The sequence below is a fragment of the Dermochelys coriacea genome, chromosome 3 (genome assembly GCF_009764565.3).
Source record: "Dermochelys coriacea isolate rDerCor1 chromosome 3, rDerCor1.pri.v4, whole genome shotgun sequence".
In the NCBI taxonomy this organism is placed as follows: domain Eukaryota; kingdom Metazoa; phylum Chordata; order Testudines; family Dermochelyidae; genus Dermochelys; species Dermochelys coriacea.
Genome location: NC_050070.1, coordinates 4,818,100 through 4,880,600, shown reverse-complemented (window position 1 = coordinate 4,880,600; position 62,501 = coordinate 4,818,100). Strand labels below are relative to the sequence as shown.

Here is a 62,501-nt window from a genome sequence, read left to right as displayed (position 1 = left end):
GCGGATTATTTACTGTTAAAGTTGACCAAACAAAGACTTTGATTACAACAGAGGAACTCGGATCCCCTGCACTAGCACCACTTAGGGCAGTGGTGTGGTCTAATGGAAAAGGCAATGGGCTGGCACTCAGGAGATGTGGGGGTCTGTTCCCAGCTCTGCTGCTGAGTCGCTGTGTAACCTGGGGCAAGTCACCTCATCTTTCTGTGCCACGGTTTCCCTACCTAGTCTTGAGGACAGTGGCACTCAGCCACCGTGGTAAAGTGCCAAGAGCTCTCTGGATGAGCAGGTACCTAGCAAATCACCGCAGCACCTAGGCAGATTCTGCATCAACCCATCAAGGGTGTTCCTGAACAGAAATGCCCTGTTATTACTGAAGAAGCCTGGAACATGAGACTCAGTGGTGAGATTCTGACCACAAAGAAGCGGTGCCACCCGCTCTCTGGACGGGATGTGCCTTCACTGGCTTCTCCTGCTGTTTCTCTGAGATTCCTCTTGCAAAGCGCTGCCACCCAAGAGCAGTCTCTGAGAAGCAGCCCGATCTCCAAGCAGGCTAATTGCCCAAATATACAGCAGTGGCACTGTCATAAATACAAAGGGAAGGGTAACCACCTTTCTGTAGACAGTGCTATAGAATCCCCCCTGGCCAGAGGCAAAGTCCTTTCACCTGTAAAGGGTTAAGAAGCTCAGGTAACCTGGCTGGCACCTGACCCAAAATGACCAATGAGGGGACAAGATACTTTCAAATCTGGAGCGGGGGGGGGGGGGGGAAAGGCTTTTCTCTGTCTGTGATCTGATTCCTTTGCTGGGAACAGATGAAGGATGCAAGCCCTCCAACTCCTGTAAAGTTAGTAAGTAATCTAGCTAGAAAATGCATTAGGTTTTCTTTATTCTGGCTTGTAAATTCACTGTGCTGGAGGAAATGTGTATTCCTGCTTTTGTGTCTTTTTGTAACTTAAGGTTTTGCCTAGAGGGATTCTCTATGATTTGAATCTGACTGCCTGTAAGATTATCTTCCATTCTGATCTTACAGAGTTGTTCTCGTATCTTTTTTTGTTCTCTAATAAAGTTCTGTTCTTTAAGAATCTGGTTGGGTTTTTTGGGTCTTAAAAATCCAAGGCTGGTTTGTGCTCATCTCGTTTATTTTCAAGCCTCCCCAGGGATATTTTGGGGAAATAGGAACTCCAAGTGGCCCTTTCCTGGATTGTTTGTTAAATCACTTGATGTTGGCAGCATTTACCTAATCCGAGGGCAAAGACTTTGTGCTTTTGGGAAGTTTTAACCTAAGATGGTAGAAATAAGCTTAGGGGGTCTTTCATGCCTAGAGTTCAGAGTGGGGAAGGAACCCTGACAGGCACCTTCATTGCTGCTAACTTGCTTGGGCTCTCATCTTGTTTTCATGCACAGCACCTTCCCAATTAGCTTTTACATCTGGGAGGGGGAAAATAGCCCTTGTAACAAATCCACTGCTAGCCTGGACTTCAGGACGGTCACCATGCTGCACTGCACAGACACTCAGAATTGCACATTGACATTTCAGCTCCTCCTTCTCTAAGAGACCAGACCAGTCTGCTCTGAAGGAGAATCTCCCTTAAATGTTTACACTATAGGGCCTGTGGCACACAGAATGGCAGTTCTAAATCCATCCAGCACAGGGCAGTAGTAACACTTAAGATGCTTAAGACTCTGCATCTCCCAACACCTCAGCTTTGTACTTGCTACACAGCCCGTCGTGATCTCTGCCTCCCAGCCCCTTGGGGAGGTGGGGAAGGAATTTTGCAGCTAGGGAACAGATAGATGAAGCCACTTGCCTAAAGTCACGTGGACGGTCTGTGCCCTAGATCTCTGGGTACTGTGCTTCCACGCACTATCACACTCGCTCTCCCCAGCACTGGCCCGTTTCTCCTGGAGCTTGAACCCGTGACCTTGTCATGAGAGATGGGCCTGGATCCGAACACCCTGGACTCTGAGGAAGCCAGGCTCTGAGATACCAGAACCAGCCACCTGTATAATGGAGCTAAATCTGCCTCCTTTCAAATCCGGGCCAGAATCCACAGAACTCCTGGCTTGCAGATAACGCCCTGACCAGCACTTTCTCCAGGAGTGGCACCTGGGCAAAGACCCCTTGATCAGCACATGATCCGACAGCACAGAGCCTACAGACTGTTTCCATTCACTGATGGTTCTTTATTGATGTGTTCTCTCTGACAGTGTGTTCAGAGCTGTACAGGACACTAAATGTGGACAGTCCCTGACTCAAGAGCTTCCAATCTAAGAGATGGAGACGGGACATGCTGGAAGCCCAGAGAGATAATGGTTGGGTTCTAATCTAGGGGACATCATGGAAGGAGCAAGTCTCACAAGGAGCATCTCTAAAGGACAGAGCATGGGAGATGGGCTGGCGAGCTTCATTTCTCTTCTCCAGCATCCCGTCCTCCCTTAATAAAACACCTTCTCCAGGTACGCGTTCAGGAACATGCCGGTGGGATCCAACTCCTCCCGGATGGAGCAGAACTTCTGGAAGCCGGGATACATCTTCTCAAAGTCCTTCCGGGTACAGGTGTGAGCCTACGAGAGAGCAACTGTGTCACACAACCCCTGCCCACAAACACTGAGCAACAACAATAGCAGACATGAGCTCTCCGCCTGCTCATCTGGAGAGATCTACAGGTGTGTACACAGCCCGGGGCCAAACACAGCAACAGAGTCCCGACCCCAGAGGCTTTACAATCAGAGCGGGACAAGCTGGCTCCATCTGGAGAGGAGCAGCACAGGGTGGTGTGGTTATTACAGATGGAAGGTCTGTGAAGTCCAGGGGTGGCAGAAGCTAAAACATACAGTGAAACCTGCCCTGAAATCCCCCTGCCTCAGACACCTTTAGGGACATCTCTCCTGCTTTGTAAACCCAGGTCTGTGGCTCATTTCCAAGCCCAGCCTTGAGTGTCCACACTGCATGGTAAACCCGGGCTTACAATTGCTAGGCCCAGGTCTTCCAGTCATGCTAATGCGTCCACACTGCACAACACAGACCTTCTGACTCAGGTCCACAGCTTGACCTGGGTCCACACTGCACGATGCCAGGGGTTGGACCTGACTCACAGCAGGGCCTGGGCTCTGACCCACCCCCCGGTGAGGTCCTAGGGCCCAGGCTCTGAGTACTTGCTGACCTGACTCAGAGTGATTGGTGTGTGGACGGAAGAGGGACTTGGTCTCAAACCTGAACCAGAGCCTGTGTTCCGTGTGCAGTGTAGACAGACCCTCTATGTCTAAAGGGACCACTTTGCTCATCCATGAGATGCTAAAGGCCACGTTTGCCCTCATGGGTCTGGACTGAAAGCTAAGCCAAGCCACCCCTTCCCCCATCTCCCCTTCGCCTCTTGCCCTAGGAGGACCCTCACCAACCACCCGCCCCTCCTTGAATCTACTGAGGCCTTTCCCTGTCCCCAATGGGACAATGACTGATTCATACCACCCCAACCCCTGCCTGGCCCCTAGCCCCACTGTCCTGCATATGGCCTCTGGTGCTCCTCACTGCTGCCTGGGAAGTAAGTGAGGGGGCTGGGAACCCGCAGCAGTGGAAATGGGGCACGTCAGAGAGGACAGGCCGGGGGGTTCCCAGATGAGCCAGATCAGGTCTCTGCCTCAGTAAGCATCCAGGCAGGCCCCACTGCACCTTCCCACCCACAGCAGCCACCCTCCTCGTTACCCTCAGAACCTGGAATGTGGGTCAGGCCTGTCTAGTTCACGCGGTTAAAGAGCAAGGGCTAGGCTCAAAGACCAGGGCTCTGATTCCTGCCTGAGCCCACAGGCCAGGCTGCATCAGTACCTTTGCCCAGTGCGGTCGCCCCCCAGCCTTCTTCATGACGCTCTCGTAGGCCAGCCAATAGTCCAGCCGGGGCACGTCCTTCCCATAGGGCCTGAGGGCACAGGGCAGAGTCAGTGGCTAGCAGCTGCCTCCGTCCCCCTTCACAGAGGGCTTCTTTGGCATTAAGACGGCAAAGGGGGTACATGACAGCAAAGGGGGTACATGACGATAAAGGGGGTACATGACACAAACTCATTCACCTCTTATACAGACGGGCCACTAGAGGGAGACCGAGCTACCCTCTCCTTCACCGAGGTTCTGGATTTCCCCCACTGGGGGATGCTCATGGGACCCACGGGAGTTTGAGTCCCTGGGCTGGGTGCTGCTTCTGCAGCCAGCCCTACTCGGGCCAGCAGTGGGGTGTGAACCCGGCACCGTCAGCGCTGGAAGCAGCAGCCGCTGCCACATGAGCTCAAGGACTAACCCCAGCTGGGTAGGGCCTGCGGTAGACTCTGCTCCAGCTCAGACTAGATGGGCCAGAGACGTGCTCCGTCTCCAGGACTGGATTAAAACTGAGCCAAGGGCACCTGGGGTGAATGTCGGGAACGCCTTCCAGTGAGGGAGATGGATCTCTGCTGTGCACTGTCCCGGGGGAAAAACCCATCGCTTGGGACATTTAACATTGGTCAGGACAGAGCCCCGGAGAACAGGCTGAGTAACATTTTCGGGTCTGTGTTTGTCCAGAACAATGGGGTCCTGGTCCGTAACAGGGCCCATAGACATCCCCACAATTGTGAACAATTAAGTAACAATAAGAATTTCCAGTGGGATAGGACCCAACAGCTCTTTTAATCTGGTGTCCATGATCAAACCAACCAGCAGGGAGTAAATAATAAACTCAACAGTTAAAATCTCCATGACCCAGCCCGTATTGTAATCCCCGTGTGACTTGTGGGGAAACTAAGGCACAGGGAGGTGTCTTGACTGGCCCATGGTCCCATAGCGACGGAGCTGGGAACATAAGTCAGGACTTTCAAGCAACTGGACAGTTTTTCTGCCCCTATGCAGCAAAGGAAGGAAACTCTGGGTCACCGGCTCACCAACTCCTAGCGGAGCACAAGCAGCGAGATCTGGATCAGCCAAGCCGTCGACGTCCGGTAAAACCAACTTCCAATGTCCAGTTTAACTCTGCCTTGTGCTGCAGCCCCCGTCCTCTCGGCCCCCAGCCCTGCCAGAGCCAGAGCTAGCCAGAGCCCATTCCTCCCGGCCTAGCCCCCGCTTTACCTGTACATGATGATGTTCATGTAGCAGCTGTCTCTCTGGAAACAGGGACTCAGCAAGATGTTGTCCCCCCGAGCAAAGCGCACCTCCACTGGGTAGTGGGCCACTACTTTGGGGTTGTTCTCCAGGACGGCCTTCAGCTCCAGCAGGGCCTCCTTCGTCTTCTCACTGCCCAGGTGCAAACAGCCCCCAGAGCGCATGTTAGCATTGGAGCCACCATCTCGCTGCTGTGCCTCAAATCACCTGTCCCCACAGCGGGGCGAGTTCAGAGCCTGACCACCTCTGCCCCTAGCGCTGCAAGGGCAGGAGTTGCGGGTCGGGACTGAGGGGATCAGCAGAGCTGTTGGGGAGGGTGCCCATGGTTGGAATAACAGGGGGGCTGCGGCACGCTGGCAGAACAGAGGGGGGGAAGCTTTCATAGCTGCCTGCACCACACTTGGCGCTAGCTGGCATTAAAATCCCTCCCTTTTGTGAGTGATTAATTTACGGAGCCGTTATCAATTTAACTTATGGAGTCGTTATTAGAGCTAAGCCGGGACCAGAACCACCTTTCAGCCTCTCGCCACCAGCAGAGCTGGTCCCTGCAGGACGGCCCCTCAGGCTAACAGGGAAGCGATGCTGCTCTGAGTTTTCTGTGCATGTGTTTGGAGAGATTCCCCCCACATACACATGCACGCAGGGTTTAACTGCAGCGGCCGGGCCCTGCATTTCAGCGCTTCATGCCCGGTGCGCTCTCAAGAGGTGACGAATTCACCCTTCAGTGTCTGTTTGAGAGGAACATGCAAATGAAGGAACCCGTTTGGGTCCTAGTGCACTGGTGGCTGGGTTACCCACGTGGGGTGGGAATCTGCTGATTGGTCCCAAAAAATTAAACAAAACCAGCGTGTGAAAGCAATAACCCGCTTCGAGGAGTAACCCAGGCCCACGCCCTCCACGGGTATTAGGTACCTAACTCCCATTGACCTCAATGGGAGTTAAGCCACAGGGAGTTAGGATTTGGACCTAAATTCTGTGGGTCTCTTCAGGTCTTCAAGTGTCAGGGCGGGTAGCCATGTTAGTCTGGATCTGTAAAAGCGGCAAAGAGTCCTGTGGCACCTAATAGACTAACAGACGTATTGGAGCATAAGCTTTCGCCAAAGCTTATGCTCCAATCCGTTTGTTAGTCTATAAGAAGCCACAGGACTCTTTGCCCCTTCATGTCTTCAGTAGTTCAAGGCTCTCTCAGCCCCGCCCCACATACCCCTAAGCTGTGCTGGGCTAACAACTTGCTCAGTCATTGGGGGGAGGCGGGGGGGCAGGCGGGGGAAGGGGGCGGCTTCCTTTATACATCCTTGGACATGCCAATTAATCTAATTGCCTAGGGTAGTCATGTGACCCACAGCAGTGCTCCAAGCATGCCCTGGTCCCGGGTTGATGAGACACAGGCTGCGCTGTAATGGCTAGAACAGGGATTCGTTAGTGAGGCAGCTGGATACAGACAGACCCTGTGTGTCTCTCAGGTCTCTGCTGCCAGCATCACAGCACAGTGGTGCCCCATAAGTCCTGGCCTGGGCCCAGCCATCCTGGAAAGGATTGCTGACTACCCCAGACCTTGGCCGTCTTGCAACCTCCCAGCCTGGACGTCCATGTGCTCTGGGGGCATCCAACGGTCGCTGACCAAATGAGTCACTGGAAGGAGCTTTCCCGAGCCTGGCTCCTGCCTGAGCGTGACTGAGAAGTAGGAAGAAAAGAGGCACCGTGCAATCTCTCCCCTCCCACTAGCGTACACACGCAGGACTGGGCCATGAACGGGTGCAGAGCTGCATTGCATGGCCAGCAGTCCCCGTACAGCCCCTTGCACAGTCTGGGTGTGGCGGTGGGGGCTCCGCAGAGCCGCTTACATGGGGATAGCCCAGTCCTGGACGTGTTGTCTGAAGCGGCACTCGTAGTTGAAGATCTTGTAGCTGAGGTTGACGTGCTCCACCTTGCCCGTGAAGAGGAGCCAAAAGAAGAAGCGATTGATCCAACACACCAGGACGGGCAGGAACGTGCTGCGGGGAGACAGAGAGATCAGGGCCAGGGCAAAACCCTGGAGAGCACATCTCAGGTCTGCCTCTGACGAGGGGCCAGGGCTCCCCAAAGAGGTGGGTGGATCTGACGGCCAAGCCAGCCCCTCAGTATTTCCCAAAGGGTGGCACCACTCGACCAGCTGCCCCCTGAAGTCGTTAGGAGGGGAAGGGGTTATCACAGGCCACTAGATCCCCTTTAGGAGACAGAGGGAGGCCAGGGCTGTCTCAGGGTCTGCGAGGCTAAGGGGCCCTGCAGGCCAACTGGGGTGGCAGGAAGGCGGGTACTTGGGTTGAGCTGCCTCAAGTGCACTGTTCAGTCATTGCCATCACACCCCAAGCTTCAGATGCAGCACCCCCTTTTCTGGCCTTGCACCCCAGCAGAGATGTCAGCCTCAAAGCACTGCTGGGAGCCAGAGAGGCCAAAGCTCGCTCGGACATGCTACCTGCCTTAGAAGCCGAACAATGTCGGGCTGGAAGGGCCCTCAGGAGGTCCTGGAGATTAGCCCCCTGCGCCGAGGCAGGACTGGGTAAACCCGCCCGTCCCTGGCAGCATAGCATAGCAGAGCCTAGCCTGACGTGCCATGACGTGGTATCCCAGAAGGGGGGGAAGCAGCATGGGGAGAGGCCATCCTGGACGTGGTTGTGACGAATGGGGAGGAGCTAGTTGGGACTCTGAGGGTGGGAGGCAGCTGGGGTGAATGAGATCCTGAAAGGAGGAATTCATGGCTCGAAGGAATGGTATGCGGGAATACAGCAATCAGGGGCAGCGGGAGTGGAAGGGAGACCTCCACTCTGCGTGTGCTGCTGGGGCACTGGGCTCTCCAGGGACGATTAAGAGCTACGAGCGCCGCTTCCACTTGGCGCGGTGACAAGAGATGCTGGTCGAAAGGGAACAGGGAGGAGACACAGGGGAGACCCATCTCACAGGGCTGGCTCCGGTACCAGCCAAGGGTGACTTAAAGCTGCTGCTCATTAACCCCATCATGGTTCACATGGGCCACTGCTTTATGGGCCGTTCCCCACCACCGCATGCCCCCTAACTAGCAAAGGCTCCACAAGTCATGTCACTGCATCACAGAGTACAACCATATGGCGCTGGGCTTGTAAGGGTAGTTACATCGTTGTATGTCATGCTGAAAATGCTGTCCCATGCCCTTCGCATTATTTACATAATAATTTTTTTTTAAAGCATTGCAGGGGAGATGTTCTTTCTTTACGTGTTTCAGAGTAGCAGCTGTGTTAGTCTGTATTCGCAAAAAGAAAAGGAGTACTTGTGGCACCTTAGAGACTAACAAATTTATCTGAGCATAAGCTTTCGTGAGCTACAGCTCACTTCCGATGAATGAACCTTGTTAATTTCCAAGGGCCCTGCACAGCCACAGTACAAGGGCTGAACAAACCCCAGTGGCAGGTTTCTCGGCTCAGGGAAGAGGCGGGAGATGTGGTTCAGGGCCTGGATTTAATTAGCTGTTTCCTGAGCACTAACTCCCCCAAAACACCCAACACACAAAGCTGGCAGGTAGCCAGTAGTGACCCTGTGAAATCACATCTGACGGCGTCTTTGCTGACAGCCTGCTGAAAATCCAGGCGCTCAAGACACCTGCTGATTCTCTGTGGGTGCCCTTCACGCGAGGTGGATGCTGTTGGCCGACAGTTACCCACACAAGTTCACACAGAAATCGATCTAAAAGATTTCATTGGGGGCGTCCAACAAGACCAGGAACCATTGGGTTCCTCCTCTCCCCTCACACTGTAAACTTTACCCTCTTTGACTCTGCTTGATGCACCCATGAGGCAGCCCGGCTCTCACAAGAACAGCAGCTCTAGGGAGCAGACTGTGCAGAGATCACTCAGCTAAGGATGAAGAGTTACTGTCCCCTGGCTGTGTCTGCATCCGCCCTCATCCAGGCTGATCAGTGGGCTCTTGATGGCAAGGTTCAGATTGGGCATAGGTGGCGTGGCACTTTTTGCCTTAAGCAACACTGGATTCTGGGCATTATTATTAATTATTTGTATTATGGTAGCACTTAAGAGCCCTAGTCATGGATCAGGGCCCCAGTGTGTTAGGTGCTATATGTAGAGAGCAAACACTTACTTCTTCTCTGGTTTCAGAGTAGCAGCCATGTTAGTCTGTATTCGCAAAAAGAAAAGGAGTACCGGTGGCACCTTAGAGACTAACAAATTTATTAGAGCATAAGCTTTCGTGAGCTACAGCTCACTTCATCGGATGCATTTGGTGGAAAAAACAGAGGAGAGATTTATATACACACACACAGAGAACATGAAACAATGGGTTTATCATACACACTGTAAGGAGAGTGATCACTTAAGATAAGCCATCACCACCAGCAGGGGGGGGGTGGAAAGGAGGAAAACCTTTCATGGTGACAAGCAAGGTAGGCTAATTCCAGCAGTTAACAAGAATATCAGAGGAACAGTGGGGGGTGGGGGGGAGAAATACCATGGGGAAATAGTTTTACTTTGTGTAATGACTCATCCATTCCCAGTCTCTATTCAAGCCTAAATTAATTGTATCCAGTTTGCAAATTAATTCCAATTCAGCAGTCTCTCATTGGAGTCTGTTGGCCATTTGGCCATTGGCCAAACTTCAAAAACAGACTCCAACGAGAGACTGCTGAATTGGAATTAATTTGCAAACTGGATACAATTAATTTAGGCTTGAATAGAGATTGGGAATGGATGAGTCATTACACAAAGTAAAACTATTTCCCCACAATTTCACATTTGGTGACAATGTATACCTTCAAATCAGCGGCACTGCGATGGGTACCCGCATGGCCCCACAGTATGCCAACATTTTTATGGCTGACTTAGAACAACGCTTCCTCAGCTCTCGTCCCCTAATGCCCCTACTCTACTTGCGCTACATTGATGACATCTTCATCATCTGGACCCATGGAAAAGAAGCTCTTGAGGAATTCCACCAGGATTTCAACAATTTCCATCCCACCATCAACCTCAGCCTGGACCAGTCCACACAAGAGATCCACTTCCTGGACACTACGGTGCTAATAAGCGATGGTCACATAAACACCACCCTATATCGGAAACCTACTGACCGCTATTCCTACCTACATGCCTCTAGCTTTCATCCAGATCATACCACTCGATCCATTGTCTACAGCCAAGCGCTACGATATAACCGCATTTGCTCCAACCCCTCAGACAGAGACAAACACCTACAAGATCTCTATCATGCATTCCTACAACTACAATACCCACCTGCTGAAGTGAAGAAACAGATTGACAGAGCCAGAAGAGTACCCAGAAGTCACCTACTACAGGACAGGCCCAACAAAGAAAACAACAGAACGCCACTAGCCATCACCTTCAGCCCCCAACTAAAACCTCTCCAACGCATCATCAAGGATCTACAACCTATCCTGAAGGACGAGCCATCGCTCTCTCAGATCTTGGGAGATAGACCAGTCCTTGCTTACAGACAGCCCCCCAATCTGAAGCAAATACTCACCAGCAACCACACACCACACAACAGAACCACTAACCCAGGAACCTATCCTTGCAACAAAGCCCGTTGCCAACTCTGTCCACATATCTATTCAGGGGATACCATCATAGGGCCTAATCACATCAGCCACACTATCAGAGGCTCGTTCACCTGCGCATCTACCAATGTGATATATGCCATCATGTGCCAGCAATGCCCCTCTGCCATGTACATTGGCCAAACTGGACAGTCTCTACGTAAAAGAATGAATGGACACAAATCAGACGTCAAAAATTATAACATTCAAAAACCAGTTGGAGAACACTTCAATCTCTCTGATCACTCGATCACAGATCTTAGAGTGGCTATACTTCAACAAAAAAAGCTTCAAAAACAGACTCCAACGAGAGACTGCTGAATTGGAATTAATTTGCAAACTGGATACAATTAACTTAGGCTTGAATAGAGACTGGGAATGGATGAGTCATTACACAAAGTAAAACTATTTCCCCATGGTATTTCTCCCCCCCACCCCACCCCCCACTGTTCCTCTGATATTCTTGTTAACTGCTGGAATTAGCCTACCTGCTTGTCACCATGGAAGGTTTTCCTCCTTTCCCCCCTGCTGTGGGTGATGGCTTATCTTAAGTGATCACTCTCCTTACAGTGTGTATGATAAACCCATTGTTTCATGTTCTCTGTGTGTGTGTATATAAATCTCTCCTCTGTTTTTTCCACCAAATGCATCCGATGAAGTGAGCTGTAGCTCACAAAAGCTTATGCTCTAATAAATTTGTTAGTCTCTAAGGTGCCACCGGTACTCCTTTTCTTTTCACTTCTTCTCTGAAGCCTTTGAACACTCCTCTGCCATAAGCCAGTTCCCTCCATCTCCAGTATGGACCATTTACATCTGATCTGTTTAGATCTCAAGCTCCTCGCAACAGGGATTGGAGGAAGCTGCAGCTACCTGGGGAGTCTGTGGCTGTTGCCATGTGATGTACTCTGGCTACTTGGTACTTCATGGTAACAGCAGGGATAGAACTCAGATCCTCCTGCTCCTAAAGCACAACCCCTCTTGCACATCTAAGCTGAGGGAGAATCTCCCTCAGCAGTAGAGAGTTGCTGAAACACACAGCTGAGTGGTTTTGTTTTTAACTATAGTCCCAGGGCTTTCTGCGCCTCTGGAAATGGATGCGTAGGGATGTAGCAAGGAAGTAAGGGAAGGTTCCCCCTTACTCTGACAATGGGTATCTGGAGAGTTTATTACCACCTGGTGGTGAGTTGATATCATGTTACACCTTCCATCCTAGCCAGGCCAGTCCCAACCATCCTCCCTCCCCTTAATTCATAAGAATATAACATAAGAATGGCCCTAATGGGTCAGACCAACGGTCCATCTAGGCCAGTATCCTGTCTTTCAACAGTGGCCAATGACAGATGCTTCAGAGGGAATGAACAGAACAGGGGATCATCAAGTGATCCATCCCCTGTCGCCCATTCCCAGCTTCTGGCAAACAGAGGCTAGGGACACCATCCTTGCCCATCCTGGCTAATAGCCATTGGACCTATCCTCCATGAATTTATCTAGTTCTTTTTTGAACCCTGTTATGGTCTTGGCCTTCACAACATTCTCTGGCAAGGAGTTCCACAGGTTGACTGTGTGTTGTATGAAGAAATACTTCCTTTTATTTGTTTTATACGTGCTGCCTATTCATTTCATTTGGTGATCCCTAGTTCTTGTGTAATGAGAAGTAGTAAACAACACTTCCTTATCGACTTTATCTACACCAGTCATGATTTTATAGACCTCCATCATATCCCCCTTAGTCGTTTCTTTTCCAAACTGAAAAGTCCCAGTCTTATTCATCTATCCTCATACGGAAGCTGTTCCAGACCCCTAATAATTTTTGTTGCCCTTTTCTGAACCATTTCCAATTCCAATATATCTTTTTTGAGATGGGGCGACCATCAGCATGCTGGCTTCTCATGGGGTGGGGACTGGCTCCAGCCAGTGGAGCTCCAACCTCCTGTAGCAGGGGGCACATCGTTGTAAGACGCGTCCTGATCCCATTCGCCCTCCCCATTTCCCCACCCCAATCCTGGAACAGCCCGACAGCAAAAGAGTCACATGAAGAAGTGACTGAGCAGCTGGAAAGGAGGAGGAGGAGCCAGCACCATGCCGCCAGCCAGTAAGCGTCCCGTGGGTGACCATCTGGAATCCCCTAGCTTACACAGAACATTGTTGATTCTTGGCTATTTAAAGGGGCAGTGCCACCAGTTTCTAACAATACCGAGCATGTATAGGATGCTTTAGATCTTCAAAAACTAATCCTCACAACCCTCTGTGTCCCAAACCCAGCCACTACCCTCATTGCACACATGGGGAAACTGAGGCACAGAAAGTGTATGTGTGTGCTGACTTCTGAGGTCAGCAGCAGAGCCAGGACTAAAACTCTGGTAGTTCCAGACTCCAAGTCAAGTTTCTTCCAGCCCAGATCTGGTGCCCTGACCTAATTCAGGTGGAACAGCTGGTTGCCTCTTCTCCTAGTACTGGATTTATTCTGTAGACGCAGGGAACAAACAACGAAACGTAAATCCTCAGCAGCCTGGCATGCTGCATCAGCATATCCCCAAGTGGACTCCTTAACAGCCATACCTGCAACAGGGGGCCATACCAAAATGCTACAAGAATCCATCCCTACCTGATCCAGAGCAGAAACTCCAGCAGATAGTATCCGGCGGCGTAGTCCCAAAACCAGTTGGCAGAGGACGAAGGAGGCTGAAAGTTATCACATGAAGGCTCTGATCAGAGATTTCCCCAGGCAGGAGGAGACTGGTAGCCCATGCCACCTTTGTCTCTCTCTCCAGGGACATTCACACTGATGGCAGGGAGCGTAAAACGGATACGAGGGAACGAGGTGGCAAAACGGACCTGCCCCCGCTCAAATCTGGCCTGGAGTTTAGGGTCATACTCTTGTGGAAGGCATCATGGGGTCTTGGGTACAAGAAGTGACATGAGGTTCAGTCACCCCTCTCAGCCATAGGAGGGCACCCCCAGTAGCACAGCACCCCCGATGGGAGCGGCTTGGAATGCCACTGACTCATCACCACCATTTCTTCAAGCATGTTGGGAGACTCCAACCCAAGCGTTGGCCAGGCAGGGCCCTCTTCAACCTGTCAAAGGGGAGGAGATCCCAGCCCCTGGAGAGGAGACCAGCAGAAGGCCCTGAGCCTGGCTCTCCCTGAGGCATGACTGGTGCCCTCTGGCATGGTGGTTTCCTCGACGCTGGGGTCTGGCATTGTATCTCAAATGGTGCCTGATCTGGTTTCTCATTGCTCCCAGTGCGTGTGTCCTTCCTCGCCCCACCCCGGGGCAGGGTGGAAGGTAGGCTCAGGGCTGCAGTGGGCTGGGCTGTACCTTGTTGGTATGATCCTGATAGATGAGGCTGATGTTTTCGCTGTGGGGGAACCACAGAAAGCGGAAGTATTCTGATCGCCGCAGGTGGCTGTCGAGGTTGTCGAGCACCTGCGTGGGGCAGAGAAAGAATGCAGTGAATGGGCAGGAGGTGGTGATGGAATCCGTCCCTGAAGGACGTGGGTTTCATCCCCATTGAACAGATCTGGAAGCGGTGGGATTAGGGTCACACAGGGAGTTTGGCAGAGCGGGAGTTTGAGGCCAGATCTTGGGCTGAACTCCTTTCTCTGCCCAGGCCAGGGAACAATAGGAGCACCCCAGTCCCTAAGGCCATTTGAAACGTTCCCCTGTCGCATCCAGCCCCTTCTCCACTGAAAACCCACAGCAATACCAGTCCTGCTGTCCCCAAAGGAACAGTGTGCTCCAGCTTGCCTGATTCAACTCAGGACCAGCTCCCCGAGAGCATCACAGCACTGAGATAGACTGATAGTGAAAAGAATCACGAGTTTATTATCAAAGGCTAAGAATTAAAGGGCAGTGAGTAAAGATCATGGGAACAGAAGGGTTACATGATCCTTTCCCCTCTCAAATTCTGGAGATCAGCTCTCAAGCACCAAGGAGTTTGGAGCGTGGCCTGGCAGACACTCCCAGAAGCCCATCCACTGCATGGAGCCCATCCCCTCCTGTTTGTACTCTCTTTTCCCTGATCCTCTGGCGCAACCGCAACATTAGTAAGTGCACTGCCTTGTAATTCGCTCTCACTCTGGTTTTCACTTCTGTGTTATCTAATCAGACTCACAGCATGTCTAGACAAACTGGTGGTAAAAATGCCCACACCCAAGCTGCACTAGCACCTAGATTATAAACTCTTCAAGGCAGGGATCATTCCCTGGAAACGAGGGCTCTGAGGCGGGTGGGTGATGCACGAGATCAGGAGCAGGCATGATTTAAACAATGCCACCTTCTTAATGCAGCAGCTGCATGCTCCAGCCTCAGGCTGCAAACAAATGAGCAGGCAGAGGGCTCGGGGCTGGCAGTGCTCCCAGTGCTCAGAGCCAAACTGTTACGGGAGGAGACACTTGCAAGGAGACGCTTGGCTCCAAAAATCCCAGGTCTCTTCAACGTATGCTAAAGGAGAATCTCTGGTTGTTGGTTACAGTTTGGGGTCTATGGCACACAGTTGAGCAGTTCAGATTGCATCCTGTAGAGGGCAGCGGCATATTAGCCCGTATGTTACAGGCAGCAGACAGCCAAGAGCTGCTTCACTGGCCCTGGGGAACTGCTCACTGATGGTGGGTATCTTGTCCTGGCGCTCAGAGCTCAGCACTTGGGACAGTTCAGGTGCCTGGCAGTGGGGGAAGTCAGATGCGAGGGCACTTTGTGATGGAGATAATAACTACCTTAAATAGCAGCCCTGCCCTGCCCACCAGACACACGCCCTGGGGAGCTCAGAACCTCCAAGAGGGTGCCTGTGATCAGAGTGAAGGCTAGCATGGTCTGTAGCCACCTGGCCACGGGGCTATAGGACCAGCCTATCCCTGTGCAGCCAGGATGTACCAGACCATTGTTACAAGGTTCTCTGTGCAAAGGAACTTTTAGTCCCCCTTCTGTGGGAGCTGTGTGTGGGTGCTATCCAGGGGCCTTGCGCTGTCTACACTGCGGGTCGGGTTAGTTTAGCTGCACTGCTCAGGGGGGTGGTTTTTTCACTCCCCTGACCGACATAGTTACACTGACCTAATTTCCTTGTGTAGACCAGGCCTGAGTTCTCTGGTGTCCGATCAATAAGAGAATTGAGCCCATTGGTATCAACAGGTTATTCAGGTCACACACAAAGGGTGCGTCTACACTGCATAGCAAACCGGGCTTGGAGACTGGGTGTTTCCAAGCCTGCACTTGAGCATCCAAACTACATAGTAAACTCGGGTTAACAGCTGCTGGATCCAGTCTCAGCCTTGCTAATGGGTCCTACCCTGCGCTACACGGATCTTCCAGCTCGGATCTGCACTTGGGCTGCATCCACACTGCAAAGTGACAGGCTTGGAGCAGAATCTCAGCCAGACAGGCTCTGACCCAACCCCCAGCAGGGTGCTAGGGTCTGGGTCGTGAGTATTTGCTGACCAAAGTCAGCCTGATTTGTGTGTGGACGGAAGGGGGCTTGGACTCAATCCTAAGCCAGAGCCTGGGTTTAGTGCGCAGTGTAGACACACCCAGAGAGGTTAAAGCCAGATCCTCAAGGGCATTTAGGCACCTCACTCCCATGGAAATCAACTGGAGTTAAATACATTCGAGGGTCCAGGCTCAAGTGACTCACCCAAGGTGACACAAAGAGTCTGTGGCAGAGTTGAGAACTGAAGCCAGGTATCCCAAGTCCCACTCCAGCGATTCACAGGGCCGTCCTGCCCCTCTCCAGCGGCCCTAGATGCCTGCGTGAGGAGGGCGCTCCATACATAAGAGGCAGCACGCAGGGAAGCATGACAGGGCTGGAGGGAAGCGGACGGATGGGTGATAGGCTGGGGTCACTGGCCGAGCTGGGGGAAGAGGAGTGTACCGAGATTGTGAGCTTTCTGGGCCAGTCTGTTTGTACAGCGCCTAGCACTGCAGGGGCTGCTCCACGACGGGGCCGCTCGGCACTATTGAACGGCCAACTGGAGAGGCAGGAGGCTGGACCGGGGAATGAGCCGGGGACGCCAAGACAGGGCAGGATTCTGAGGACAGTGCGACTGGCCATGACCACAGCAGCCCAGAGGCTGAGGGAGAGGGGGAGGAGAGTGGCCTGAGGGGTGGGGGGGCAGGAAGTCATGGGAGGTGTGGTGGTGAGAGGGCCGAAGCCGATGGGAGAAGGCCACGGGTGCAGCCAAGGGGGACAAACGTGAGGGGATGGTTGTTGATGGCCGGTTCAATGAGAGTGGAGCTGGAAGGGGGACGGGGCTGTGGTGACAGCTGAAGAGGGGAGCAGGCTCAGCCGCCATGTTGCAGCAGGGGGAGATAGCTGGCTGCTATCAGGGGGCTGCTGGGCTAGAGAATTCCCCCTCCCGCTCCAAATGTCGGCACCTCCAGCCCTGCCAATAACAGGAGATGCATTTCCTCCATTCCACTGCAAATCCAACCCCCACGCACCCATGAAATGCTCGGCAATCCGTGATCCCCAGTGGCCAGGGCCCTCAAATCGCATCTGACAGACAGCTGCACAGCACTGCTCATCAGCACCTACCCGCTCACTGCTACCACTTCGGACAGGTCTGCCGTCCAAGGACTGGCCAGGCCTAAAGCTACCTAGTGTCACACGGGTGGACGAGACTACTCGCTAGGTGCTGTGGGGGCCTTCACTCCTAGGGGCACATCCACAGGTGGTGCAAATGGCCATGATCCCCTCGATACCAGAAGGGCTCTGCTGACTGACACCAGCTGAGGGTCCAGGCTCAAGTGACTCACCCAAGGTGACACAAAGAGTCTGTGGAAGAGCTGAGAACTGAAGCCAGGTATCCCAAGTCCCACTCCAGCGACTCACAGGGCCGTCCTGCCCCTCTCCAGTGGCCCTAGATGCCTGCGTGAGGAGAGCGCTCCATACATAAGAGGCAGCACGCAAGGAAGCATGACGGGGCTGGAGGGAAGTGGACGGATGGGTGATAGGCTGGGGTCACACAGCTTCAGCCCCGTGTGTGTCGATGTTTGGCTCTGTGCTCTATCTCCGGGAGGGGTGGGGAGGCACCTGCCTGGCTGCCGAGCACCCCCCCCCCCCGGGAGCAGCTTGTCTTAGCAGAGTAGCGGAGCTGTGATGGAAGCCCCCTTTCGCTGCGCATTGCCAATGTACCCCACCCCGGGGGCGTAACCAACGGCCCAGAGTGTTATCAGGGTAGCCTGGGCTAAAGAGAAACCCGAGGCCAAAGTGGGAAGCGAGAAACCAGGCGGGTCCGCCCGAACCACGAATCATCTCTGAGCAGCCCCTGTGCTCCTCTCAAAACAGGCGTTATTGGTAATGGCCTCAATCATTTTGCTTAAATATTTAAAGCACCTGCTCTCTTGCTCTTCTCTTCCACCTCACTGGGTCAACCAATGGGAAAGTCGGGGCTCTGGAAATGCAGGAATTACAGGGCATGGGCAAAAATCCCACAGGGTCGATATAGGTATTAATATTGATAAGGTGATTTCCATCTTCACACACTCACTGATTAATCCTGAGAGACTGGTGTTATCCCCAATCTCACAGACAGAGAAACTGAGGCAATGGGAAGTTATGTGATCTCAGCAAGATGAAGGAGAGCATTTCTATCAAGACAGGGAGTTAGCCTGGGACTTGGGAGACCTGGATTCAATTCCTTGCTTTGCCACAGACTTTCTGAGAGCAGGCATGTCACTTAGGCCCAGATCTTCCAAGGCAGTTAGGCAGTTAAATACCGCTGGATAGCCCTGCCCTACCTCACAGGGAGGCTGTGAGCTGTTCAGATAAGAATATCTCCTTCTTGCGTAGATACTGATGCAGGCCATATCCTAGCTATTTGGGAATGGGGGCGGGGGGAAGCAAATGCAGTTTTAGGTTGCATTAACAAACATAGCGTGCAAGTCATGGGAGGTGACAGTACCACTCTACTCGGCGCTGGGTAGGCCTCAGCTGGAGAACTGTGTCCAGTTTGGGTCACCACTGTGTAGAAAGGGTGTACAGACACTGGAAAGGATCGAGAGGCGAGTGACAAAGATGATCAAAGGGGTGGAATGCAGCTGGAGGGAAAAGGCTGAAGGAACTAGGTACATTCAGTTTGGAAAAGCGGAGATTAAGAGGCGACATCAACATTTTACAGCAACATTTTTCCCTTTATCAACCAAACTTGAAATCTCAAAAAAAAGATATGAACTTAGTTTGCCAGGATCCATTTTCCATAAAGCCATGTTGAATGGCATTAATTACATTACCCTCCTTTAATTCTTTATTAATTGAGTCCCATAACAGCTACTCTATTATCTTGCCCAGGATCGATGTTATATGTAACCTATAGTTACCCAGATCATCCTGTTCACCATTCTTAAATATTGGCAGATCTTTAGCTTTCTTCCAGTCTTCTGGAACTGTCCCAGCGTTCCTGGACTTATTGAAATCAACACTCACTGTCCAGAGAAGTCCTCAGCCAGCTCTGTAACAACTCTTGCAAGTTATATAGACCCGCTGATTTAACAATCTCTAACTTCAGTAGCTGCTATATAACATCCTACAAAGATACTAGTGGAATGAAAAGAGAATCACCATATGCTATGACTAAGGCTGTGAGTTTGTCATGGAGGTCACGATTCCCCCAGCACCTGCAGCACTCCCAAGATTTAGTCAGGGGTATAGTACAAGTCATGGACAGGTCACAGGCTATGAATTTTTGTTTACTGCCAGTGACCTGTCCATGACTTTTACTAAAAATACCCATGACTAAAACGTAGCCTTAGCTATAAGAAAAGGAGTACTTGTGGCACCTTAGAGAAGGTGCCACAAGTACTCCTTTTCTTTTTTGCGAATAAAAACTAACACGGCTGCTACTCTGAAGCCTTAGCTATGACTACATCATCATTTTTCCCCAGATACAGAACAGAAATATTTACTGAACACTTCTGCCTTTTCTGTATTACTACTGATAATTATCCCATTTCCATCTATTAATAGTCTGATAGCACTGTCAGGATTCCTTTTGTTCCTAATGTATTCAAAACCTCCTTTGTATTGTCCTTAACCATCAATTTCTAATGGTGTCCCTTTGCTTCCCTGATCAATTTTCAACAGTTCCTAGCTTCTGATTTCCATTCATTACCATCAGTTTCACCTTTCTTCCATTTGTTTTATATATCATTTTTTATCACGGCTTTCACCTCTCCCCCAAACCAGGTTGATTTTTAACCACTATGGCCTCCTTCCTCAATTGTGGCTTTTGGGGGATCTAGCAAAGTTTTTTTAAACAATTCCCAATGATCATTCCCATTTTTCTGATTAAATTCACTCCTGAGATTGGCGCTCCACCTCCTTTGCCTGAGATCCGGCACTTGAGCTCTCCAGTCAGCCCCGTGGCCCTCCAGGAGAAGCGGTGTACGTGGTACCCTGGATTCGGAGACTGAGATTGTGCTGCAGTGTCTGCACTTCCTTGGTGCCGCCCACCAGAGTGCGCAGAGTTATAAGCACAGGTCTAACTATGCACATCTGCCTGGCAACTCTAATGAGCAGCTTCCACTGACCCTGAGCCACCCACGTGGCAGCTGGAAGCAGACTCTGCAGAGCAGGGTTACCCGTGACAGGCCACGAGACCCACTGCCTCTCGCCCATGTTGTGACAATGGAACTCACTCCTAACATGGCCTGTCTTCGGGAGAGACCCTGATGGTTTAAGCCCTATGGACCGGTTCCTTGGGCTGAGTGGAGAGAACCCTATAGCATTTCATGGAGCAAAAGCGGCAGGAAAACAATCCCATAACCACCCCACCCCATATAATGATCATTGCCTCTCCCAAACACATTGCCTTCCTTGCAATTCTGCCCCAGTTGGGCCCTGCAGATTTCAGAACTAACTGGGGGCTGGGCCCTGTGCAGGGCAGGTGCCGAGTGCCAGGTGCACACGCCCAAGGCAGAAAGGGCTGCACACAACGGGAGAGCAGGAGAACCAGATCCTGACTTGACTAGAAAGCTGTTGCACAACCCCCAGGTCACTGCTGCCTGGAATTGCTCATTAGCACCACGAGGAACGTGCTTAAACCCCCGTCATGTCAGACACTCCCATTCGCCCGCTGGTCCCTGCTCATTTATTACCCTGCCCTCCTGTGAGTAAGGTGGAGGGCCTGGCACGAGGGCTGCACCTAGCGCTTAACCGTGTTCACACGCACCGCCTGAACTTGTGATGGAAAAAGATCAGCCTCAGAAGGGACATAGCCAGGTCACGTAGGCCCACATTTAATAATACTTGGCTCTTACATAGCGCTGTTCATCAGCAGATCTCCTTGCAAAGGAGCCTGGCAAAGAAGAGCAGCGTCATTCTACCCATTTTACAGATGGGAAAACTGAGGCACAGGGAGGGGAAATGACTTGCCCTAAGCCACCAAGCAAGCCAGTGGCAGAGAGTCGGGAATAGAGCCCAGGTCTCCTGAGGGCCTGTTTTGTGCCCCACCCACCAAGCCATTTGCAGCACCCAAGATGTTTCCATGACATCTTTAAAAGAATGAATTCCATGAGAATGCTTCAGACATCTGAGCCTTGCCCTGCAGCCTTGAAGGCTGCTGCATTTGGCTAGTCCATGGACACCAAGACATGAAACTGACCAGAAACAAAGCCTGAAACTGACTCAATCCACTCTCACTCTCCAGGTTGGGATAAATGCAAAAAGCAAACAAACACCATCAGCGGGAAACTGATTTTTTAAATATTTTCAGTTGTAAAAACTAGCTGGCATTGTTGGTAAACATTATAAATGTTTGGGGACAGATTTACCACCCGGCTCTGACAGCACAAAGCAGCTGCAGACCCAGTGTGGCTGGCTGGTTGAACTGGATTTATGGTGCATCCTTCAGCTAAAAAGGAACCAAACAAATCAAGAAAGCAAACGTCGCTTGTCCTGTCGCAGCCTGTGACTCACCTGAAAATAGCCAGCGTCCTCCCAGGCTGCATTGCAGGTCCCCTCTCCTCAGAGTCCCTAATAGAGAGCCCAGCTACCCTTGTCTCCAGGGTTAAAGCAAATTAAGGCCCCTGGGTTCCCCTTTCTCCATGGGACACAAACAGTCTGAACGCCCATTTCCTGAGTGTTAAAGTAAAATTAACTCAGAGGCTCCCCTCACCATGCAGCCTGTACTCCCACCGTGATCACCCTCTGCCCCCATCACTCTCAGCAAACAGTTGCCCCTGCCTTCACTTCCTCCTCTGATAGGCCCTACCTGCCTCTCTGGGAGGCTGACAGACACACTCCAGCTGACTGCACCCCACCCATGAGCTTTGCCTACCAATCCAGAGTCCTACAGCCCTGGACTTCCTGCCCCAGCCTCCTCCGGGGCTATCTCAGCACCCCAGAGGGGTAGCAGGGCCAGTCACAGGCTACTATGCTGTCCTAGAGCAGTGCAAAGCAGCCAGAGCAAATGGGTGGGTCCAGCCCATCACTTTAATCTTGTCAATGTCCCTCTTAAGAAATAAACCTATTCATCCCTGTGATACTAAGGCAGCCAACTTGCCTCAGTCTTCCCTCTCCTGCAAACACTGGCTGCTGCAGACCCGGCTGACTTTGCCTTACCCCCAGGCACCTGCTTGAGAAATTAAAATTCCATTTCCAAAGAAACTAGACTCCCCATCAGTCACTGAATTGTCGGCGTGAAAGTCTCCATTTTTAAAGATCAATCTGTTCCCATGCTGGGTTGCACCATAAATGCATGTGGGGGGTTTCGTGTAAGTGTGCGATATTCCTTAACTGACTGCAGTCGCTCCCCGTCCAGCCTGGGCCAGAACAGCTTGCCTTGCCATGCACGGCATTTCACCTACCACGGAGGCCACTTACGAGAGGGGCCTATCATTTTGTCCTCCCGCTTCTACTGTGGACATTACGCTTCTACTGTGGACATTACGGTACCTCCTGGAGGGTGGAGGGGAAGGTGGTCTCCTGCAGGTAGAACTCCGGGACGCACTGGAAGGTGATGGTCAGGACCACGCCCAGGCAACCGAGATGCAGCCGGGCGGCCTGGAAGATTTCAGCGTCGACGGACTCAGAGCACTCCAGGATCTCCCCCGAAGCCGTTAGCAGTGTTAGCGCTACCACCTGTCAGGGGGAGACAATGACGTGTCATTCCCAGCCATAGAGGCTGAGCAAGGCTTGCCCCGTGGGGAATGGCTGGCAGGGCTTTGGAGCCACCCCCGGTCTTTGCTTTAGCCGCCACGCTTACCCTACCCTCGGCAGCCGTCACGCAGCTGGCGTGCTGCTCAAGCATCTCTTTGAGTTCCCTTATACTCCCCCCTCTGTCTACACCCATCAGCTGTCTCTTGTCTCATAATGTGATTGGAAGCTCTCTGGGGCAGGGATATTCCCTTTGATCAGTGCTTGCACAGTGCCTGGCGCTGATGGAGAGGGGAGGAGGTTCATGACTGAGGCTTCTGGGTCCAAATCCTCAAATCTCATCACTGCAGTCAATGGGAGTTGGAAGCCCCTTGAGGACCTGTGGCCTAGGCATGGCTGCAGTATGACTAGTTAGTACTTGCTGCCTCTCTGGTGGTAATTACACACATAGGGATCACTCCAGCCAGGGGGACGATGGATAGCTCAGGGTGCTAATGTAGGACTTGAGATACCGGGGTTTGATTCCCCTGCTCTGCCACAGACTCCCTCCATGACCTTGGGCAAATCACTTAAACCTGGATCCTTAAAGGTGCTCAGGTGCTTGACTCGCATCAAAATCAACGGAAGTCAGGGGGGTAGCCTATAAAATGCATTAGGCTCAGAAAAAAGTAGAAATGAGGCTTTGGGCCTAATATAACAAGGTTCCAGTTGTCTAATGACCTTTCAAAAGCTGGGCCTTGGCCTTTCCGTGCCTCTGTTACCCCATCTGTCCCCTGGGTACCATAGCACTGCTCTACCTTGCGGGGGCCTTGTGAGATTGAACAGCTGCTGGGTCTGGCAATGCAGCCAGGGAACTCCCTAGCACACGTGGCCTATTGACGGGCAGGCACTGGTGGCGTGGAAGGCTCTATAATAACTCCTGTTAACACTGCCCGATGCTTTAGGACAGGAAGTGAAGCAGGTTATTGTATCCAGCTGAGCCTGCAGGGGGATTTTAACTGCATCATTTGGAATCTGACTAGGGCAGAGGTGGGCATACTACGGCCTGCGGGCCATATCCGGCCTGCAGGACAGTCCTGCCTGGCCCCTGAGTGCCCAGCCGGGGAGGCTCACCCCCGGCCCCTCCCCTGCTGTCCCTCCTCACCTGCAGCTTCAGCTCGCCATGCTGCCAGTGCGGGAAGAGGGCTGCATTGCAGGGGCAGGGGAGAGCAGGCAGGGAGGCTCCCCTGTGGCCACAGGGGAGCAGATGGGTGGTGCGGGTGGCGGGAGCACAGCGAACGTGGGCGGAGGATTCAGGAGGACCAGGCAGCCGTGCAGCCGGCCAGAGAGAAGCGGTGCTTTGAAGGGGAAACCGCTGCTTCTCTCCGGCTGCGCGGCTGCCCCTGCTCCTCCCGAGTCCTCCGCCCGTGTTCACAGGGCCGCATTCTGAAAGGGGCTTTAGAGGGGTGGTTGGATAGGGGGTGGGGTCCCGAGGGGCCTGTCAGGGGTCAGGGGTGTGGACTGGGGTCGGAGCAGTCCGGGAGCAGGGGTAGTTGGATGGGGGTGGGGTCCCGGGGGAGGGGCCGGTTAGTAGCAGGGGGTCCCAGGAGGGGGCGGTCAGGGGACAAGGAGTAGGTGGGGTTGGATGGGTTGGGGGTTCTAAGGGGGGCAGTCGGGGTGGAAGTGGGAGGGGGCGGATAGGGTTAGGGTTTGGGGAGGCACAGCCTTCCCTACCCAGGCCTCCGTACAGTTTTGGAACCCTGATCAGGCCAAAAAGTTTGCCCACCCCTGGACTAGGGCCTCACCATCCTGTGAGGAAAAGCCCTGGGATCCTCCATGACCACAGACAGTCAAGACCTTGGATTTTATAACCCCTCCATGAGTCAGCACCTCCAACAGCCCTCTGCCCCCTGCCACCGCATTGCCAGAATGTACTAGCTCAGAGAGAGCAATGCCATTTGGAACATCAGCACCTCGGTTTTCCCTCCTCCAGACACCAGCCCTGCTCAGCTTGTGGGAAATGATAAGATCACTGGCCTGATGACATAAAACTAATAATCCGTAGCTCTTCCAGAAGGAGATCTCAAAGCACTTGATAAAGGGAGAGTCAGCATCATTATCCCCAGTTTTTTACTGGTTGGGAAACTGAGGCACGGGTAGGGGACATGACTTGCCCAAGGCCAGCCAGCAGACCAGTGGCAGAACTGGGATTTGAACCCTGGTCTCGCAGTCCAGCGCTCTACCCACTAGGCAATACTGCCTCCACTCCTGGTGTCATGAGCAGAAAGGACAATCCACGCTCTTTGCATGCTTCATTCCACAGGGGGCCCTAGACCCAGCAGTGCCAGCTGCTGCTCTGAGGACAGGGGGGCTAGGAGGGGAATTCACCGTCCAGCAATGGGCCTGCAGGACACTGTGGCCCAGTGAAGTGCTGTCTAGGCCTTGTGGGTGAATTTCCCCCTGACGGAATAAGGGACCTTTCTCCAGCAGATGGTGCTGCCAAGTTGGTTTTGGACCTGCATTTCCAAATTAAAAAACATAAGCACCATGTCCGTCCTCTTTCCTTCTGCTGTTTATGTCCACGCTCTGTCACCTGCCTGCTTGCAGGAAAACAGGGAAAATCTGCCATCTGCTGGGAGCCGTGAGCAGAGACCCCCTTTGCGGGCAGCACCCTGGCAGCTCAGCCTCAGGGAGTTTCTTCCCTCGGAGGCTGGGGGTTGGGCTGATGAACTGGACCCTGAGCTGTGAATTCTGAGATGGTTTACCGTGGGGGATAAACAGCATCCTGTGTCTGATTTGAAAGGGGCCAGGCAAACTGTTCCCGGCCTAGTTATGGGTTCAAGGCCCTGCCCTGCCTGATTCAGTGCCGGCGCTTGACTCGGGGTCTGTCACAGACCAGGTGAGCGTGTCCTACTCCCCGCGAGTCTCCTCTTTCCAAAGGGCTCGTTTTCAACCAAACCTATTCTGAAACATCTCACCCAACAGAATTCTGGTTCCCCAGCCAGCCCCCGTTACCTGGGTGGGCAGGATGCCGTGTTTGATGCCCGTGTTGTGTGTCCCCGTTCCAATAACCCCAGCGGCCGCCACTTCCGAAACGGCTCCTAGGCTGCACGCAGACAAAGAAACGTCATCGGCAGTTAGTTCTGGTTGTTGTTCCCGGACGCGTCTCTCGAGATGATATTGATTAATGTGACACCCAGAACGAGGGCCGTTAATTGCCAGCTGTCCCAGATCAGGATGTGCCAAGCCAATGTTATGCACCCGCTGCTTTGTATCAAACCGTGCTGAGATCACAGGCTCGCGGGTAGGGGGTCCAGACATGGGCCTGACTCTCCGATTCAAGACAATCCCTTTGATGCTGTCCCAGGGCCTTAGGCTGATCTCAAAGAATGTCACCCGTTCCCCAAATCCATGGCATGGACCCAGTGCCAGGCATGTGGGACTTGTGCATGGGACAGATCGAGCCCTGACTGCTTCTGGGCACTGAGGGGGCCTGTTCACATGACACCAGTTGAAATGGGACCCACGCCCCTGGGCCACTGAGTGCCCTGCCAGCATCCGAGATCCCCTGCTACTGGGGTAACCTGCAGGTCAGCTCCGCTAACGGGGAGCTGCCTGCCTGGCTGAGCCCAGCTGGAACGCAGCGTGCTGGGACAGCGCAGGGGGTAACGGACCCGCAGCCCCAGCGCACCGACCGCCTGGCCACTGGCTGTTTCCGGGCACAATGCAGGAAATCCAGGCAATGGGGAGACCTTAGCCTGGGATGTAATTCTGAGCGAGGAACGTGGTTGGAATTGGTTTGCAATGGATCACTAAAGCCTCTCGCGTTTATTTTCCCACGTACTATGGGGAAACACTGGGTGAAAATTCAGCCACAGCACAAATCTCTAATGCTAGAAGTAGGACCTCGATAGGTCACCTAGTCCAGTCCCCTGCTCTCAAGACAAGACTAAGTAATAACTAGACTATTCCTGGTATGCCTCAGGAACTACATCGTTACAGAGTGTACAGTCTTTGGGACAGGGACTGTCACTCACGACACGTCTCTGCAGCGCTTCTACAACGGTGGCCTGATCTCGCTTGGGGCTCGTACAAGAGAAATAAACAATAAACTTGTGACTCTTTTGCTCTTCCAAGCCCAAGCAAGTACAGGCTGTGAATACGTCAGGCTGCATGACCGAAACAGAAACGCGCACCCCAGACGTGCGCCCAACACAATGAACGGTGACCACACAAAACGGATCGTTTACTTCTGCAATTACCCTCTTCGTTCACGCCCCTGAGGCATGTCTTTTTGAAATCCTATCCAAGGCCTGGCTAGCATCCTGTTCAATCAGTCCCCAGGAGCCCGGAATTAGTCCAGTATAAACTCCGATTGACCGAGGAATCAATTGATTCAGTTACTCAGTGATTAAAGAGTATGCGCTCCCCTAGTGTCAGTGAAATTCACACATCAGGCATGACCCACATGGCCTCCCCATTTTAAATCTACAGACCTTTCTAACAGTGACTGTTTTTAAAAGGCTTTGAGGAGGGGTTCACTAAACTTCTACTTCAAGTCCATAACTTCTGGTTGAGCTATAGCTCATCTTTTAGAAATAGACTTCCGCTCATGAGTTAAAGACTTCCGCTATAGTCCCTGCCCTAGGTAAGTTGTTCCAGTGGTTATTTACCATCACTCTTAAAATCTTGCACCTATTTCTAGTATGAATTTGTCTGGTTTCAACTTCCAGCCATCAGCTCATGTTAGGCCTTCATCTCCTAGACTGAAGAGCATCTATCGGGAATCTCTTCCCCATGTCCTGCATTCCCAGCAGGGAAATCTATTGCCTGTTTAGAGCCAAGTAAGATAAATCATTGATCTTGGGGATGCTGTTGATCAATACAGTGTATAAGTAAATCTTGTCTATACAGGGAAGTTTACTGATATAATTACCATGTGGACTCTTATTCCAGAATAAGAGAGCCTTTTTTCAGTTTAGCTTATCCCGGTAACTTTCCCTGTGTAGACAAGCTCTAGATCCTAGCTTGGGACAATGAAGGAGTCCAAAGATCAGAAAAGCATTAAGACAGGTTTCAGAGTAGCAGCCGTGTTAATCTGTATCCGCAAAAAGAAAAGGAGGACTTGTGGCACCTTAAAGACTAACAAATTTATTTGAGCATAAGCTTTCGTGAGCTACAGCTCACTTCATCTGATGAAGTGAGCTGTAGCTCACGAAAGTTTATGTTCAAATAAATTTGTTAGTCTCTAAGGTGCAACAAGTACTCCTAAAAGCATTAAGGTTGTCCTGAATAACACCGAAACAGCAAACAGCTCACTTACTTGGCCAGGGCCAACCCGTACTTGCTCAGCTCGACGTTTAGATCAGACAGGAGGATTCCCGCTTCCACCATCACTTGCCTCTTCTCTTCATCCACCTGCAAGAGATAAGCTCTGAGGACTTGTATTCATGGCCTAGAGAGAAGACCCCTGCTGCTTGTCACCACCTCTGGGTACAGTTCACACTGAGACTCAACCCCCTTGCTGGGTGGCTGTATAGAACCGGAAGGCGAAAGCCAAACCGAGGTGGTTGGTTGGGTTCTGTTTGGTGAGAGGAATGTGAGGTGATACATAGAGTTCCACGCCTGGGCTGCGAGTCAGAACCTGGCCCAGCTGGGCAGCGATTGCAAATTGGCTCCTTGGTGGCCTATGAGTGGATGGGTCTCATTCCAGGTCCTAGAGGATAAGTGTCCCCAGCAGAAATCCCACCAGCACAGCTGGCCCCAGCTAGCCTCCTTGAGAGTCTCATATGTGCCACGGAGTGTGGACCCACCTTCCCGTGTCTACAGAGAGGTCCTTGCTGTTGAAACCCACTGTGTCTGGGGAGGGATGAGTGTGTGTGGGGGTGTGTGGAGGGAAGCTTGCCCTAACGTTCTGCCAGCTCCATGAACAGAGGGTACTCCAGTCTTGGAACCACTTCATAGGACAAGAACCCACCTGAGCTTTAGGCAAAGACTTGAGCCAAACTCTCAAGATGACCAGAAGTTGAGATAAGGTTTCTTGTCTCCCCCAATTGTTGTATTCTCAGGTGACCCTGCATTTCTGCTTCCAGCCAGAGGCTCCAGAGAAAAAGCAGCTCTCCTGATATTTCCAGAAATAGGAATTCAAGACCTTATACCCCATCGTCACCTCCCAAAGCAGGACATTGCCTGGAGGGAATGACTCCCCATGTTCTTCACTTTATCTCTCAACAAGACAAGCTCTTGGCCAAGGTCACAAATGGACCAAGAGACAAGCAGGACACCTTCCCTTTCCTGAAGATGCTGCTGGTTGAAGGTGAACATGGATAACGTGCTTACTCAGCAGTCACCAGTGTGACTATGCAATGAGTTCCGGCTCCTCGTAGAGCATCTCCACTGGGATTATGGTGGTTTGACCCCAGCCTCTGAGCTACACATCCTGAAGCTTCCCAAGTAAAACACCCCAGGGGATGAATCCAAGGGATTTAGCATGGACCAATATCCAAAGGGGAGATGGTGCAGAGAGTTGTGTTGCTGGAGCCAATGCTATTCCAGCCCAGATCTTCCTCCCTTAGCTCTGCCAATGCACTTCAGCCCTGACCAGCAACCCCCTTGCTATGCCAACCCACATTTTCATTCCCTAGCTTTGCCAATGCACCTCGGCACTGACGGGCAACCCTCCTGCAGCTCCAGTCCTTTCCCTTTCTCCAACCTTGCTCAGAATCGGACCACTTTGCAGTACAGAGGAAAATCCACCCACCTGGGACTAGCCTGACCCACCCAAACCATTCCAGCTTGTGCTCTACAGGACTCAAAGCTTCTGCCCCCACCCGGTGCACTGACCCCCTTGTGCCCCCCAACCCCTTGCTCTGCTTGGGGACACCATCTATTCTGGCTCATGCCCATGCCTTGTCAGCCCTGCTGTCACTGCTCAGCCAGGCTAACAGAGATGCTTCCACCCCTGTTGTTCCACAGCCCATTCATTAACATTGCAAGCTATTTATTTCAGTCCCTAAGAGCAAAAGCCGTCAAGGAACAGGCCTTGCCTGTAATTAAAAGCCGCTGCTGATTATCAGTAATGACTGAGCTCTGGTGATTTATTAGCTTGGAATTAGCAGTGTTCACTGTGGGGCCACCCACCTCCAGTTGTCACAATCTGTCAGTGCCAGGCCCCAGACAGGTTCAACCTGCCCCCTGCCCTGCCATAGAGAAGAGCTGGAGGGAAGGGGAGTAGAAATCAATGTGCAGCGGCAGTCAAAAAAGCGAACAGAATGTCGGGAATCATTAGGAAAGGGATAGATAGTAAAACAGAAAATATCATATTGCCTCTATATAAACCCATGGTATGCCCACATCTTGAATACTGTGTGCAGAGGTGGTCGCCCCATCTCAAAAAAGATATATTGGAATTGGACAAGGTACAGAAAAGGGCAACAAAAATGTCGAGGTGTATGGAACGGCTTCCATCTGAGAAGCGATTAATAAGACTGGGACTTGTCAGCTTGGCAAAGAGACGATTAAAGGGGGATATGACAGAGGTCTATAAAATCATGACTTGTGTAAAGAAAGTAAATAAGGAAGTGTTATTTACTCCTTCTCATAGCACTAGAACTAGGGGTCATCAAATGAAATTAATAAGCAGCAGGTTTAAAACAAACCAAAGGAGACATTTCTTCACACAACGCACAGTCAACCTGTGGAACTCCTTGCCAGATGATGTTGTGAAGACCAAGACTATAACAGGATTCAAAAAAGAACTAAATAAGTTCATGGAGGATAGGTCCATCAATGGCTATTACCCAGAATGGGCAGGGATGCTGTCCCTAGCTTCTGTTTGCTAGAAGCTGGGAATGGGTGACGGGATGGATCACTTTATTACCTGTTCTGTTCATTCCCTCTGGGCACCTGGCATTGGCCACTGTCAGAAGACTGGATACTGGGCTAGATGGACCATTGGTCTGACCCAGTATGGCAGTTCTTATGTTGATTGTGAAGGGCATCTGAGAGCAAAGCACAGATTAAAGCAACCCTACTTTATTACTATATACAGCTGGTCACAATGTTTTGAATTTAGAGTTTAAAATGAGGCACAATTTTGAGGATACTTTTGCTAATTTCCTCCTGCACCCTTGTTTTTTTGACCAGCTGGAGAGTTGCCTGAAAGTTCTTTATTTTGGGACATTTTAAAATTTGAGGTTTTTTTCCCCAAAATTCCAAATGGGATAAAATGTTAATTTTTGAGGGGTGATTTCCCCCTTCTCCTTTTTTGATCAGCTCTCACTGTTATTGTTACTACTATGACGCACAATAATTACTGACTTGCATTTGCAGGAATGGTACACCAATGTGTCCCCAACCTGTAACACCCTGGGGAGATCCCACAGCCTGGCAAAGCAGGGACCTACAGTACCTTGAGGATCTTGTTCATCTTCCCCATTTGAACCATGAAGTCATCCGTGCAGGCGATGTCTGAAGGGGAATGTCCACCCCCGACCACCTTCACCCTCTTACTCCGCTGCCTGGCTAAATCCAAAATCTGCAAAGACATCACACTGTGAGGGCTGGCTGCTCTTCAAAGGCACTCTGAGCCCTGAGTGCACGGAGAACCAGTTGCCCACGGGACTCGAACCCAGGACGCTTGTGTACAAGAGTAGCAGTGAGTCCATTTGAGCTGGATGGCAGTAGAACACAGCAAGCGCTTGTGGTAACACTGCTGTCCTCCCTAGGCCTCCAGCCACTAGAGGGAGCAAAGCTTTACCACAGCACAAGGGAATAAACAGGGCAAAGTTGCTAACGCATATAAACCCAGTAAAATAAAATCTAGCCAGTCATCCTCAAAGGGGCAGTAACTGGTGTATTTACCCTGACCACCCCAGGGGTGAAATCCACCACATGCAGATGGCCAGCCTGAGGTTTCGGCACCACTTAAATGGACTAAAGTGGTGCCTAGACCTCATGTTGAGTCCCCCAGGATTTCACCCTGAGTCTAAAAAGGCCGTTTTGCTTTGGAGTACAGATTCTCCTCCCCCTCCTCCTCCTATCGTTAGTTCCGATCAGAGAGAGGAACGGTTCTAAGAAGCTGCAGGCGGATTCTCCATCACTGACAATGTTTCCATCAAGACTGGATGTTTTTCTAAAAGCTCTGCTCTGGGAATTATCGTGGGGAAGGTCTCTGGCCTTTGCTATATGGGAAGCCAGACTAGATGATCACTGTGATCTCTTCTGGCCTTGGAATCTCTAAGGGTATCTGTCAGAGAAGATGTTCATGCTCTGTACTTTGGAGGCTTCGGTGGTTATTTTGCATTCCTGGTGAGGGCTGGGTTGGTACTCAGATGGAAGGGAGGAAACCTCAGCCCTGAGCTACCAATTCTGCCTTGGCTTTTTATTCCAACGGACCATACGATTGAAACTTCCTTCTTACCTCTTTGATCTCCTCCACCGATGTTGGCTGGAAGTACAGTTCTGGAGAGGATCCGTAGGTCCTGGCCCAGTTTTGGAACTTGACCCCTCCCTGGCCGTGAACCTAGGACAAAAACATATCAAATCTGACAAAGGGAATGATTTTTTCCACACAACATGTGATTAAACTGTGAAACTCCCTGCCACAGGAAGTTATTGAGGTAAAGAACTGAACAACATTGCAAAAGGATCCATTGAATGTGGATATGGATATCAGGCATATCCAGAATGATCATAATTAACGACAACAGAATTCTGGAAGGGATATTCATTATTGGACCTCACGCTTCAGGGCTTATGCCAGTCTCTAATTATGAGAAACCAGGATGTGACCTGTATGGGGGCAGATTATCCCATAAGCACATACTGTGGGGTTTCTTACTCCTTCCTCTGAAGTCTCGGCTACTGGCCACTGTCAGAGAGAGGACACTGGGCTAGGTGGACCTTGGGTCTGATGCAGTCTGGCTGTTCCTATGTTCCCTTGACAGCACCAATCAATGGTCAAAACCAGAGGAGAGGGGACAATGGGATCAGGATACCCAGATATCCAGCATGCCTTTGCAGGTCAGATCCGGAGCGACGAACAGCCCCTGGTAATCACCCTCTGAGGGCTGTGCAGAAGCCAGGCCATGTGCAGGGCACGGATGGCCTCCACCTAACGCCTAGAACCCAGCGCTGCCGATGGGGACTAGCACTGGGCTTTGGACAGGAGAGTGAACCACCATCTCCTCGCCAAGTTGGCCACTCCAGCGGGTGGAGATCACTCAGCTATCTCGGCTGAACAGCTTCCGGGGAACTTCAGGGACTGTCAATCCAGCGCCTCTCGCCAGCCCTGTGTCCAAACAGGGTCAAAGGGAGGGACTTCAACACACCCAGCAGCAGCAGCACCATGGGGTCCTGTGGATGGGGTCCCATGTCTAACACGGCTGTGGGAGCAGGGAAAACTCCAGAGAAATGCTGGCAAACGCTCCCCATGCTCAGCCCCCACCCTGCTCCCCTCCTACCCCAAACACTCCCCTGCTCCCTATGTAGAGCATCCACCCCACTCCCCTCCTATCCCGGACACCCTGACTGCTCCCTGCTCCCTGTGCAGAGCCCCCACCCTCTCCCCTCTTACGCCAAACACTCCCCTGCTCCCTACACAGAGCCCCCACCCTGCTCCCCTCCTACCTGACAGCCCCCTGATCCTGGGAGGGGCTAGCTGCCCAAGTCCATGACTAGGGGCTCGGACAGGATCAGACTTGGACCACAGGTGTGGAGCTGTCTCCTCGGGCTTCGGAGAATGGTCACTTTCACGCCCGAAACACGTTACAAAGCGGGAACCAACACAAAGGTGCAGGAAGCTGCAGTTACAGCTCCTGGGTGCCCAGAAGCAGTGGAGCTGACCACAGCTCGCTCAGCCACAGGACCGCCAGATCTTCCCTCCCACCCCCACTGCTCCGCAGCAGGCAATCCCTGGCTGCCCCTTTGTAAACGGCTCTCTAACTGCAGCCGCAACCCTCTGTGTGGCCACCCAGCTCCCTGGGGGTGCATCCACACTGTATGTAAACCTGGGGCTGCCCGATCCGGGCTTGTGGACTTGGCATTTCCATGCCTGCACTTGAGTGTCCAGGCTGCATTGTGAGCCCGGGTTTCCAGTCGCTGGAGCCAGGTCTCACAGCTGTGTTAGCGCGTCCCTCTGCGCTACGCCAACCTTCTGACTCGGGCCTGTGTCCACACTGCACAACGACAGGGCGTGGACCCAAGTCACAGCAGGGCTCAGCTCTGAGCCATGCCCCAGCCAGGACCTAGCAGCCACATCCTGGGTGCTCGCTGACCCGAGTTAGCCTGATGTGTGTGTGTGTGAACAGAAAGGGGCTTGGGCTCAACGCTGAGCCAGCGCCTGGGCATAGCCTGGGAGGCTTGGCCACGCAGAGTCGTTAACGCCAGCGAGATTGCTGCTCCTGCTGGAGAAATGGGCCATCCATAGGGAAATCCCTCTGCAAATAGGCACCATGAAAAGCTAGCGTGGCTCAGGCCAGCCGGATCTGGAATCGCAACTCTTGGATTTGCAAGGCATGGTCATCTCCCTCTCCCCTGCCCCTCTCCTACACATCCCCACTGCTTAGAACTCAGGGGGATCCTTTTCCCTCCCTATGGGAACCTGCGACTGCCTCAACACCAGCTCGGAGGAGACCCTCCACTCCCAATCGCCAAGTTACAAAGTCGTCCCTATCCCAGCATTACAAGGGAGGAAAGCCAGGGTCTGTCTTCACTGCAGGTGGGCGGAGCCTCCCAGCCCAGGTAGACAGACTCTTGCTAGCAATCACAGTGTGGACCTTGCGGCTCAAGCCCACCCAACACTACAGGCTTGAGAGCCCCGGCTCTGACCTCCCAGCTATTACTTGTGCTCTGCCTTGTGGCCGTGTAGCCGGGCTGGGCAGCTCGCTCCCAACTGCAGCGTAGACACCAGCTTTGGCACACGCAGCAGACCTGGATTAGAGCCCCAAGCTGCTTCCTCACTTCTCTTTTAGCTCCTCTCCCCAGATCCTCTCCTGGACCCTGCCCTACCCCCCGCCCCCGCCCCCCCCCGTTGGTGCAAGAGTAGCAGTGCTGCATTAACTCCCCATCTGCTGCACTCCTGACACACTCCCACACCCCCTTTGCTATTGCACGGGTAGTTTAGCATTGTGTTTGCACTCGGGGGACCCAGTTTGTCTGGAAGGGGCTGTACAAATAAGGCCCTTTGTCATTGCATTGTCTGTTCTCTGCCTGGGGGTCCTAGCAAGCAGCCAGTTAGCTATCTCCTATCCCAAACTCCTGCCCTGGAGACAGATTCCTTTGGTGGGGGTAGGGGGGTTCCTCCAGGGCCAGGGGCTTGGGGAGTGGCTCGCAGTGCATGGGCCTTGCTTGCATTGCTACTACCTATGCTGAGCACAGAGGCCCCACCGCTTGTCCCCCTCCTCCCTGCCCCCTTTCTCAGCACTAAATCCACTGACCAAACCCAGCCCCCAACAGCCTCTGGGTTACAGCTGCAGGGCTAGGCCAAATCAGTTCTGGTGGGGCATTTTGCAAAAGTTTTCATTGCTTTCAAATTTCCCATGACGTTTTTTTCCTATGAAAAACCTAAAAACTGAACCAAAAAGTCGGTGTTTGGTTAAACAATAATGTTCCGTTTTCAAAACATGCGCTTGCTCCAGCTAATCAGTCAGAACAAAATAATTCTGAGTATCGGGGGTCGCTGTGTTAGTCTGTATCCACAAAAACGAGGAGTCTGGTGTCACCTTAATACTACAGATTTAATTGGGCATAAGCTTTCGTGGGTAGGCTTTTCTTGGGGGTTTCTACCCACAAAAGCTTATGCCCAAAATAATGCTGCTTTCTCAAGCCCCAAACCTGACCGTTGGGTACCAAAAGCGAAGCAGTTTCGGGTGTGGGGCCTGTTTGCTTCATCAACAAGCAGGTTGTTGGTCAAAGAGGCATTTTTCATCCAACCCCCCCCAAGTTACAATTTTAAAATTCTCCCCCACATGTGCTCTGCACCCCGGGTGCCCCTTGATTATCCCTGAGCCGTACCAGGGGGTTTCACCCTCACCCCTGCTCCCCGAGAGGCCAAAAGCAGTTTCCTCCAGGGGCAGATCCTTACCATCGCGCTGGTTTTGCTGAGGTCCGGTCTCTGACCAAAGCAGGGTCCTGGGCTGTGGCTCCTGGTGAAGGGGGGCTGTGGGATGCAGGGGGCTGTGCCCAGATGGGGCAGAAGAAGATGAGTGTGGGGCGTAGGGAGACCGTTCTCCTGACATGCAAGAGCAGCGGAGAGCAGCTGCTGAGTCAGGCTGGCTGGGTGCAGAACCTGTTTGGGGAAGTGTCTGGCCAGCAAAGCACCTCCCTCCTCCAGGCTAAGAAGGGCTAATGAGTAACCGCACTCGCCTTGTCTCTGCAACCTGCCCCCTGCCCTCCTCTGAGCAAGCCAGGCCCCAGGACACAGGGGGAACCATGGCAGATCTGATCTCTCAGACCCTGTGCCCCCATGGGCCAGCTGGGATCAAAGAGGGTGGACCAGCCACGCACGGGGCCTACACCGGTGGCCTGGTGCTAGGTCCAGATCTGGCAGGAAGCAGATTGGCACCGGGCTCACGCCTCCTGCTCCCTCCAGGAGCCACCTAGAAAAGATACAGGACAAAAACAAGTGCATCTTCCTGCACTGGCAGCTTGGGCCCAGCCCCTTGCATGGCTCAGTCGGGATGCGTCTGGGGTGGAGGGCACTGGGCCGGTTTAAAGCTGGGCGGGCCTCTTTCGGGCTGGTCTGTCCCCCGTCTGTTACAGACACAAAACCAGGCGTGCTTTTGTCCAGCATTGGACAGGGGCCACCCTTTCGAAGAGCGTGCCATACATGAGGTACCAGTGTGTCCGGTGTTCGGGGAACGTGGGAGGGGCCATCTTGCCCTCCGTGGCGGCTTTGGCAGAAGGACAGTCCAATGGTTCGAGTCTGAGGCTGCGTCTCCACCACAAGCACTCTGCGTGACCCTTGGCACGTCACTTAGAGTGTGTCCACACAGCAGCCGTGAGGTGTCGCTCCCAGCCCTGGTGGACACACACCTGCTAGCTTTGCTTGAACGAGCAACTACAAATAACGGCATGGCCGCGGCAGCAGGGGGTAGCTGCTGGCGTTAAATCCCACCTGCCCCCTGGGCACCGGGCAGCCACGGTGCAGTTTTCAGGGGCTAGCTCAAGCAGAGCTGGCACATGCGGCACTGGGAATCACACCTCCCAGCTTCTGTGTAGACGTACCTACCGCATCCAATGTTTAACGGGGTGCAGGTGGGAGCCTGGTAGGGTTTTAAAAGTGCCTAGGCTCCAGATTCTCCATGGTAATTAGGTGTGTAACCAAGTCGGCTGCTTACTGTCTCCACAGTGCCTCCTCATGGCCAGGGGTGCCACCGCAGCACCCCACCCTTGTTTCCTCCTTCACAGGGCTCCTCAAACAGGCTCCACACAATCCATGGGAAAATTTGGGGCCCAAATTATTCCGTCCTCAGGTACACGCTGGCCCTCCAGTTCAGTGACTCTCTCCCCTTAGTTGGGGGTTCCCAGCCCTCTTGGCCAGAGCTGGGTCCCAGGTCAGCGTCTCTGCAGGAGCCAGTCTTTGCTGCATCTTCACGCCAGACACAGTGTCTCAGGCGTCTGTTCCTGAGCATTCCCCAGGTTACAACCCGGCCTCCCCCCACACTACTTCTCCCCATCACCCGCCCCCTGGCAGCTCCCTGCTCCCTTGTGCAGAGAGATAGGAAGTCGCTGCCTGCTCTCAGCTGGGGCTCATCTGGTCCTCAGGGCTGGCTTAGCCTCAGACTCTCCAGCCCATGGGCAACCACCCTGTTACAAAGTACCTAACTCCCATTGTAACCAATGGGAGTTAGGCACCTAACTATAGTTGAGGATCTGGGTGCCTAACTGCTATTGGTTGGAAAAATCCCACAAGAAATCTGCATCTTTAGGTGCGTAAACACCTTAACAAACCTGGCCCTGGGGCTCCCTGTGTGAACCGGGTGTGGTGAGAATAAGTCCATCTGGAGGATGATAACAACTGTCCCTAGTTCCCAGGAGACCTGCACTAATAACAGTGACTACCCCAGTGCCAGGTCAGCACGGCAAGGGGAAGAAAAATAAATGCCCCCAACTGTCCCATGCTACACACTGAGAATAGCTGGGCTGAGGTGTCCCAGGACCCCCTTCTCCCAGACCCTTGGCTGTCAGAGCTGGACCCAGCAAACAGAGGAGGTTGTAGGTTAATAGCCACGAGCATTCCAGGCCTGGGGTTTCCATCTCGTCTAAAAGCCCGCTCAGAAGTGCTGGGTCTCGGGAGCGTTCTCTGGGGGCAGACGGCTGCTGTGGGGCAGAGCCAAAGGAACCCCCCACACACACATACACGCACGCAGCTCATTAAAGGAAAAGCTATAACTATTCATCACGTCCCCTGGGACAATGAGTGCTGACCGCAGGAGGGACGATAAATCTGGGCCAGGTGATCTTTAGGAAGCGTGTGGGGGCCTCTGATAAATGATCTATGGCCAAATAAATGGCAGGTGGCGACAGGGGACTGGCTGTTAGCAGCTCTATTATTAAATTCATAATTAGCTGCAGCCGCTCGCAGGCTGGGTGCAGAGGTGCCCGGCTGGTCCCCGGTGAGAAGAGCTGGCCAGTCATAGGCAAGGCTGGGGAGCATGTGCCGGGCATCCTTTAGGTGGAGTTATGAAACAGTGTGTCAGGAGGCAAGGACATTGCTTGTTAACTCCAGGCCAGGATGTATTTATGTCATAGAGTTTCAGGGCAGAAGGGACGAGCGGATCGTCTAGTCTATCACAAGCCACCAGCACCTGCCCCATACGCCACTGAGCTCTGGCTCAAACCCCTGCTGGCGGAGAGGCAGCTGCTTTATAAAGCTTCAGAACCTGCTTAGAAGTCACTGATCCCCAGGAGCTGCCAGCTCGTGCTGGGCCAGGCCGTTTGCTGGTATCTAACAGTCCCACGTGTCTTTCCCGTGTTAAGGATGAGAGGGGAGTTCAGTCTCCACAGCTCATCAGTCGTTGCACTGCCCACAAAGGGTTAAAATGGTGCCCAGTGGGACACTGGCTTTTCTGAGCTGGAAAACTTCCTACCAGAGATCGGACTCCAGCTGAGATCGACTCTTCTCCCACTCCTTTTTGAACCAGGGGCGTAGAGGCCAAAGGCCCTGGAGCCTGTTCCCCACGTCTGATACTTTGCTTACCCCATTTCCTTAATAACAGACATATTCTCTCTAATGCTGATGACCTTGGGGCTTTTTGCTACTTGCCATAATGGTGTCTGCATCATCTTCTCTCGGGGCCTTCGAATCGCCCTTGGAAACTCCTTGAACGGATGGGATCTAACATTGCTCCTCGTTCCAATTCTCCACAGATGTTTTCTTAGCCACTATTGGTACAAAGAAGTGAATAATTCTGGGTACAGCCCCTGTCCAAGTGACACATTCACGCCAAGTTCCTGGGCTCTGTAGCAGGGTGATCACCCCGCTCCTGCCCTGAGAGGGTTAAAGCAGTCCTGGAGAGGGCTGTGGCTGGGAAAAAGCTAGGCTGATTGGGGGAAAGCAGCCACGGCTGTGGTCAGCCTGATCAGGGCCCAGCTGGCCCTTATAAGAGGGCAGTGGGCCAGAGGCTGATGGTCTCTCTCTAGCTTCTGGAGAGACAGGACCTTGCTGCCTAGGAGCTGGACAGGGTACCTGGAGTGGAGCATGGCTGGGAGAAGGCCAAGGTTGCTGGGGAGCTCCAACCTGGAGACCCCCCAGGCTGCAGGCCTTGTTAAAGGCTGGGAAGGGTACTGGGGTTGCAAAGATGCAGCCCATGGTAGACAAAGGCAGCAGGTCCAAAACCTTCCTTGCTGATAATGAATGGCTTATATACTGCAGTCTGCCCCAGTGAGCGGGGGATAGATGGTGATTGGCAGTAGCCACTGAGGTAAGGTGGGGATAGAGGGTGGGGGGTTTCCTGGGGAGGGGAGACCCAGAGATTGGGGGACACTGCTGGGAGCAGAACCCTGGTGTAGAAGGGAGGGACACGGGGCCAGTGGTAGGCAAGACACTGGCCGACAGAGGGCACTCCGGAGGCTGGAGAAGCTAATTCCCTGGATGACCAGCAGGAGGCGCCACGGTGGTGAGTCCCACCCCGCCACAGGCTCCGTTAATTCATGCTCCCGTTATCAGACCTCAGCAGGCTTTGGTCCAGCGGCGTAAAATGCAGTCGTGTCTGTGACCCTTGAATGAAAGGCTAGGTGACCATTGGAACATCGGCCTCTTTAACAGATCAGCAGCTTTGATTCAACATGCCAGCTGGGCAGGATCAAAGGTCATTAAAAGCTGCACAACGTGCCCACGGCCTATTCCACAGCTTCATCACCAGGCCGAGGACAAAGTGCGACCTAGCGAATGAGCCGGTTAACAGAGGCTGGTTGGTACATTCCAACGTATCGGCGAGTGAACTAGTGCATGGTTCATCCTCTTCCCACCTTGCCAAAGGCTTTCCGGGCAGTCTCACCGGCTGCAGATTCTCAGCTCTGCAGTGGGTCCTTTGGGATTCTTAGAAGTGAACTTACTGTTGCTAAACAACGTGAAGGCTGGTGACCAATATGCTCTGCTCACAGAGCATAGATGACAGGTTTCAGAGGAGCAGCCGTGTTAGTCTGTATTCGCAAAAAGAAAAGGAGTACTTGTGGCACCTTAGAGACTAACAAATTTATTAGAGCATAAGCTTTCGTGAGCTACACCTCACTTCATCGGATGCATTTGGTGGGAAAAAAACAGAGGAGAGATTTATATACACACACAGAGAACATGAAACAATGGGTTTATCATACACACTGTAAGGAGAGTGATCACTTAAGATAAGCCATCACCAGCAGCAGGGGGGGGAAAGGAGGAAAACCTTTCATGGTGACAAGCAAGGTAGGCTAATTCCAGCAGTTAACAAGAATATCAGAGGAACAGTGGGGGGTGGGGTGGGGGGGAGAAATACCAAGGGGAAATAGTTTTACTTTGTGTAATGACTCATCCATTCCCAGTCTCCATTCAAGCCTAAGTTAATTGTATCCAGTTTGCAAATTAATTCCAATTCAGCAGTCTCTGGTTGGAGTCTGTTTTTGAAGCTTTTTTGTTGAAGGATAGCCACTCTTAGGTCTGTGATCGAGTGACCAGAGAGATTGACAGAGCCAGAAGAGTACCCAGAAGTCACCTACTACAGGACAGGCCCAACAAAGAAAATAACAGAACGCCACTAGCCATCACCTTCAGCCCCCAACTAAAACCTCTCCAACGCATCATCAAGGATCTACAACCTATCCTAAAGGACGACCCATCACTCTCACAGATCTTGGGAGACAGGCCAGTCCTTGCTTACAGACAGCCCCCCAATCTGAAGCAAATACTCACCAGCAACCACACAACAGAACCACTAACCCAGGAACCTATCCTTGCAACAAAGCCCGTTGCCAACTCTGTCCACATATCTATTCAGAGGATACCATCATAGGGCCTAATCACATCAGCCACACTATCAGAGGCTCGTTCACCTGCGCATCTACCAATGTGATATATGCCATCATGTGCCAGCAATGCCCCTCTGCCATGTACATTGGCCAAACTGGACAGTCTCTACGTAAAAGAATGAATGGACACAAATCAGACGTCAAGAATTATAACATTCAAAAACCAGTTGGAGAACACTTCAATCTCTCTGGTCACTCGATCACAGACCTAAGAGTGGCTATCCTTCAACAAAAAAGCTTCAAAAACAGACTCCAACGAGAGACTGCTGAATTGGAATTAATTTGCAAACTGGATACAATTAACTTAGGCTTGAATAGAGACTGGGAATGGATGAGTCATTACACAAAGTAAAACTATTTCCCCATGGTATTTCTCCCCCCCACCCCACCCTCCACTGTTCCTCTGATATTCTTGTTAACTGCTGGAATTAGCCTACCTGCTTGTCACCATGGAAGGTTTTCCTCCTTTCCCCCCCCTGCTGTGGGTGATGGCTTATCTTAAGTGATCACTCTCCTTACAGTGTGTATGATAAACCCATTGTTTCATGTTCTCTGTGTGTGTATATAAATCTCTCCTCTGTTTTTTCCACCAAATGCATCCGATGAAGTGAGCTGTAGCTCACGAAAGCTTATGCTCTAATAAATTTGTTAGAGCATAGATGGAAGCAGTGGGATATTTCCATACTTACCATCATCCCTTATCAACGTCCTTCAGCCATTAGCCTTCAGCGGCTAGCTCCTGGAGAGAGATGGTGATTCAGAGTTCTTTGCTCACTCAGCCCTAGGTAGCTGAGATAAGACTATTCCTGGGGTTTGCCAGATTGAAATAGGGCGAAGACCACCCTGTCATTTCACGCAGATCCAGTATGCTGGCTTCTGACATTGGCCAGTGCCAGATGCTTCAGAGGGAATAAACAGAACAGGGCAATTTGTTGAATGATCCAACCCCTTGTCATCCCGTTCCTTGTGTTAGTTTTAAACCTGCTGCCTATTCGTTTCCTTGTGTGACCCCTGGCTCGTGTGTTATGTGAAGAGGTAAATAACACATTGTGGAACTATCCGCCATGACTCCAAGAGCTGTGTTCAGCTGGGCCTGGTTTCCGTGGGTGGCTTTTCCAGGGAGTTTTAAAGGCCCATTCCCAGTGCTGCTGGAAGTGCCGGCAGCTCAGAGCTGAGTGAGTCTGTGCCTGGATCCGATGAAGTGGGCTGTAGCCCACGAAAGAATCATAGAATCATAGAATATCAGGGTTAGAAGGGACCTCAGGAGGTCATCTAGTCCAACCCCCTGCTCAAAGCAGGACCAATCCCCAATTTTTGCCTGGATCCCTAAATGGCCCTCTCAAGGATTGAATTCACAACCCTGTGTTTAGCAGGCCAATGCTCAAGCCACTGAGCTATCCCTCCCCCCAAAGCTTATGCTCCAATAAATTTGTTAGTCTCTAAGGGGCCACAAGTACTGCTTTTCTTTTTGTGGATACAGACTAACACGGCTGCTATTCTGAAACCTGCGCCTGGATTGTCTTTCCCTCCACCCCGAGTGAGAGCAGAGTGAGGGGTTCAGGTTTAGTGACTCCGAGGGCAGCTGGGCTGGGCTGCCCCCTCCCCTTTCACAGTTTAGCCCTGCTGATTGAATGTGAACATTTGCCACCGGGAGAGACTTCTGCCGAAATCTGTGGGGTTTTTGCTGTGGAAAGGAAGGGCATGAGTCCGAGGTTTTCAAAGTGCTGGTGAAAGCAGCCCTGGAGACTGAAGCCCTGGCGATAAGTTCAACACAGCTGGTGACAGTACTGGCTTCCCCCACACCAGTCCCTGCCCTGCCTCACAGGGACCAGCCCCTAGTAGGGAAAAAGGAACTCAGCCTCCAGCCGTGGGAAGGGAGGGTCCTCACTGGTGTCAGTCAGCACAACTCCATTGGCATCCATGGGCACTTTGCCAGTCTGCCCCTTGTTGTACAATAACAACGCTCGTTGGTGGCCTTTTCAGAACACAGGCACCGTCCACTGGGATCTGAACTGGGACCCTCCCCACTCACTGCATACAAGCCATTGAATGAGCATCAGAGGAAAGCCTTATTCAGGGCAGAGTCCAACCCCCGGCTGGCAGAGGAAGAAAAGTCAGGGCCAGGGCTAGGGCCAGGCACTAGCATGAGACTCAGGAGACGGGGGTCCAATTCTGCGCTGTGCTCCAGACTATATGACCTTGACTGAGCCCCTAAGGACCAGATTCACAAGCAATCCCTGCTTCAGTTTAAACACCAGGGTCACAAGCAGAGCAGCTGTTTGCTGAGCATGTCTGAAGGTCTGGTCCTAATTGTGGGTGCTGAACACTGGAAAATCTGTCCCTTAAAAAAAAACAAAAAACTTTCAGTGCCTCAGTTTCCCCAGCTTGGAAATGAGGAAAGATACATCATAGGGCTCGCGAGCTGGTACAGTGGTGGGGTATAAAGGTGAGAATGTGCCACTTTCTCAAACATCAGTGGGGACCCATAAGAGGAATGTGGTAATAACGGAGCCTACAAATGTACCCTAATCATGAGCTCTGCTGTGAGGAATCAGTGAAATATTAATTGGGCCAGGGAAAAGCAAGACTACCCCTGTAGCCCAGTGATTGGGATGCTCACCTGAGAGGTGGCAGATCCCGGCTGGAACCCCTTCTCCTCATCAGGGAAGGGGGAACTTGCGTCACGTACCTGGTGAGGACCCTAGGCTATGCATCATGCAGGAGAGCCTTCTTCTCCCAGCTGGTTTGTGTCGGTCCACGCAGCTGCTGCATATGCGTACTGGATTGGGCCCCACAGACAAATCAGGCAGAGAGCACCTATCTTTCCCTGGTTCCTGAATCACAGGCCTATCTCTGAGAGCGGGACGGGGCTTGGCACCGCCTCTCTCATCAGCATCTGGCCGGCTGGCTTTGTGGATCACATTCTTAGGCGCCTCTCCCCACGCCTTTTATAGGGCACCTAGGTCCCTAGCTCAGGCTTTGGGGAATCACAGTGTTGTACCTGTGATTTTTTAGGAACCTAAAAGTTAGGCACTGTGATGCTCATTCCTTTTGTGAATCTAGTGCTTAGTTGCTCTGTGCCTCAGTTTCCCCATCTCTACAATGGGGATTATCACACCACCCTGCCTCACAGAGGTGTTGTGAGGAGAAATACATTAAAGGTTGTGAGGGCTTTGTTGTGATGGGGGCCCTATAAGGACCAGAGAGTTGGCCAAAACCCACTGTTTTAGGGGAAAATTAGAAAACAAAAGGGGGAACCCATATTGTGCTCGGTTTGACCATGTCTGAATAATTACACAAGGTGCTGGGATTTCAGAGATTCCAGCCCAGGGTTGCCATTGCTCTCGCAGTAATTGTCCGCATCTCTCGGTGAAGCTCCCATGACCTATCGCTGCTCTGTGCTCGTCAGCCATCGCCCGGCATAACGACCTTTCCTTCTCGCCACCCTTCCCCTTTCCCCTGTGGATCTCAGTGACTCCTTCCACTGCGCGTTCGACACACACAGCTCGCGGAGAAGGAGAACAAGAGGGTAGAGAAAAATCAGACAAAGGAGACGTCCTCCCAGCCCGAGGGCCGGGCAGACGAGACAGGCCTCAGCTGGAAACACGGCCTGTTCAATCCTCACACCTGCGGATCAGCGTCCATGTCGAGCGCTGCCCTCCAGCGCTGCCTCTTCTCTTGCGTGATGGGGAAGCTGGTTAATTAGCTCCAGGGTGGCCAGAGGCTTCCTGTTATGCTACAGAACAGCAGCTCCGCGGAGGAGGTCACGGTACGCGGTGACACGCACCTCTCCGGGCCCTTGGCCATCGGGTCTGAGGCGTGACGGAGCCGCCCGGGACCCCGCTATGAGAAGAGGCTGCGGGGCAGCCTGGTTGGTGTACGGAGCCAGACCCTCTGTTGGTATAAAGCAGGAGAACGTCATTGGTGTCACTGGAGCTGGGCTGATTTACACCAGCTGAGGATCTGGCCCAGCGTTACCAGGCTGGGCAGTCTCTGGGTCGCTGCTTCTGACCCACGTTAGGCTGGCAGTGAAGAGAGTTTAGGCCCAACTCTTCCAAAGTGGCCCCTGGTTTGCTCCCCCCTTCTCTTTTCTACGCCCAGCTGAGATTCCTGCAGGCAGCTTTTGCAAGGTGCTGAGCGCCAGCGGCTGCTGTAGGAGCCCAGTGGAGTTGTGAGTTCTGAGTGCCCAGCACCTCTGCAGCTAGCTCCAAGGTGTAGCAGGCTGGACACCCAGAAACTGGGACGCCCACAAAGCGGGGGCCCTTGCGGGACATACAGGGCTGAGGGATTATCGGCTTCCTTCTGAGCACCCAGATTTCCTATTCATTTCTCCTTTGAAGAAGAGGCCAGAGGATGTAGGATGACATATTTCTTTTAGTTCAGGCCACGGGGCTGTTTAGGAGCAGTCAGAGGTGACCAGGGGACACTGGGTGCCTGACCTGAGACCCTGATTCTCACCCCCCACTCCAAAAATTAGACCCCTTTAAGGAGAGCCAAGCTGGGCCCTCAGAAAATGGAGGCATCTGAAATCACTAGGCCCGGCTGAAGATCTTGGCTCGGAGGATGAGGGGTGTCATCTCATGAAGGCCCCAGCAGTCCTAGCATGTAGCATGGTTCAGGCGGAGAACGGGGGGGGATCTGTTGTGGTGTTTATCGGCCACATTGCAGCCTATGCTCATGCTGTGCTAACTATCCCGTATCTCCAAGTTGTGGTGATTTACTCCGCAAAGCGGCTTCTTGTTCCCTCTGAAATATCCTTCTCTCGGCCATGTGTGACTGGTGCAGATTTGGTTTCCCTGAAGTGTTTCTGCCTAATTGCACTCGTCCAGTTTCCCCCGGGTCTGTTTTCCCCTCGGAGTGAATAATTAGCCCGCTCCTTTGCTCACTACCCTGCCTTTCCTAGGACAGCTGAAATACCTACTTCCCAAACACTGGCCTTTGGTCTTGCCTGCTCCATGCCTGAGCACATCCCCGGCCTCCTACAACCTCATGCTCAGCACACGCCAGCGCCGGCTGCTTTCGACCACAGGGTCTCTGAGCGACTTCTCCTGGCCCTGAGCAGAGCTGTTCTGGCTCCTGACAGCTCACACGGGAAGCTCACCTGGCAGAGCCGCTACCTACAGGCTAGGAGAATCCCAGCGTGAGTCCTCGCTGCAGCAACAGTAATCGTGGCTTTCTATCCAGGTGCTTTGGGAAACTAAAAAAAAAATGAGACCTCCCCCATGTATGCCTTACTGACCTTTGGGAGATGCTTATAAACATAGTGATTTATGGTGGTAACTGGCTGGCGGCCCACTGAACTGCCCTCCTCCTGTGGGAGAGGGCGGGTGCCTGCGTATCCCTGTTGGAAATGCCGTTCAGCCTATAAGCCCCAGATGAGATCAGGAACCCCCGGTCCATCCACATAGCGAGCAACCCAGTCATTGCCACACAGAGCTTGCAGTCTAAGTGTTGGGGAGCGGGGTGTGGGCAGTGTGGCCTAATGGTCGCAGCAAGCTTCAGGAGCAGGGAAATCAAACCCAGAGTCAGAACCAGAGTTAGAGGGCGGATGCACATGACTTATGAGGAGAGGCTGAGGGAGCTGGGATTGTTTAGTCTGCAGAAGAGAAGAATGAGGGGGGATTTGATAGCTGCTTTCAACTACCTGAAAGGGGGTTTCAAAGAGGATGGCTCTAGACTGTTCTCAATGGTAGCAGATGACAGAACGAGGAGTAATGGTCTCAAGTTGCAATGGGGGAGGTTTAGATTGGATATTAGGAAAAACTTTTTCACTAAGAGGGTGGTGAAACACTGGAATGCGTTACCTAGGGAGGTGGTAGAATCTCCTTCCTTAGAGGTTTTTAAGGTCAGGCTTGACAAAGCCCTGGCTGGGATGATTTAACTGGGACTTGGTCCTGCTTTGAGCAGGGGGTTGGACTAGATGACCTTCTGGGGTCCCTTCCAACCCTGATATTCTATGATTCTATGATTCTATGCCAGAGCCAAGGGCCAAGCCAGAGACAGAACCAGGAATTGGAGCCCAGTGTCAGAACCGAAATCAGGGGTCGAATGCCAGAGCCAAGGGCCAAGCTGGAGTCAGAGTCCGAGGCAGGGACTGGAGCTGCGGACCAGAATGGGGGTCCCTGGAGACAGGGAAGGCAGGAGAAGGGCTGGGTCCAAGGCAGCAGCAGCAGGACTCAGCTGGTCTCCTAAGAGCAGATCTGCTGATCCCCTCAGCCAACGGGCGGTTTGGCCAATCAGGTGGCTCAGCTAGGGCCCAGCTAGACTCGTTAGGCTGGGGAGTTTAAGCAGGCTGCTGTGAGTCCTTATTCCTGATGCTAAACATACAGAATGGGCAACAGGCGGGAAGGCAACCAACAGCAGGGAGAAGCAAAGTGACTTGCCCAAGGTCACATAGCAAGTCAGTGGTGGAGCCAGGAAGAGCCACTCCATCTCCTGCCTCTCCGTCCACAAACCAGGCCGCCGTGCCACACACTGACTACAGAGAACAAGCAGCCCTGGGAACGGGCCAACTGCCCGCTTAGCTCAATGTGGTCCTTGCTAACACGGCTGCTACTCTGAAACCTTGCTAATTTTGCAACTCCTGGATCCAGAATGGGTTTAGCTGGGCTCAGGGGTTGATCTGCTGCCTTTGATACTCGAAGCCCTTACCAGTGAGGTACCGGCACTGAAAGGCAGGAGCAGTCACTCGCTCCGCAGTAGCTCACTGGCAGCCCTGGAATCTCTCTTAGGGGGAGAGGGGAGCCCTAGCCAGGCCCATAATTCTTTTATAGTCCACAGCCACCATAGGATCAAACTGCATTCACAACCATTAATTAATCTTCACTTCCATGCAGACAGAGCCCGCACCCCCTCCCGCACTCCGAACCCTTGGTTCCAGCTCAGAGACCCCTCCTGCACCCCAAAACATTCATCCCTGGCCCTACCCAAGAGCCCGTACCACCAGCCGGAGCCCTCACCCCCTTCCCCAGCCCAGAGCCCTCTCCTATACCCGAACCCCTCATTTCTGGGCCCACTTGGAGCCCACACCCTGACTCCAGAGTCCATACCCCCACCCCTGCACCCCAACCACTGTCCAGCCTGGAGCCCTCTCCTGCACCCCAAACCACTCATCCACAGCCTCACCCCAGAGCCTGCACCCCCAGCCAGAGCCCGCAACCCCTCCCGCACCCCCACCCCCTTCTCCAGCCCGATGAAAGTGAATGAGGGCGGGAGAGAGTGAGCTACAGAAGGAGGGGGGATGGACCGAGCAGGGGGTGGGGCCTCAGAGAAAGGGCGGGACAGGGGCAGGGCCTCGGGGAAGGGGCGGGGCAGGGGTGTTCAGTTTTGTGCTATTCGAAAGTTGGCAACCCTAGTGGACGGACTCAGGCCCACATCATGCAGTGTAGACATGCCCTCCGTGACGTTTGCCCAAGTCTGTGGCCAGCCTGGGACTTGAATCCAGACCTCCAGCATCCCAAGACTTAGACACACCACTGCTCTTCCTCTCCGCCGGAGTTATTCTCTCCCAAAGCTCCTCCAGACGTATCCGTTGGCCAGCTGAAGAAGCCCCCCCCCCCTTCGCACGGCAGGGTCTGAGCCCGAGAGCCGCGACGGGGGCTGGACGCCACAACCTGGCCACGCACAAGGAGCGTGCGTCCAGCTGAGCAGCCCAGACACTGGTCTCCCTGCAGAGGGTGACTTCCCACTTCCTTCCTTCCTGGGGGCTATGCCACTGCAATGACCCCCTCCAGGGGATTCTGCTTCATTCAGGCAATAGCCGCAGGTCAAGGTAAACCAATGAATGGGCTTTGACATGTGAACAGCCATTTCTTCCCAACCCCCCCCCCCCCAGACCCCCACTCCCTTGGTCCCAGCCCCCAGAGCCCATGCTCCTACTCTTGTGCCCCTGAGGACGGGGATGCCACAGACGGGACGAGGCCTTCCTAGCTCAGTCTAATGCCGCTGGGAGGCGTGGGCGTGACGGTCTGTGGTACGGAAGTCCTCTTTCTCTCTCTAGAGATGGGGCAGGCAGGGCACGCTCCCCCACACTGCCCTGCTCACGTGCCATGAGCACGGGCCATGCCCTGCCCTGGAGGGACTCTGCTGGGGGCAGAGGGTAGTGCGGAGTTAGTCTCCGTGGCTCCCTCCGCCATTGGTGCCTCTGCCAAGACTGGTTTCAGAGTAGCAGCCATGTTAGTCTGTATTCACAAAAAGAACAGGAGGACTTGTGGCCCCTTAGAGACTAACAAATTTATTTGAGCATAAGCTTTCGTGAGCTACAGCTCACTTCATCTGATGAAGTGAGCTGTAGCTCACGAAAGCTTATGCTCAAATAAATTTGTGAGCTGTAGCTCACGAAAGCTTATGCTCAAATAAATTTGTTAGTCTCTAAGGGGCCACAAGTCCTCCTTTTCTTTCTGCCAAGACTGCGTCTGATGGCGGGTTTTGGTGGCCACACTTTCACTTGGAACTGGACTGAGACCCAACAAACTCACTCCACCTGGAACCTGGGTTAGAACCGAATCAGCCAATGAGAGAGTTGAGATGCTCTATCCCACTGCTACTGAGTCGTCCAGGCCCTCGGGCTCCTGTCAGGAGGAGGGATATGGTTAATTTCTAGGCCTCCTGCTTGGCATAGGCATGGGAACTACGGATGCAGGGGGTGCTGCAGCAACCCCAGCATTTATGCGGGGCTCCACTGCGGGCCCTGCGCCCAGGGTCCCAGCTGCCAGCCCCGCACCCACTCCTAGCTGTGGCCCCAGCCTCAGCCCACTTTCCCCTGTCCAAGTCCCCCCCTCCCGGAGTCACATCCCTGCTCCCGGCCCAGGCTCTGGGGGCGGATGGGTGGACAGGGGTAAGGAGGCTGGCTTTCAGCACCCCCACTATTAAAAGTGTCCGAACGCCACTGCCACTCGGCACAGGCAGGTTTCTCTGGAGAGCGCTAGCATGGGCTATTCCTCTGAGCTGGTGGAAGGCTTTGCTCACAGAGCGCGCGACACCCAAGGGAACTTTAACCACCAAGCTGAACGCCGACAGGCTGAGCTGGAGACGGAAGAATGGAACAGCCAGCCCAAATCAGACAAACAATCCATCTTGGCTCCAGCCATGCGGACAGTCCTAGGGTTTCAAAAGCGGGAACATCCTCCCCCTCCGCAAGATAGCATGCTGACCTGTGTAATGTTATCACAGGGATTCCTTCCTGCTCGCCGCCGTGGATCCATTTATGCTAGAAGCTCCAATATCGATAGATGGCCCGTGTCATTCCAAAAGAACTTTCTACCCCCTGGGCCTGGTGGCTGAAATCGTGTCTTCTCCATTAACGGCCTGTGTTCTGATGGGGCCCATGACACGGCGGGACAGAACTGGCTGGCAGCATTGTGATAACTGGCCTACAAACGTACCCTGATTGTAAGCTCCCCTGCTGAGAAGCGGGTGAAGGCTCCTGAATGGCCGCAAGGATCTGTCATACAAAGCTGTTTGAGAAAAAGGAGGCGCGGGAGGCTGAATGAATCTAAGCAGAACGGGCCTATTGCTCCCGCTCGAGGACTGTGATCAGGTCATGGCTGGTAAACAAGAGGAGCGGAAATCAAGGAACCAAAACTGGCCTGTCGGAAATAAGGCCTAACTGGTGGACAGAATCATGAGAGGATGGTTATTCACCCACCACCTGTTTGGGGCCTGTAGAAAGAGACTTTGGGGGAGAACATAGAAGAACTTTTACCATCACTGTGGCAGCGGTGGAGATACTGTTGCCATGACACCAGAACTTGCGTGAGGACATCTGATCATGATCGCTGCACCAGCAAGGATCCCCCACGTGTAAACTCCTGCTCTGTTTCCCCCTCCCTCTTCCACTCCTTTCTGCCCCCATCTTCTTCGTGTCTGCTCTGTGCTCTCTCCTTCTCTTGGCTTTCCACCTGACCCTGAAATCACCTTTGCCGCACGGCCCCAGCACCAGCGAGGTAAGATGAGAGGGCCCATCTAGCTCGGGCTGGCCTGAGAAGGATCAGTGAATGAGAGGGACCTGGATCAGACCAACCAGCTGATGTCTCTGACTGGGGAGGGAAGCTGAAGTCCAGAACAACAGCTGTCATGGTGACCTGCCTGCTAGCCCAAAGCGTCTGCCCGTGACTGATCAGCCACCCTGTATCCTGAGAACATCCAGAAAAGCCGTATTCCCCCCACCTCTTCTTTCCTGTCTGTGTCAGTGTCTGCCTGTTTGGTCTACGAGAGACAAGGTGGACTTTTATTGGACCAATCTTTTATTGGACCAACTTCTGTTGGTGAAAAAAAAAAAAACTTTTTAGCTATACAGAGCTCTGTTCCAGGTTTTGTGTAAGGCAGGAAAGTGACTATCATTCCCCATTCAGATGGGAACGTTAGAACTAATCCCTTTCTCCCCCATCAGGAAGGGCTGTTTAACCAATATTCACTGCCTGAAAAAGAAAAGAAAAAAAAAAAAGACTTGGAGTGGTTTTGATTGTTTGTTTCGTGTGAACACATCTATCTGAGTTTCAACGCTCTTTATCTCATTTTGACTCTTTTCCCTTTGTGTGTTTCAGTCAATCAATTTTTAACCTTTGGTCTGAATTTTCTAGTGTGTTTGCCATGGTGCTAAGCAGGGTGAAGTCTCAGTATACCAAACCCCAGACCTTGTTTAAGATGGTTTAATGTTGGACCATGACTGGGTTATGTTGACACCTTGACTACACAGGCCAAATCTAAATTAATTCAGCAGCAGTGACAAGGTTTGGCTCCCAAGAGGGAAAAGCTTTTTTTACTAAACAGAACCAGGGATCTGTAAAGTCGGAGAGATTATTTTTTTATAACAAAATAAGGGTTTTTTAATCTTTATATTAAGCAAATTGTCAAGAACCATTTGTCCTCTCATTTGGAGTCTTGTATGGAAGTCACCAAAAAGCAAGGTCAGTGTTATACACCTGGAATGCCCACAGTAGGTGGAGGCTGCAGATGTGAATCTTAGTCCTAGCCTCTATTCAAACTGTAAGAAGAACAGGAGGACTTGTGGCACCTTAGAGACTAACCAATTTATTTGAGCATAAGCTTTCATGAGCTACAGCTCACTTCATCGGATGCATTCAGTGGAAAAAGCATCCACTGAATGCATCCGATGAAGTGAGCTATAGCTCACGAAAGCTTATGCTCTAATAAATTGGTTAGTCTCTAAGGTGCCACAAGTTCTCCTTTTCTTTTTGCAAATACAGACTAACACGGCTGTAACTCTGAAACGTATTCAAGCTGTGTGTATCATCATCTGTGCAGGCTCTGGGGCATCCTCCCCTATAGCTGTTGTTAACCAGATGGAAGGGGGGTGTGAGAGGCTGGTATTCTTGAGGTATAACCCTTTGAGACTTTGTCTGTATACAAATGTGTGCATAATTTGTGCTGCAACATTGAGCTCCACCTAACTACCAAGAGCTGAAACAATCAGAAAGGCAGGGGCCACCTCCCCAGCCAGAGGAGACTAGCTCCAAGTATCTAGCATTGTACAACCTGGAAAAGACAATGGTGGACCATTAAAGTTAATGGCAAAAAATTGAAGCAACTTGAAGCTGATAAGAAAACCCTAGCATAATGACAGGTTTCAGAGTAGCAGTCTGTCCACATATCTATTCAGGGGATACCATCATAGGGCCTAATCACATCAGCCACACTATCAGAGGCTTGTTCATCTGCGCATCTACCAATGTGATATATGCCATCATGTGCCAGCAATGCCCCTCTGCCATGTACATTGGCCAAACTGGACAGTCTCTACGTAAAAGAATGAATGGACACAAATCAGACGTCAAGAATTATAACATTCAAAAACCAGTTGGAGAACACTTCAATCTCTCTGGTCACTCGATCACAGACCTAAGAGTGGCTATCCTTCAACAAAAAAGCTTCAAAAACAGACTCCAACGAGAGACTGCTGAATTGGAATTAATTTGCAAACTGGATACAATTAACTTAGGCTTGAATAGAGACTGGGAATGGATGAGTCATTACACAAAGTAAAACTATTTCCCATTGGTATTTCTACCCCCCCCCAACCCCCACTGTTCCTCAGATATTCTTGTTAACTGCTGGAATTAGCCTACCTTGCTTGTCACCATGAAAGGTTTTCCTCCTTCCCCCCCCCCCCCGCTGGTGGTGATGGCTTATCTTAAGTGATCACTCTCCTTACAGTGTGTATGATAAACCCATTGTTTCATGTTCTCTGTGTGTGTGTATATAAATCTCTCCTCTGTTTTTTCCACCAAATGCATCCGATGAAGTGAGCTGTAGCTCACGAAAGCTTATGCTCTAATAAATTTGTTAGTCTCTAAGGTGCCACAAGTACTCCTTTTCTGTTAGTCTGTATTCGCAAAAAGAAAAGGAGTACTTGTGGCACCTTAGAGACTAACAAATTTATTTGAGCATAAGCTTTCGTGAGCTACAGCTCACTTCATCGGATGCATCTGATGAAGTGAGCTGTAGCTCACGAAAGCTTATTCTCAAATAAATGTGTTAGTCTCTAAGGTGCCACAAGTACTCCTTTTCTTTTTAAGAAAACCCTAGTTGTGGAAAACTAAGGAGAGAATTTTCCCCACCTTGCATAACCATCAGTCATCATGCCATGGGGGGGGAAAGGGGAACCGGAGAGCAAAGGGGGGGGGAACCTTTTAAAAGAGAGGCTGAGGGAGCTGGGATTGTTTAGTCTGCAGAAGAGAAGAATGAGAGGGGATTTGATAGCTGCTTTCAACTACCTGAAAGGGGGTTTCAAAGAGGATGGCTCTAGACTGTTCTCAATGGTAGCAGATGACAGAACGAGGAGTAATGGTCTCAAGTTGCAATGGGGGAGGTTTAGATTGGATATTAGGAAAAACTTTTTCACTAAGAGGGTGGTGAAACACTGGAATGCGTTACCTAGGGAGGTGGTAGAATCTCCTTCCTTAGAGGTTTTTAAGGTCAGGCTTGACAAAGCCCTGGCTGGGATGATTTAACTGGGACTTGGTCCTGCTTTGAGCAGGGGGTTGGACTAGATGACCTTCTGGGGTCCCTTCCAACCCTGATATTCTATGATTCTATGATTCTATGAAAAACAAAAAAAAGAGGAGTACTTGTGGCACCTTAGAGACTACAAATTTGTTAGTCTTTGAGGTGCCCCAAGTACTCCTCGTTCTTTTTGCTGATACAGACTAACATGGCGACCACTCTGACACCTTTTAAAAACAGGTTTCAGAGTAGCAGCCATGTTAGTCTGTATTCGCAAAAAGAAAAGGAGTACTTGTGGCACTTATTTTCGATGCCTCCGACTCAAGGAATATTTCCAACACACTTCTGAACAACATACTAACCCACAGAGAGCTTCCTACCAAGACTACAAAAAGAAGGATTCTGTGCGGACTCCTCCTGAAGGTCGAAACAACAGACTGGACTTCTATGTAGAGTGCTTCCGCCGACGTGCACGGGCTGAAATTGTGGAAAAGCAGCATCACTTGCCCCATAACCTCAGCCGTGCAGAACATAATGCCATCCACAGCCTCAGAAACAACTCCAACATCAAATTTGTTAGTCTCTAAGGTGCCTCAAGTACTCCTTTTCTTCTTTTAAAAACAGGCTCTTCAGCCTATAATAAACCCCTTATCTTGAGGAAAGCTCCAGAATTTGATGTGGTAGATCCAGTGTACAGAAGTGTACTAGTTTTATGATTTCAGTATTCATTTGCCCAGTGATGTTACTGAATTATGAATTTGATTCTGATAGTTATTTCATCATAACTTCCTTTTTCAGATACCACCGTTGCTGCTTTGGTGTCATGCCCTCAAATTGAAAGAAACAGGTACTATTTAAAAACCTTGGCAAAAATTCTCCAGTTTGCTGTGATAATCAATGAATTACATCTGAGAGGAGATCAAGATACCATAAACAGCAAGGATTTAGATCTTACTCTGAACCGTTTCTCAGGAATTCTCATCAACCTACTTAAGTCTACTGCGGGACAAGATCCAAAATTCAAGGATGCTCTGAAAACCACTCTGAAAAATGCAAAGTACACTTCTGCTGCAATTCAGAATGAAATGATTGATGCTATGAAGAAAATGCTTTTGAAAGTCAGTGTTGAAGATACTCAGAAAAGTGGCTAGGTAGGGTCACATTTCAGGCAGAAGAACTTGACAAGGGTTGCTGTGAATGTAGAAAATTTGTCCACTGTTTTATTCTACTCCACTGATGGCAAAACCAAGGAGAGACTTATTGGAGGCCCAATGACATGGCCTCACTGCTGAAGATATTACACAATACATTTGGAAAGATCTCTATGAACTAGATCTTGATCTTCAGAATACTTTACGTTCTTGCTCTGATGGCGGGAAAGTTATGTCAGGGTGCAAAGGAGGTGTACAAATGCTTTTACAACACAAAATTAAACAAACAAATACCTTACACACACTGCTTGAATTACCAGTGACATCTGGTGGTTACCCATGTGTGAGAAGAAATCAGATACGTTCTCAAATTGTAAATCTGTACCATTTTTTTTCTTGCAGGCATGAATCGAGTGTTCTGTACAAAGGCCAGAACCTGCAAAGAATCACTGAAACAAGACAGACTGGTCACCTGAAAACCTTGGAAATAATCCTCAATAATTTAGAAGAGATTGAGAGCATTCTGTCAGACTCTGGGCATGGATCTGGCGACCTGTCCACTGAAGCAAGAGGGCTGTTGGAAGTTACAGAATCATCCAAATTCTTGTTCTTCACTGAGGTTCTGAGATTGATTTTGAAAGTGTTTTCTCCTGTGAACAATCACTAGCACCCCGCGCTGGATGTGCCTGACCTACAGTTGTTCATTGCCTCCTGTGAGGTGTGTGCCCATGCCAAGATGTCAAGCTACAAGCCTCCCAACCCGGCCACCTCAGACCTGGTGCAGCAGATTGGTGAGGCCCAGGAAGAAATGAAGAAGCACCTGGAAAAGGCAAAAGTGGATTATAAGCGGTATGCAGACCAGCATCAACAGCAAGGCCCCACCAATGCAGTGGGATACCCCATGGAACGGCTCTGCACAGACAGACCTGCTCGCAAACTGCACTTTCAGTTCCTTGGCCCTTTTCATATCCCACGACAGGTTAATCCAGTTGTTTTTAAGCTCCAACCATCCCGCTCTCTGCAGGTCACCCGGTGCTTCACATATCACTTTTGAAACCCTACCCAGAAAACCCTTTTCCTCACAGGACCCAGCCACCTCCTCCAGCGGTACAGGGCCACGAGGAATACATGGGCCACAAAATCCTGGACTCTAAAGGTAACCGTGGCAGGTTCGGATGGCTTGTTGACTGGGAAAGGTATGGTCCTGAGGAGCGCACCTGGAAGCCTGTGGAAAATGTAGATACTCCTACATTTGTGCAAGTGTTCCATAGGAATAACCCTGAAAAACCTGGTCCCACATCACTCTGAGGGTTCCCCTCAGCAAGGGGCTGATGGCAGAGACTGTGGGTCTTGAACCCTTGTCTGTACAGGCCATTGTGTGGTCTAACCTGCCATGCAGTGACCATCTAACAGCTGCTGGAATAGAAGCTGAGCTCTGACAGAGACTGTCAGTCCTGTCATCTGATTGACAGGACTATGGGGATCCTGATTGGCTCACAGCTTCTCTATAAACCCAGCATAGGAGCGGGAAGTTATCCATGCAAGTGGGATCCCCCTACCCATGCCTGACTCCTGGTTTTGCCCTCTGGCCCACTTGGGGCTCTGACTTCTTGGTCACTAATATGGCCTCACTCCTGCTCTGATCACTAAGTTAGACGACCCATGCCCTGCTCATGACAACAAGTGGTCCGTACTGGCGGTGGAGGGAACTGGCTTAGGGCAGAGGAAAGGCTTCACAGAAGAAATGAGTTTTTGCTCTGCACATACAGCACCTAACACACTGGGGCCCTGATCCGTGACTAGGGCTGCGAAGTGCTACCATAATACAAATAATAATAATAATGCCCAGAATCCAGAGGTGCTTAAGGCAGAAAGGGCTACCCCACCTACTCCCAGTCTGAGCCTTGTCACCAAGAGCCCGCTGATCAGCCAGGATGAGGGTGGAGCAGACACAGCCAGGGGACAGGTTTCAGAGTAGCAGCCGTGTTAGTCTGTATTCGCAAAAAGAAAAGGAGTACTTGTGGCACTTTAGAGACTAACAAATTTATTAGAGCATAAGCTTTCGTGAGCTACAATTCACTTCATCGGGACAGTAACTCTTCATCCTTAGCTGAGCGATCTCTGCACAGTCTGCTCCCTAGAGCTGCTGTTCTTGTGAGAGCCGGGCTGCCTCATGGGTGCACAAGCAGAGTCAAAGAGGGTAAAATTTACAGAATGAGGGGAGAGGAGGAACCCAATGATTCCTGGTCTTGTTGGATGCCCCCAAGGAAATCTTTCAGATCGATTTCCATGTGAACATGTGTGGGTAACTGTCGGCCGACAGCATCCACCTCGCATGAAGGGCACCCACAGAGAATCGGCAGGTGCCTTGAGCACCTGCATTTCAAGCAGGCTGTCAGCAGAGGCACCATCAGTTGCGATTTCATGGGGTCACCATGGGCTACCTGCCAGCTTTGTGCGTTGGGTGTTTTGGCAGAGTTAGTACCCAGGAAGCATCTAATTAAATCCAGGCCCTGAACCACATCTCCGGCCTCTTCCCTGAGCAGAGAAACCTGCCACTGGGGTTTGTTCAGCCCTTGTACTGTGGCTGTGCAGGGCCCTTGGAAATTAAGGAGCCAAGCTCAGGTTACTGTACAGTAAGGAACCAAGTAGGGTGTTATGCTGCCCCCTCGTGGATGAAACCAGAGCTGATTGACACTGCCTAGGTATAAAGAAAAGGAGGACTTGTGGCACCTTAGAGACTAACAAATGTATTAGAGCATAAGCTTTCGTGAGCTACAGCTCACTTCATCGGATGCATTTCATCGGATGAAGTGAGCTGTAGCTCACGAAAGCTTATGCTCTAATAAATTTGTTAGTCTCTAAGGTGCCACAAGTACTCCTTTTCTTTTTGCGAATACAGGCTAACACGGCTGCTACTCTGAAACCTGCCTAGGTATAGAATCATAGAATATCAGCAGGGTTGGAAGGGACCTCAGGAGGTATCTAGTCCAACCCCCTGCTCAAATCAGGGCCAATCCCCAGCTAAATCATCCCAGCCAGGGCTTTGTCAAGACTGACCTTAAAAACTTCTAAGGAAGGAGATTCCACCACCTCCCTAGGTAACACATTCCAGTGTTTCACCACCCTCCTAGTGAAAAAGTTTTTCCTAATATGCAATCTAAACTTCCCCCACTGCAACTTGAGACCATTACTCCTCTTTCTACCATCTGCTACCACTGAGAACAGTCTAGATCCATCCTCTTTGGAACCCCCTTTCAGGTAGTTGAAAGCAGCTATCAAATCCCCCCTCACTCTTCTCTTCCGCAGACTAAACAATCCCAGTTCCCTCAGCCTCTCCTCATAAATCATGTGTTCCAGTCCCCTGATCATTTTTGTTGCCCTCCGTTGGACTCTTTCCAATTTTTCCACATGCTTCTTGTAGTGTGGGACCCAAAACTGGACACAGTACTCCAGATGAGGCCTCACCAATGTCAAATAGAGGGGAACGATCACGTCCCTCGATCTGCTGGCAGTGCCCCTACTTATACAGCCCAAAATAACATTGGCCTTCTTGGCAACAAGGGCACACTGTTGACTCATATCCAGCTTCTCGTCCACTGTAACCCCTAGGTCCTTTTCTGCAGAACTGCTGCCTAGCCATTCGGTCCCTAGTCTGTAGCAGTGCATGGGATTCTTCCCTCCTAAGTGCAGGACTCTGCACTTGTCCTTATTGAACCTCGTCAGATTTCTTTTGGCCCAATCCTCTAATTTGTCTAGGTCCCGCTGTATCCTATCCCTACCCTCCAGCGTATCTTCCTCTCCTCCCAGTTTAGTGTCATCTGCAAACTTGCTGAGGGTGCAATCCACCCTCAGCCACCTAGCTTAGAGCCACATGGCCAGGGAAGGGCCAGGGGCTGAATGGTGGAGGGAGGGAAGGAGAGGAAATGCAGCATGTCGGGGGTTTGAGGGTGGAAATCTGGCTATGGCCTTGTCCTGCCTTCCCCTTTTCCCTGGTGTCAAGGTTCCTTCCCCACTCTGAACTCTAGGCTACAGATGTGGGGACCTGCATGAAAACCTCCTAAGCTTACTTTTACCAGCTTAGGTTAAAACTTCCCCAAGGTACAAACTATTTTACCCTTTGCCCTTGGACTTCCACTGCCACCACCAAACGTTTAACTGGGTTTACTGGGAAAGCGTTGTTCAGAAACATCTTTCCCCTCCAAAATCCTCACCAAAACCTTGCACCCCCCTGCCTGGGGAAGGCTTGATAAAAATCCTCACCAATTTGCATAGGTGACCACAGACCCAAACCCTTAAATCTTAAGAACAATGAAAAAAAGCATTCAATTTCTTACAAGAAGAATTTTAATATAAGAAAAGGTAAAAAGAATCACCTCTGTAAAATCAGGATGGTAAATACCTTACAGGGTAATTAGATTCAAAACATAGAGAATCCCTCTAGGCAAAACCTTAAGTTACAAAAAGACAGGAATATCCATTCCATTCAGCACAGTTTATTTTCTCAGCCATTTAAAGAAATCATAATCTAATGCATCTCTAGCTAGATTACTTACTAAGTTCTAAGACTCCATTCCTGTTCTGTCCCCGGCAAAAGCATCACCCAGACAGACAGACCCTTTGTTTTTCCCTCCCTCCAGCTTTGAAAGTATCTTGTCTCCTCATTGGTCATTGTGGTCAGGTGCCAGCGAGGTTATCCTAGCTTCTTAACCCTTTACAGGTGAAAGGGTTTTTCCTCTGGCCAGGAGGGATTTTAAAGGTGTTTACTCTTCCCTTTATATTTATGACACCTGGCTTTGCCTTTTGCCTCACATCCACTTAGCCCCTGAGCCAGGCTGCTCCCCACCTGTCTCTTGCTCTGTGTTTGCCCAACCCAGCGGGCCCTGATCTCAGCTGGGGACTCTGGGGGTCCCTGGCATACAAGCGACAGCTCCTGATGTGGAGGATTTCCTTTGGCTGCATGGGTCCTGTAGGCGTTTCAACTCCCTGGGCCAGATCCATCCATGTTCCAGCTCCCGTCCAGCTGGTGGAGTTTCACTGGCCTCGAATCGGGCCCATGATCTGGGCTTCCTGAGGGCGTTTTGCTGAAACTTTCTCCAGCTCACACAGGTCCAGACTGATAGATGTGTAAGGCCAGAGGGGAGCAGTACGCTGAGTAGTCTGATCTCCTTAGAGCAAAGGCCATCACATCTCATCCAGCAATTCCTGCAATTCCTGCATCAGGCCCAGAGCTTCTGGCTGAGCTAGAGCAGATCTGTTAGAAAGAGACACCCAGGCTTGAGTTACAGACTCAGCATGATGTAGAATCCACCATGTCCCTAGGTGAGCTGCCCCAGGGATGAATTACCCTCCCAAGGGCCCCGAACAGGGGGGGCCAAGGGGCCCCGATCCTCCCACTTTTTGAAAGTGGACAGGCCTGGCCCATCCACTTTTCACTCAGGGCCTGGCCCCCTGCCCCTCCTCCCCCCCCCCCAAGGCCCAGGCCAGGCTGGAAGCTGGAGCCTGGCCTGGGTAAGAGCAGCCTGGGGAGCTGCAGACTCTCCACCTGCCTGGGGTGGGGTGGCCCGAGAGTAGCCCCCAGCCCATGTCCCCTCTCCACCGCCCCCGCCCCCCGGACCCCATTGTGTGAGGTGCTGAACTAACAGACCAGAAAATGGTCCTCAGCCTGTTCTCCAGAGCTCTGTCCTGTCTGATGTTAAATGTCCCAAGTGATGGGTCTCCAGCCCTTTCCCGGGGGACACTGTGTAACCCATGTGCCTAATAGGGAGATAGGTGGGATTTTAAATATCTCATTTTTATTGGGGTCCCTCTTCACGGTCCTAAGATGTGCTAGTGCAGCATAGTAACCAGTGTCAGGGGATCCGAGTTCCTGTGTTGTAATCAAAGTCTTTGTTTGCTCAACTATAAGAGTGAATAATCCGCTTCCCTGTCACAAGCTTTACTGTGTGAGCTAAAGGAGTCGCTCCTTTCACTGGCAGATCTATCAGGCTGTTATCCTCTTGTGGACCAGCCACTAGAGGAAGACCCAACTGAGCCAGTGGGTTCCATTTATACACGGGAGAAAGCAGTACTGCCTACAGCCGTATGCACGTTAAACACAGGGTGTATCCCAGAGCGGGGGCAAAAGGGGCAGTTTGTTCCAGGCCCCCTGTTTGAGATGCTCCCCATACCTGAGTGGCATTTCAATATGGCGTTGCAGCCTGGCACACAGGGATGCAAGGCCACTGACTGAAATCTGACCCAGCAGTCACCCTTGACATGAGCTGTGACAAAAATTTGATGGGCGGATGCACCCCCGGGAGAAGGCTCACAATGGGGGCTCTGAATGCTGCTAGCTTTTGATTTCGTTGCTCTTTTCTGAATTGCCCCATTCTTTTCTTCCCACTGTGAGTTTGTATTCCCTTGGTGCCTCTCTGACACCTAGATCTTCCATCCCCATTTCATCCTCATGCATAAAGATTGATCTTTAAGGCTCAGCCTTTCTTCTCCTTTCTCTGCCTTCTGTGCATTTAGTGATCGCTATCTGACCTGATTGCAAAATTATTTTCCTCTACTCTCCTGCTGCGAATTGAGAGTAACGCTCTGCATCCAGCTAAACCAGGCGCTGCTGACAAGGCAAACTCTGCTGCAACGTATGGGTATGTTCAAAGCACCTCCACAGTGAATCGTGTGGGAAAGAATGATGCAGTTAGCATTGAAATGCCACTGGCAGCTGGCCCGGCTCAGAGATAGGAGAGAATCTCATGGATTTCATGCCATGCTATTTCTTTAACATCACGCAGCAAAGAATAGAGCGAAGCGGCCATGCACAGAGCAGGAGCTGCAATACGCCCGCTGTCTGCAGAGGCTTTCTCGGAAAATACAACAGGGACCAGAACAAGGTCAGGATGCGGCGTCACAATTATTTTCCTCCTGCAGGAGGCTCAGGGTACAGAATAACATTTGCCCTCCCCTGCAGGTGGGTTTTAAAGCTCGAGGACGGAAGCTGAGTACCCTGCAGCAGCTATTCCTTTGCACCAGAGATGGGCCAGATCCTGACATTCAAAAGCTGGTGGATCATTAAGATTGAATCCTGTCCTGCTCCCTCAGTGTTTGGGTCTGAGTCTAAATGCTGTG

The 62,501-nt window shown here is 51.7% G+C and overlaps 1 protein-coding gene across 1 annotated transcript; it reads right to left on the bottom strand.

The window, feature by feature from the left end:
- Positions 1 to 2,163: 2,163 nt before the first annotated feature.
- Positions 2,164 to 36,129, bottom strand: LOC119852598 (L-gulonolactone oxidase). Its single transcript, XM_043510021.1, has 12 exons — positions 35,849 to 36,129; positions 32,186 to 32,287; positions 31,175 to 31,300; positions 28,088 to 28,182; positions 25,780 to 25,870; positions 22,585 to 22,770; positions 14,019 to 14,126; positions 13,303 to 13,379; positions 6,964 to 7,113; positions 5,087 to 5,251; positions 3,824 to 3,914; positions 2,164 to 2,565 (listed from the first exon to the last, which is right to left on the bottom strand). The coding sequence occupies exons 1-12, from the start codon at positions 35,849 to 35,851 to the stop codon at positions 2,437 to 2,439; spliced, it is 1,323 nt and encodes a 440-aa protein (XP_043365956.1). The 5' UTR covers positions 35,852 to 36,129; the 3' UTR covers positions 2,164 to 2,436.
- Positions 36,130 to 62,501: the final 26,372 nt, after the last annotated feature.

What these genes read in the sequence shown, in the direction of transcription:
- LOC119852598 (XM_043510021.1), bottom strand. An exon ending in AGATGAACAAGATCCTCAAG is followed by an intron (nt 28,183 to 31,174) that starts GTACTGTAGGTC and finishes TATCTCTTGCAG; the next exon opens with GTGGATGAAGAGAAGAGGCA. An exon ending in TACGGGTTGGCCCTGGCCAA is followed by an intron (nt 25,871 to 28,087) that starts GTAAGTGAGCTG and finishes GTCTGCGTGCAG; the next exon opens with CCTAGGAGCCGTTTCGGAAG.